This window comes from Myxine glutinosa, chromosome 2, assembly GCF_964187855.1.
Source record: "Myxine glutinosa chromosome 2, kmMyxGlut1.1, whole genome shotgun sequence".
In the NCBI taxonomy this organism is placed as follows: Eukaryota; Metazoa; Chordata; class Myxini; order Myxiniformes; family Myxinidae; genus Myxine; species Myxine glutinosa.
Window position 1 is genome coordinate 212549946 of NC_136262.1, and position 72089 is coordinate 212622034.

A 72089-nucleotide genomic window follows, 5' to 3' on the forward strand; every position below is an offset into this window, starting at 1 on the left:
CCCAAAAGAGGCGTTCCAGCACTGCTTCCGACAGTGGCAGAACCGTTGGGAGAAGTGTGTGGCAGCCCAAGGGGACTACTTTGAAGGAGATTAGTGTAAGTTTGTTGTATCTGGATACGAGTATTTTTTATGAACAAAGGTCGGATACTTTTTGAACACACCTCGTACAAACGTATTCTGTACGTCCAAGCCGGCATCGTCATGTTTCGCCATTACCACGTACGTTGGGTGTTTTACACAGTAAAGGAATAATCACAAAAATACCAGCGAAAGGCAAAGCAAGCACGCGACCGCAGCACAGGACAAAATGCATATGGCGTCGCCTTTGTTTTGAATGAGAACCAGCAGCTACGCGTACAAATACTGTACGTACATTTTTTTTTTTATGTGCTTTTTATTGTATTTTAAATTGTTTCGATCGTTAAAACATCAACGTTAAAACAACGATCAACGATCGTTAAAACATTAAAACATCCAATTGTTTAAATTGTTTAATTTTTTTCACGTCCGTAGGAGTGACGTAAAGTCGCACATAATGACGTTCGCTGAACTGAAATTTACTCCAGAAGAGTGGCGTAAAGTCGGATTTGACGTCGGTCGAAATGGCGTAAAACGGGGTATGACTGTCGTATCTTCAGATCCTATAGTATCTTCAGATGTTATCGTATCTTCAGATTTTTCCTCTGTAATTATACTGTATATTCAATTACCCATCAATATAATTTTTCCATCGACCTGCGTCATGCACTGGCTCTGATTTTCCTTCCTGCTTGCCATGTTTTTATCTGCATTTATTTTCTACATGACAATATATTGTATATCTTTCATCCATATTTTAATAGATAAATAATGAAGGAAACTGTGAACATAAATTTTGGGGTACCATGCTTTTCTCCATTTCTTTCCATTCTAAGATATTTACATACCCCATACCCAGGCATTATCATTTATTTGGAGTAGAAACAGTGAGCTTGTCTCATATTTCAGGGGACTCCATCTTAATGTATGCTCATATTGACATACCATGCACCCAGGTTTAATGAACAATTCCTTTGAGCATGCCATTGTTGTTGCCTTTTGACCCAGTCACAAAAAATGTGTTTTTGTTTTGTTTTGTGCGTGACCAGCAGTTGATGCAGCAGATCCGAGATTTAATGAAAAGCATGCCTCAATTATGTTTCGTACACACAGCTAGCCAAAACTTATTAATTTAATTTTTGTTCACTGGTTACTGTTTTCCATATAAATTACATCACAGTGTTTTGTTTTTTTTTGTTTTTTTTGCAGACCTAGCTTTGGTTGGAAATGTCGAAGTAAAGGAAGTACGAGGCAGCCTACGTTTCCTTTGGTTTTACTTACATCACTGAACGTGATGGGACACAAAAGCCACAGGGTTTCTTGTGTGGCAAGGTTCTTGCCAATGGAAGCATGAAGCCAACAAAGCTGAAGGAGCACCTCACGTCTGTCCATCCTGAAAATACATCGGACAGTGTGGATCTTTTTCATGCAAAGAAGGCTCGATTTGGAAAGGTTGGAACTTTGTACATCGGCATGCACTGGCATCAAAGACTCTGCCAACAATCCTGAAAGAAGTCTTGTCTACTGCCGTGAAAATCGTCAACTTCAGCAGAGCCAGGGCTCTGAATAATCGCGTTTTCAAGAGGTTTTGTCACAAAATGGGAGCAGAATATGAAGTTCTTCTCTACCACACAGAAGTTCGCTGGCTTTCCAGAGGACAAATCTTGAAGCGCTTGATGGAACTTAACGAGAAATTTCACTTTTTTGAGAGAAAAGGAAAGTCCACTCTCGGAACAGTTTGACAGGGAGGAGTTAATTCAAGGCTTGGCTTATTTGGCGGATATTTTTGGCCATATGAATGTGGTAAGTCTTTCGATTCAAGGTCCTGCAGTCACCATTATGGATGCTGCTGAAAACCTACAAGCTCTTTTGGCCAAGCTGCCACTGTGGAAGAGGAGATTGGAGACAGACAACGATGCAATCTTTCCAATGCTGGAGGAAGTGCTTCTGTAGGATGGAGTCGAGAGAGACAAAGCCCTGTCAATTTCTCTGCAGGCAGAAATGTGCAGGCACCTGGAAACACTGCAGAACTATTTCGAAGCTTACTTCTGCTCAGATGACCTTAAAGTTGAAAGGTGGATTCGTAATCCTTTCCTTGCGGATATAAACTGTATTAATGATGCAGACCTTGCCAAAGATGACCACATTGACCTGAGGACAAAGGAAATGATACGACATGAGTTCAACTCGAAGAGACTTGGAGAATTTTGGTGTCCCTTGACACAAGCCCACCCTTGTCTGGCAAAGCGAGCTGTGGGAGCTCTGATTCCGTTTTCAACCACATATCTTTGCGAGTCAGGATTTTCAGCACTTGTCACCATCGTCACCATCAAAGCGAAAAGTAGAAATCGATTGGATGTCAAACATGACATGCGTGTTGCCTTGTCAAATTCCACTCCCCAATTTCATCTTCTTATTGAAGCCAAACAACAGCCTTCTCACTGAAATGTACTTTTGAGCAGAATTAAAGTTTATTTTTCGTTTAATTTGCACAATTTGGATATATTTCATTTTATTCAGGGAATGGTCATTGATTTTTGCATGAAAAAAGTGAGATATATTCTTTGTAAAGATTGTTTTTTTAATTCTGATTATGACAGTATGTGAAGGAAATAATTTTCCTCTGCAATAAAATTTATTCATTGTGTGCAAAATGTTGTGTTTATGTGCTTATGTGCATTTTTCTGGGGAGGGGTCCATAGCTTTCACCATATTCTCAAAGGGGTCCATGACTCAAAAAAGGTAAAGAACCCCTTATCTAGAGGGAATTTTAAAAACAGATCACAGGTACCGTGGAGCGGTGGCGTTTCGAGGAAAAATGACGATCGGGGCGAAATGTCAAATTGCCGCCCCTCATAACTTCCCATAAGTCTACATGGTGTGTGTGTGTGTGTGTCCGTGCGTGTGTGTCCGTGCGTGTGTGTCCGTGCGTGTGTGTCCGTGCATGCGTGTGTCGTTGCGTGCGTGTGTGTCCGTGTGTGTGTGTGTGTCCGCGTGTGTGTGTGTGTGGGTCGGTGGGTGTGTGTGTGTGTATTTATGTGTCCCCGTGTGTGTATATGTGTCCCCGTGTGTGTGTGTGTGAGTGTGTGTGTGTGAGTGTGTGTGTGTGAGTGTGAGTGTGTGTGTGTGTGTGTGTGTGTGTGCGTCCCCGCGTGCATGTGTGTGTATGTGCGTCCCCGCGTGTGTGTGTGTATGTGCGTCCCCGCGTGTGTGTGTGTGTGTATGTGCGTATGTGCGTCCCTGCGAGCGTTTGTGTGTATGTGCGTCCCCGCGTGCGTGTGTGTGTATGTGCGTCCCCATGTGTGTGTATGTGCGTCCCCCCGTGCGTGTGTGTGTATGTGCGTCCCCGCGTGCGTGTGTGTGTATGTGCGTCCCCGCGTGCGTGTGTGTGTGTATGCGCGTCCCCGCGTGCGTGTGTGTGTATGCGCGTCCCCACATGCGTGTGTGTGTGTATGTATATGCATCTCCGCGTGCGTGTGTCCCCACGTGCGTGTGTCCCTGCATGCGTGTGTCCCCGTGTGTGCGTGTGTCCCCTTGTGTGTGCGTGTCCCCGTGTGTGTGTGTGTGTCCCCGTGTGGTGTGTGTGTGTCCCCGTGTGGTGTGTGTGTGTGCGCGTGTGTCTCCGTGTGCGTGTGTGTGTGTGTGTCTCCGTGTGTGTGTGTGTGTGTCTCCGTGTGTGTGTGTGTGTCTCCGTGTGTGTGTGTCTCCGTGTGTGCGTCCGTGTGTGCTTGTGTGGTGGTGTGTGCGTCCCCGTGTGTGTGTGTCCCTGTGTGTGTGTCCGTGTGTGTGTGTGTGTGTGTGTCCGTGTTTGCATATTGGGTCAATTAATTTGTTCACCAATCAAAAGGTAGAAGCAGATTGTGTTTTTTAGATCTAAAGGTCAAAGATCAAGGCTGCATAAAACCATCAATATTCTTCTTTCTTTTTTTTGACAATTTAGTTATTTTGAGCCTCTTGAGGAGGAAGAAGAAGAAGAAGAGGCAGAAGCAGAAGAAAAAGTCTGAATACAAATGAACGCGGACGGGCTTTGCAATTTCAGATGCTTTCTGGTTTAGCAGATGCATCTGGTCCGACCCCCTCAACCACCAACCTCCCCCGCCCCTCACACTCGACCCCTTTATTTCATTTCCGCACGTGGTCAAAAAACACAATGCGATAAGCAACACAAACTCTTAATCTGAACCGATCTTCAAAATTCCAACTTCAGAATTGACTAACAGTAACAGCAGTCCCAAATACTAAAAAAGTGTTCTTTGCGAGAAACGTTTCATTTTAAAAAAACCTGTCCTTCTGGCAAAGTTAGCTAGCATGTAAGTTTTTCCTTCCAAATGCGTGTTCTTTGATGACGAAAGAGCTAAATCGTCAGCAAAGTCCAGATCTTCAAGTTGGGCGGAAATGGTCCAATGGATGCCTCTCAGTCTATCTGATATGGTATTACTCATGATCCAGTCAATAGTACTCAGAAAGAGGATAGGTGATAAAATACAACCTTGGCGAACTCCAGATTCTACCGGGAACCACTCTCATAAGGAGTTGTTTATGATGACACCGCAATCAAAGTGTTCATACAATTTGCTTATTAGATTGATCATCTTCTGTGGAATTCCAGAAGATCTCAGCATCTTCCACAGGCTTGCTCCATGAACACGATCAAATTCCTTCTTAAAGTGGTGAAGTTGATATGAAGAGGTGTATTTCATTCTAAGCATTCATATTATTATTCTATTATTATATTCTATTAAACTCAAACATCATCAAGTTTCAGTGATATCCATACTTACGAATGTTTGGGTGATTTAGCGCCTTCATTATCGAAGCTTCACGCCAGAGCTGCAAAATAAAAAAAAACAAGAAAATAATAAAAGAAAGAAGGAGAAAAGTGAAAGAGAAGGTGGATTCAGGTTAAGTCACCACATCACAATAACCACAAGATTGTAACTCGAACACAGAGTTCCCGTGTGTCCCCGTGTGTGTGTGTCCTCAGGGGTCAAGAGACAAAGATGTATCACAGATAAAAGTTCTACGCGGGCAGTTCAGGGGTAAGTTAAACTGTGTTGTTATTTCAACAGTTAAAAACACCACGATATCCACAAAAACACAAACTTACTTCGAATGAAACGTGCAAAGATTTTGCCCTCTTCAAAGCAACCTGAAAGAGGTGACAAGAGATCGTATTATAACATCTCAGTTACAATGTGGGAAAACGAGTAAAATATATGATATTGGTGTGTCGTGATGTCCCATGATTATATCTGTTTATACTGAAGTCAACGTCGGAGATAAATGACAGAAAAGAATAACTTCACATCGACGGACGATAAAAAGGAGAATCGGTAAACGATTTCATCAACACACCCTAAGTGAATCTAGTCGAGTGGTAGAAATTGGCAGAAGGACAAAACATTGAGGGACAAGAGATGAGGGAGGAGAAAGGAGTTGGGAGCAGTGATGGGCATCAAAGTGTTAATTTGGGGGAAAAAAAGAAAAGAAAAAGCAATGGTACAAATGAAGAAGCCGGTTGCCCTCATTGTTCTTCCATGTGTCTCTCTGCCGTGTCCCTGTACCCTGCTATCTGTATTTTCCACCGTGTTCTGTTCTCTGTTCTATCTCGCGCTCCCTCGAGCTGTTTCATCTCCCAAAAAGTAAAATGAAGACACAGGAAGTATATCATAAGCTTGTACCTGTTTTGCAGAGTTGACATTCTTTACTTTGTAAACGAATCCAGCACTTCCTTCTCCAGTTTTGGAGATCACCTCCCACTTCCTGAACTAGGAATTGGAAGAGGGACAAAACATTGAGGTACAAGGGAAAAGGGAGTAGAAGGGAGTGGGGGGCAGTGATTGGCATCAAAGTGTGAATTGGGGGAAAAAAGAAAAGAAAAAGCAATGGTACGAATGAAGGAGCCCCCTCAACTTTTTATCAAGGGGTTTTCCCCATTATTTTTGGTGAGATTTATGACACAACCATCACCTCTCACAGATTGCACATCATTTGTACATTGTAATCACATCTATGATGTAATCTTCAACAGGTGATGTGGAGCCTTCAATTCAAAAGAAAAAGAAAAAGCATCGTTCATCTCATCAGAATAGAGAAGATACATTCAGGTGCAGGAGAATTTCCCAATCCTTTTCTCTCATCCTTCTTCCATGTGTCTCTCCATTGTGTTGCCCCACCCTGCTATCTATATTTTTTACCCTGTTCTGTTCTTTGTTTTATCTCACTCTCCCACGAGCTGTTTCATCTCCCAGAAAGTGAAATGAAGACACAGGAAGTATATCACAAGCTTGTACCTGTTTTGCAGAGTTGACATTCTTTACTTTGTAAACAAATCCAGCACTTCCTTCTCCAATTTTGGAGATAACCTCCCACTTCCTGAACTGAAAACAAAACAAAGGCACAAACAGAGCTTCAAAACAGTGCTTCTGAAATTAAATAGAAACAAGCGTTACGCCTAGGTCCCCCGTCGGTGAAGTGATGCGAGTTGACAAATTGGAAGACGCAAGGCGGCCATCTTGGATTTCGACATGTCGACCCAATTTTCAATAGCATTTTCCCTCATGCGTGGATACACCCACACACCAGATTAGAAGTTAGTAGTTCGTTTATTAGTCCCCTACCGGTGTACACCGGAGGGGACTATAGGTTTGCACGCCGTCCGTCAGTCCGTCAGTCCGTCAGTCAGTCAGTCCGTCCGTCAGTCAGTCCGTCAGTCAGTCCGTCAGTCAGTCAGTCCGTCAGTCAGTCCGTCAGTCAGTCAGTCCGTCAGTCAGTCAGTCAGTCAGTCAGTCAGTCCGTCAGTCAGTCCGTCACGCAACGAACAGTTTTCCGGACTTTTTTTCTAAACGCTTAATGCTAATGATTTCAAACTTGGCACATGGTTTCCTCATGATAAATTACAGATCAAGTTCGAACTTCACGACGTTTCGATCACTTTTGACAAGGTCATGGCACTTTGAACTTTGGGAATTCTGATAATTCTGATGATCCTTAACTCAGTGCCATTGTAAGTTTAATTTCCTTTAAAAAAGATTTTCTCTGCAATAATTGGACCGATTGAGATCAAATTTTCACCATAGGAGGGACTCGGTCTGTAGAATATTTTAATGGTAATTATGACGTCACAGGTCACGTGGTTCGGCCGCCATGTTGTTTTTCGTGAAAACACGAAAACCCCTTTTTCTCTGCAACGGCTTAACAGATCGAGGCCAAACTTTGCAGGCAGAATCGCATACCCATGACGAACAAAAAAGTCAGCGAGCATGACGTCATGCATCACATGGTTTCAGAGTTATGACGTTTTTCAGCATGAACCTTTAAAACCGAGCCCCTCCCTCATTTTTGATCCAATCGAGGGGAAACTTCACAGATCTGTTCAGCATGTCAGTCTACTAAAATGTCCTTTTGGAATTTGTAATAGGGCACGTGGTTTGGCAGATATCGTTAATTAAACGAATGTATTTTAAAAAATGGATATCTCTTGTTTATTCTGGAGTTTTCCTGAAGCCGCACCGGGCGCCCTCAGCCTCGTCTCGCGAACGTCAACAGCGCGACACAGCGCGCGCTTTCGGAAGGGGCGGAGCCAAGCCGAGCAACACATATATATATATATATACACATCGATCATTGATCGTGAACCGGAAAATATAATAAATTACTGATATTTCGGGACTTGAAAGGTTCTTTATCAACAACTTATTTATGGTGCTTCTGCTGACCTGTCCACAAGGTGTATAAATCGAAGTCCTGAGTGTGAATCACAGGTGAGCCTGTCCTGAGGTAATAAGCGATTGGGAACGATTCAGAATCTGTGGGTGAATAACCCTCGGTAATTTCCCCAACAGTTTTCCGGACGACAGACTGCCGGTAGGGGACATGTATTGCAGCGCAATACTCAGAATGCTTGTTTTTCCAGATGTTCCGCTCACAAGGTTCAGACATAAATGGCGGCGGCCATCTTGGATTTTGAAGTGGTGACCCAATTTTCAATAGCGTTCTTCCTTATGCGTAGATACACCCACACACCAGATTAGAAGTTAGTAGTTCGTTTATTAGTCCCCTACCGGTGTACACCGGAGGAGACTATAGGTTTGCACGCCGTCCCTCCGTCCATCCGTCCATCAGTCAGTCCGTCCGTCCGTCCGTCCGTCACGCAAAGAACAGTTTTCCGGACTTGTTTTCTAAACTCTTAATGCTAATGATTTCAAACTTGGTACATGGTTTCCTCATGAGAGGTTACAGGTCAAGTTCGAACTTCACGACGTTTCGATCATTTTTGACAAAGTTATGGCACTTTGAACTTTGGGAATTCTGATAATTCTGATGATCCTTAACTGAGTGCCATTTTAAGTTTTAATTTCCTCTAAAAATGATTTTCTCTGCAATAATTGGACTGATTGAGATCAAATTTTCACCGTCGGGGGGGGGGGGGGGGGGGGGGGGGGGAGGACTCGGTCTGCAGAATATTGTAATGGTAATTATGACGTCACAGGTCACGTGGTTCGGCCGCCATATTGTTTTTCATGAAAACACGAAAACCCCTTTTTCTCTGCAACGGCTGAACAGATCGAGGCCAACTTTGCAGGCAGAATCGCATACCCATGATGAACAAAAAAAGTCAGCGAGCATGGCGTCATGTGTCACATGGTTTCAGAGTTATGATGTTTTTAAGCATGAACCTTTAAAACCGAGCTCCTCCATCATTTTTGATCCAATCGAGGGGAAACTTCACAGATCTGTTCAGCATGTCAGTTCACTAAAATGTCCTTTTGGAATTTGCGATAGGGCACGAGGTTTGGCAGATATCGTTAAGTGAACGAAAAAAAAAATGGATATCTCTTGTTTATTCTAGAGTTATCCTCAAGCCGCACCGTGCGCCCTCAGCCTCGTCTGCGAACGGCAAAAGCGCGACACAGCGCACGCTTTCGGGAGGGGCAGAGCCAAGCCGAGCAACATATATATATATATATATATATATATATATATATATATATATATATATATATATATATATATATATATATCCACATTGATCGTGAACCGGAAAATATAATAAATTACTGATATTTAGCGACTCGAAAGGTTCCTAATCAACAACGTTTTTGTCGTGCTTCTGCTGACCTGTGTGTATAAATGGTGTATAAATCGAAGTCCCGAGTACGAATCACAGGTGAGCCCGTCCTGAGGTAATTAGCGATTGGGAACGATTCAGAACTTGTGGGTAAATAACCCTTGGTAATTTCCCCAACAGTTTTCCGGACGACAGAATGCCAGCCAGTAGGGGACATGTATTGCAGCGCAAAACTCAGAATGCTTGTTTTTCAAGATATTCCGCTCACAAGGTTCAGACATACATGGCGGTGACCATCTGGGATTTTGACGTGGCGACCCAATTTTCAATAGCGTTCTTCCTTATGCGTAGATACACCCACACACCAGATCAGAAGTTGGTACTTCGCTTATTTTTCAAGATATTCCGCTCACAATGTTCAGACATACATGGCGGCGGCCATCTTGAATTTTGACGTGGGTTGCACCCACACACCAAATTAGGATTCAGTCCTAAGCGAACGCACGCACGAACGAACGGAGGGGAAAACCATAGTCCCCCTTTTGCTCCGCGGTGCGACGGGGGACAACAAGAAAGAGCAATCAGAGATTGCAGACCATCGTGAGGACGTGTTTTTATTGGTTTTTAAGGCTTTTGTGTTGAAACAAACATGGCAGCCGGACCACGTGACTGATGACGTCATTTGTTTTTCTCCACCAATTTATCCCAAGATGATGTTCAAGAAATTTCATGTTGATCGGATGAAGTTTTGTACTTGTCGAATTATGACGTCATAATGGAGGCACCGATGACATAATCGTAAACATATGTTATTAGCCATGGAGAGTTTTTACAATGAGCCATGTCGCAATATTTTCAATGCAGCACTTTCGGAGATATAGAGGTGCAAAGTTTTTTGGTTTTTCCAAGATGGAAAAACGTGTCGTTTTTCGGATTTTAAATCAAAAATAAAGAAATATCACCGGTAAAAAGTGAAATACGTGAAAAAAGTAAAAAGTGAAAAAGTGAATTTTTTGAAATACCAGCTTCTTTCCTGGAAGTCCTTGGTGTCCTTATGTTTATACTTCTCCCACCCCCACCCCCCTTCCCACGCCGCCTCCGCCCAAGCCCTCTCCCTCCCACACATTCCCGATGTCCCTCACAAATGTTGTGTTTATGTGCTTCCCCTTCTCTCCCCATCTTGTCTACCGCTCCCCTTTTTATACACTTTGTTTGTTTGTCTGTTTGATTTGTTTGTGTGATAAATGCTAACTCTTTCACGAGCCTCGATTATGTATACAAAAAAAAATAAAAAAAATACGATGTGTGAAGTTGCACCGTTGGGAACACATCCCAATAAGACTCCTTTATTATTATTATCCCACGCATATCCTATTAATGGTAATGAGAACTAGAATGACACTCTTGGACGTCATGACATCGACTGATATGCCTCCGCCCACATTATTACATCATTACACATGCTTGTACAAAGTTCGAATTAAATCCATTCGGATGATCTCAGGTATCACATTTTACCAGACATGATCTCTGACCTCTCTCAAATCACCAAATCAACTCACTTCTCACATTTAATGCCAAAATATAATCAGTTCATCTTTGCATCATAATATATACTTATACCAAATTTGGGCAAAATCCCATCACCAATTCACAACTGAGAACAGTGACAGATCTTTTACTTAATTGGACCCTCTGACCTTTGCCCTCTTGACCCCAAAATGTAATCAGTTCACGTTTGCATCAATATAATACCTGTACCAAGTTTGATTTAAATCCCTGAAGCTGTCCTCAAGTTATCACATTTTTACCTGATGTGACCTCTGAACTTTGATCTGTTGATGCAACAATCCAATCAGTTAACTCATCCCAACTCTCTCTTCCTCATATGTGGCAACTTAAACTATCATCATGCCAGCTGCCTGGGTGTGGGTTCCTCTCTCACCAGCCACGGCACCTCAGCAAAGGACTTCTGCGACTCATTGGGACTGACACAATCTGTCAATTTCCCGACCCGGATCTCAGTCAATGGAGTACCTTCTCTTCGAGACTTGGTTTTGACAAACTTCCCTGCAAATGTCTGCTGCTCTTCTTCTGCTCCAATCGGTTCATCTGATCATGTGCTTTTTAAAGTGGACATCTCTCTGGCCATTCTCAGAGAGCCTCCTCAGCATCGACGAGTCTGGCATTTCACTCAGGCCAACTGGCACGGTCTACAAGCAGCCATCAATCATCTGGACTGGTCTCCCATCTCTCCTGCCTCTGACATCAACTCATCCTGGGAATTCTTCCAAACTAATTGCTCTCTCTCATGCACAGATTTATTCCATCTCATCTTCAGTTGTCATACCCTTCCTCCTGTCCATGGTGCACGGAATCTTGTGGTGAGGCAGTTGCCCTGAAACAACTTGCCTTTGCCTCTTGGAAGGCAAATCCAACTGAAGGCAATCTCAGTTCCTTCCACCAAGCTCGGAACAAGTGTGTGTCTACCCTCAGGAGTGCCAGGAAGCAATATCTCTCCACACACAAGAATTAACTCTCAAACCTGTCTGCTTCCTCCAAATCCTGGTGGCGTCTGGTCAAATCCATTTCTGGTGTTTGTTCCCCCTCCATCCCCTCCCTTACCTCAAATGGCTATACAGTTGACACCGCACGTGACAAAGCAGAATGCTTCAACTCTGTGTTTGCCTCAAAATCTTGTGTCCCAAACCCATCTCTGTATGTTCCCACCTTACCCAGTCGAACCCAACTGCTCCTGGACTCTGTGTCCTTCTCTCCTGACAAGGTGGAGAAGTTTTTGTCAAACCTAGACTCTGATTCTGCAAGTGGACCAGACGGCATCAGCCCACAGGTCCTAAAATCCTGCTCTGCCGCTCTATCTCACCCTCTCTCTGTTCTTTTCACCCTCTCTTTTGCTCAAGGTCATCTGCCAGCATCTTGGATATCAGCAAACATTACCTCTTCACACAAAAAGGTGCAAAAATAGATCCTTGCAATGACAGACCAATCAGCCTGCTCCGAATTATCAGCAAAGTCGTGGAATCCATCATTGCTTCAGATATCAAATCCTTCCTCTTCTCCAATGGCTTGATCTCCGATCATCAATTTGGATTCAGACCAGATCATTCTACTCTGGACATGTTGCTTCTGCTGTCTCAACAATGGATGGAGGTCGTCAATGCCAAACGGGAAATCAGAGCTGTCTCCCTTGACATATCACGTGCCTTCGATACGGTCTGTCACCCAACTCTTCTCACCAAACTCTCCTCATATGGTATCCATCGAAATCTCCACGCGTGGCTTGCAGACTTCCTCTCTGGTCGTAGTCAACGTGTGGCCCTGAATATATTTCTCTCATCTCCCCTTCCTGTTCTGGATGGGGTTCCCCAAGGCAGTGTTCTGGGCCCTGTGCTTTTTCTGGTCTTCATCAATGATCTCTCCGACTCTCTGGAAAATCCTCTCTATCTCTTTGCTGATGACTCCACTCTCTGCCGCTCCATTCCTCATCTCTCACATCGGCAGTCTGCAGCCTCCTCATTCTCTGCAGACCTGGACAAAATCACAGACTGGTCAAACAAGTGGAACATGTCTTTCAATCCTGACATATCTCACACTCTTACGATGTCTCTCCGAAAAGACCGACTGGAAAACCCTCCCATCTACTTTCTCAACAATCCTCTCCAAGAAGTTCTGTCGCTCAAGATTTTGGGTCTCACTATCTGCCATGATCTTTCTTGGGAAAACCACATTTCCAAGCTGGCCTCCGAAGCCAGTCGCCGACTGGGCATCCTCCATCGTGCGAAGTCCTTCCTTGGAACACCTGAGCTCCTCACCACATACAAGGCTTTCATCCGCAGCTCAATGGAATACTGTTCCCCCCTCTGGGCCGGTGCTCCTGCCTCACACCTAGCTCGGCTTCACGCTGTTGAAACCAAAGCTTTCAGAATCATTGGAATTTCCTGAGATGACGCTCACTCCGAGGGCCTTTCACTCACTCACCGCAGGCAGGTTGGTGGTCTTTCTGTCTTCCACAGTCTCCTCTCCGGCCTTGCTCCTCCAGCTCTCTCTGTGCTCTGTCCCCCAAATATTCCTGCAGGTCGCACAAGATCTGCCAGCAACCCGATTATGGTTAAACTGCCAAAATCTAGGCTCTCTGCTCACCTTCACTCTTTCATTCCCCTTTTCTCCCACCTCTGGAACAAACTCCCCCACTCCCTTCAATCCCACTCCTCCCTCCAGGTTTTTGAAACAGCTGTTCACCACCATCTCTCATCTTCCCCCATCCAAAACCTTGATCTTTTCTACTCCCGTTAATTCACCCCAGATCCACTTTTTTTAAATTCCAACTTCTTTCCTGGAAGTCCCTGCAGTGCCCATATGTTTTATACCTCTCCCACCTCCCCCCAATCCCTCTCCCTCCCACAGTTCTCTCGATGTCCCTGCTCTCAAATGTTGTGTTTGTGTCCTTCCCCCTCTCTCGCCATCTTGTTGACCGCTCCCCTTATTTTGTGTTTTTTGGTCGGTTTGTGTCGCTTTGACTTTTTGTGTGATTAATGTTAGCTCTTTCACGAGCCTCGATCTTGTATACAAAAAAAAAAAAAAAAATTAAGGCTCATCTTTGCATCATATTATATACTAATACCAAGTTTCTTCAAAATCCCATTCCTGGTTCACGAGTTGGAGCAGCAACAAAATTTTTACTTAACATGACCTCTGACCTTTCCCCTCTTGAACTGAAAATCTAATCAGTTAATCTTTAAATCATCATACATATCTGTGCCGAGTTTGAATTAGATCACTTCAGTCGTTCTCAAGTTGTAGACCTATCGCAGACTTTGAACCCTGGTGTTGGGCTAGCGGCTAGGGTGCCAGCTTAGGATCCTAGGATCCTGGGTTCGAATCCCGGTCGATCGCTGAATTAACGCCAGGGGGGTTGACTCAGCCTGTCATCCTTCCGAGGTCGGCTAATTGAGGACCAGTTCACTGGTAATTCCCTGTTTGTCGTTAAAGGCGGCAAAAAGGGTTGGCGTCAGGAAGGGCATCCGGCCGTAAAACATTGCTTCAAAAAGGGGACCGAAAAACAACAACAACCACGGTTCCCGAAAAAGGCCAACCCCCGCTTGCGGGAAAAATGGCCTCTAAAGGTGTTTTTTTTTTAGTCGTTCTCAAGTTGTAGACCTATCGCAGACTTTGACCATTGACCTCTGACACCAAAATTAAATCAGTTCATCTTTAACTCATCATACATACCTGCACCAAATTTGACGAAGATCCCTTCAGCCCTTCTCAAGTTAACGCGGTGACAAAATCCTTTCACGGACGGATGCACGATCGTACAGATGGTCATACGGACAGACTTCGTCGGTGGAGGCACAAAATTTGCTTTGATTTATGTCGTTTTAATGATCGCACTTTTCAGGAACACATCCTCGACGCAAACCGAGCTATTACTGTAAATAGGTAATTGAATGTCTTGCTTACCATGACCTGCCCCACATCGTACTCTTCATCCTCATCACTGGAAGTATGACGGAGAGAAGATCCTGGAAAGAAAAGGCAAAATGAACATAAAACAGATATTGTGACAGAAAAAATCAATGGACAGAATATCACGATGTGCAGATGTGTGTGCATTGTGGAAATGAGACATCAATTTCATAAATCAGTCTTCATCTTCTTCAATGCCAGCCATGTATTCACACACCATTTCGCCTCGTAAGAGGTCAAGGGCCCAGAACATGCAGAATTGCCCAAGTCTTTGAGGAACTGGTTGGCTCGGCCTGACATGATTGTGGTGGATAAAGGCAGGAATTCGTAATTTGCTCAGGGTGCCGACAATGACTTGCCAACTCTTCATGAAAGACACAGAGATGTTTAATGTTTCCAAACTAATGCCAGCAGACAGAATCCCAACAAAAGGTCCATCTGAGGGACAACACATTTGTGACCAAACACACTACACCTGCAAAGCACCATTTGATTTTATAAAATGGATGGAATCACCAGGAAAGACATTGATCAAGCTATACTTTCCACAGTTCGAAGCGAGGGGAAGCTGACATTTCTGGCATTAACCCTTCGTCAGACCAAAAAAGCCAAAAACAGTCCGACAGGGTCTCACGAGCAAGACTAGCTCTTGTAGTCTGGGATCCGAGACCTCAAAATTTGATTTTGAAGTGACACCCCTGCTATAAAATGTTTGACCCCAAGATCATGTCTGTGGGGGTGTTATCCACCAGAAAAGTGACTTTAGCAAGGTAGTTTGGATTGCGCGAATTCTGTAAGGACGTTTTTTAACTTGGGGCGTCAACTGTAAAAAAGCAAGAAATTTAGAGGTAGGGGAAATTCAATTGACCATATATCCCATAATACAAGGGTGAGTGCAACAAATTACCACTCATTCTTTTTGTTATAAAGTTGGCTTTTATATGAAACATGAATCAACGTGATTGGACCACCCATGAGGTCAGCAGAGGTCAAAAGGTCACGGAAAGTGGGTTAAGCTAAAAGTTGAGCTCCTTTAGTAAATAAAATCACATTTTTCCTACTTCAAGCTCAATATAGCCAAACTTTTACACCCAAAATATGTTGTTTGTACCCCTCTGATGTTTTTGGGAAAGAAATGCCGCGACTGAACTTAACTTACTGGCATGTATGTCACTTTAGATTTGCATAACTTTAAAGAAAATCACCAAAATCGGGCATTCACACTATATATTTGCACGGTACTCTTCAACATGTTTTAAAACGACAAGTCATACCACATACTGTCTGGAAAAGTGTCATTACCTCTATTTACTCATCATCATCACCGTCATCAGTCAGAAGCCATCCACATTTTTCTCTGTCGCCATTGCAGGCACATGCAATGATGCATGGTACTCCAGCTTTCGCACAAGGGCAATTCCTCAGGCAGTTCGGTTTCTTCTTACATTTGCAGTACTTCAACTTCGCAGCAAAGGCTTTGATGGCTTGCTCTTCATGACAGGAATTAACCTGTCACCATCCACACTCCTGCCATACTCTTCAGGTGGAAGAAGCACTGGATTGCTGAGTGAAGCTTGCTTGTATAAGCTGATCTGACAAAGGCTCCTGAGAACGTGGAAGTGAAAAGCATCTTCTGTTGGAGGAAGGGAGCGCAGATCTAGTTTGCTAGATGCAAACAAGTGGGCGCGGAGCTTATCCAGGGATGAATACCCTGGCTTGCCGTAGAGATCACAAAAGAAGCTTCATGCTTCAGTTATCACCTGATCATGTGCAGAAGGTCCGGATTCATGTCGGATGAAATTGGACAACGCTGGCTGTTTGTCAACATGCTGGAGTGCGACTTTCACTGCTCTCTTCTTACCCCGTTTGAAAGGATAGCTCACCGAATCACAACCTGACAGAATGTAGGAGATGAGCAGTGTGTCTGTGAGTGCCAATACGTCCTTTCCAACTGCTTTGGCCAACTCATTCACCAAGTCATGGATGGGGAGGAACAGATCATCCTTTTCCACCCATAACTCAACAACGTTTGTCAACCGAGGGAAATGATACATTGACAAGACGATGATATCTGTATCTGTAGCCTGAATGACAACTACGCTGCTGTCACAGCTAGCAATGTGAGCAAAGATTCTGGTGTCCGCCTCCTCGTGGTTAGGGCAGTACAGCTCATCAACATTGGTATGTTCCGTCTGCGTCACACGAGTTGCCTGGGCGTTGACCCCAAGGACCAGGCAGAAGCCATCAGGCCAGGATGCCTCCTGGGACCAACGTGAAGCAAGATACGACAGCAGATTGGTCTTGTGACAAGGGTTTGACAGGAATGTGTTCCAATCAGGGATTTTCATGATGTCCGTTGGAACAAACTCTGGCAAGTTGGTATTTGACTCCCGTCTCTGGCGTTCATCCCCTTTTAGACTCTTTAACCCAAAATCATATTGATCGCCCACGAAATGCACTTCAGTGCAATGTCTGGGTTTCATGTTCAAGAGTTTGTTCCTGTACCTTTCCTGAAGTTGGTCAAATGTACTCGAACCAAGTGTGTTGAACCGCTGGATGAATGCCATTGCATCGACTACATAAACTGCATCAGATGCAGAAGGAGGCAACTCTTTTAACGGTTCCCATGACTCGGCAACCTCTGCCTGTAGAGTGGATAGATAGTTGGATTTGCAACCTTTCCGCATGGAAAATCCATTCTTCTCTGGCTCAAACAACGAGGGAGGGTACTCAAGCCATTCGTAACTAAATGCCTCAGCCCGTGCCTCATCACTCAGGTCCTGTGCGAAACAAAGTTGCCCTTGTCACTGCACTCTCCTCTCTGATGACTTCTTTCACAGTGTCCATCTTTTTCTTACTTTTCTTCAGATGCGTGGCGAATGTTTCTATCTTTGGTTGGACAATCTTGTCTGCATTCGTCGTCGTGGCAGCATCCATTGCCTCCAAGCCTAGACGTTTGGCATCTACCAGGGTAGTTGCTGCAAGAATCTGACCTGTGGATATGTTCATTAGTTTATCTGTCGCAAGTGAAGGATCGAATGGGTTTTGCATCTTCTCTTCCACGGTCCGTTTGATCTGCAACACGGCTTCCATGTCGTCTTTCCTCAGCTTCTCGTGGTGGTCAGATTGCGGCGAGGCCATGTGTGCCATCTGTTTTACACTTTCAGAGACAGAGGTCATGAACGGTAGAGCCTTGGTGTACTTTTCTCGTGCTGATTCAGACTGTGTTATACCCTTAAAGAGGCTTGTTTTGCCTTCCCTATTGTAGGTCTGTTCAAGGGCAAGGTCTGTCCACACACCATTAAAGTCTCCTGCAGTCTGGTGAACTGTGAATTTGCCAGCTGCAAACTCCTCGTGCACTTCTGGTGCTGTTTCTGGAAGCTTTTGCATCTCACTGAGATAGATCGGAAGGCAGGACATGTACTTACTATGGCCGGAAGCAATGGTATAGGGTAGCATATTCTGTCCCTCTTGTAAGTGCTGTTGCCACAGCCCAGCTCTCAGCATGGATGTAACGCCTTAGGATAAGCCCTATGTCTATGTACATGCTCCAAAGATGGGCTGTCACTCCTAATCCCTTCTCAAAATCTCCCCAGAGCGACTCCAGTGACTCTAGGCATTTCATGACTTCCTTCATGAGTGCAGCAAATTCGTCCTTCTCTTTCCTGTCAAAGGCATTTCTAAGACTTTCAAGCAGAGACGAAAGCAAAGAAAGTGTCTCCTCATTCTTCTCGAACAACCGCCATTTCTCAAATGCCTCCGACTTCAGCATGAACAATGCCTCACTCAACCATGAATGATAACGGACCATCTTATAATCATCTTTTCCTGCCATGACTTTATTGGCTGTACCTCGACCACAGATATCACTAGAAACCAGAATGTCCTCTATGCCACTCTCCATTATGAAAAATCCAATAGACCCCAAGAAGTTCTGGGCAATATGGAATCCTCCAAGTCGAACAATAACATCTTTGTACTTTTCCAATTCCTTCCTAAACAACCCCTTTACTATGTCATATATCGCCTGGTCACAAGTCACCACCGTCTTAGCCTGACCCATCTTAAGACTCAAGGAGACAAAGTAGTCCAATGAGGTCTGGACTACATCTGCGTTGGTTGGGTTTTGTGGAAGCAATGGTCCATAACCAATCTTTGTTTTCTCTGTATGTTGCCCAGAACTGTATTCAAAGAAGCTGCTCCATGTCAGGCTACCAGTGTCCTTGTCGTTTTCACCCGTCATCAACTGTGTTGGATACATCCTCAGTCGGAACCAAACGATGTTCTTGTCAGCTAGAAAGCAGGCTTCCCCCTTGTCATCATGAGGAAGTTCAATATCACGTAATGACCTAGCCTGTCTTCTGTCCTTCAGTGTCAGTTTACTACTTACTGGAACGAATTTGTCTGGTTCACTGATAGTCAGTTTCCTGGTTTTCTTAAGGGGCACTGCCCCCACTACCTCCCCACTTCCTTCTCCCTCAAATGTGTACTGATAAATTATATTTGTTGTAGCATCAAAACTACCACCATCTTGTGTCTCTGAATGGAAGTTTAAGGCTGAAGATCGATGGTAATCATAAAGATCAGCAAGAGTGAAGCAAGTTGCTGAAACAAATGTAGCATAATAATCCCTAGCACCACACAAAAGATGAAAAGCATCAACCACCACAGTAAACCATCACTATTACGATCAATATAGGCCAGAAACAGTAGAGGGATGCAAGGAACATATTGTGACATATACATATGCGAATTATTTGATAAAGGAGCTAAATTTCCAGCTTAACCCACTTTCCATGACCTTTTGACCTCTGCTGACCTCATGGATGGTCGAATCACGTTGAATCATGTTTCATATAAAAGCCACATTTATAACAAAAAGAATGAGTGGTAATTTGATGCACTCACCCCTGTATTATGGAATATATGGTCAATTGAATTTCCCCTACCCCTAAATTTCTTGCTTTTTTACAGTTGACGCCCCAAGTTAAAAAACGTCCTTACAGAATTCGCGCAATCCAAACTACCTTGCTAAAGTCACTTTTCTGGTGGATAACACCCCCACAGACATGATCTAGGGGTCAAACATTTTATAGCAGGGGTGTCACTTCAAAATCACTTTTTTACACATTTCCAGGCCTCGGATCCCAGACTATTGATTCGACAGTGCATGGTCAGGATGAGAAGCAAAGTAGACTTCACAGTTCAGAGGTAAATTCGCTACTTCTGTACAGCCCTGTTGGGCCCTGTTGGACACAGTACAATTTATAAATGGGGGATTCCCTTCAGGAAAAGGATAAAGGAATAACGGTGGAAAAAACACACAAAAATGCATCTGAAACACTGTTGGACAACGATAATGAAGGCAAAGTTACGCTTGTGGATAGATATTAAAGGGATTTATATTTTAGAACCAGACAAAGCAGTCTTCTTCCATGTTCATATTTAGCACAAAACTGTGGAGCAGCAAGCATCATTGGCTGAGAAGGTGGATGGACCGCTGATGCAGTGCCCTCTGCTGGTTATGGCAAGAATTTGAAATTTGTCCAGAGTGCCAGTGATGTCTCCTCGACTCTTGGCGAAGGACATCATGTGATCTTCAACGCTCACCACATCATGCCGGCACAAGGGACACCCAGTTTAAGCACAATCTGACGTCATCCATCCTCCTGACCATGATCTTTATGAACCGCATTAACCCGTCCAAACCCAAACCTATTACTTGCTTCCTTCCTTTCAGCGTTTCCTCCGTTTTCATTGAAATTGATTTGCACTCTCAACAACATCTGGTACTGTCTACGATCCAGAGGTTGCTTCTTACAGAATGCAATTCAAATGTTTATCCAGCAGCTCGATCTTTAACTTCCTCAACTATTCCATCATCTTGTCTGTCTATTTTAATCCTTGCCTTCCGCCTCTTCCATCAATATTACCAATCAGTATTGTTTTGCATTGGTTGAGGTGATGCTCAGCATGGCCAAATATTACACATAGGGTGCCTCTGCACTATAGTTACACCTGTGACCAAGTGGAGTTGCAAAAACACTGCCATGGCGTGACTGTAGGATGAAAAAAAAAAGTTTGGAGCATGCACGGGAACTGTACTGTGATGAGAGGCAGTTGTTTGTGTCACTGTCGTGAGGAACAAGCAGCCACCACTGGCAAATTGAAAAAGAAACAAAACAACAGCAAACATTTTCAGGTCTCTCTTCTTGTAAATGAGATAATAATTTATTTTGTGAAAAGATAAATTTTCAAAACTCACCAGTTAGCAGCTCTTCATCAAAAGATACATTTGATACCTTTGGCCCAGTGGACTCTTCCTCAACAAATTCCTTTTTCACATTGCTGCAGAAAATAAAGATTTTGCAAAGCTGTCGTTAAATAAATGTCACAAATAAGAAACAATGTCAGAATAAAAGTGCATAAAATAAATAAAGGTCAGTCAGAATAAAAGTCAGGCAGGTGAAAATCAGACTGCATCGGTTCTTTGTGTTTTCTACATTCAGACAGCAAACAACACCACTACACTGTGCTACCCTACAAAGTATCTTCATACACAGTTGACAATGAAGCCAAAAATGTTACGTGGTAAAGATGAGTGAATATCACTCGAGTTTGTTTTTTTTTAAACCACACTTCTTTCTTTCCCCTTCGTGTCCCAAACTCCTGCACACACTTCTGAGCTGTCTAGCCTGGGTTTGAATCCTCAAGTGTTCCAAAGTTCGAAAGGGTCATTCTACAGGCTTCTAAAGGATAATTTTACAGGGTTCTAAAGGGTAATTCTTATGGGTTTTGTTTTTTTCTCTCTATGTTGGTTCTCAGGCCTCACAGGTATCTGGTGTGCATGAACCGCTGCAAGTTACCAGCGTCTATACTGTGGTTTCGGGAGTGGGTGCAAGTGTGGCTATTTGGAGAGGCGAGTCGCTTCTACCAGCGATGTAGCCGTTGGAATCAAATATACGCTTTAGAAACCTGAATAATTTACCTTTGGAACCCTCGAGAACTCTTTAGAATTACAGTTTAGAAACCTAGAGAATTACCGTTTAGAACCCATTGGGATTATCCTTTAGATGCCTTTAGAATTACCCCTGAGAACCATTTGGAATTACCTCAATAATTGGATATTCGAATTAGAATTAAACACGGTGGGTTAAAGGTTCATCTTCTGAATTTTTGATGGACGGACATAGTCAAATATTGAAGCGGCTTCCCCGCTTAAAACGGTGGTGACTTGATTTTGTGACTTCCTGAACGGACAGACAAACAGACTGGTGGAGAATAGATAAATATACTAGAATGGGCATTCGGTAGAGCCAATATTTCTGAAAGGTTGAGCAGTTTATGTTTTGTATCCCACCAATAGGTCAGATCCGATTCCGGTTGTAAACCAAAATCAAATTGGCTTGTTCTCGTCACCTATGCAAATCATGCACCTAGTTTTGATATAACTCGTCCACAATATCATGCTATGTATCGTTTATGGCCCTCTCACTCAATGGTAAAGAATATCATAAACCTTTTTAAAAATTCTCGTATTGGGATTCAGATATTCATAAAATTTGAATCAATTCTGCAATATATCGGTTTTAGCCCGAGCTTATCACTCAATGGTGAGAAATCACTTATTAAAATCTCAGATCCAAATCTTCACCAAAATTTCATCATTTCATCCTTGTCACACACACAACCTCTCCATCAAATATCTCCGAATCCATCCACAACTCTAAGATATCTTCTTCACAGACAAATAAACAAATAGACAGACAGAGGTGACAACAACATAACCTATTCCCCCTGATGGTGGCAGAGCTACAAACATAGAGAGACAACGGATCTGGTCCGAACACTCAGCTTTGACAAACTGGAAGGACACATGGCACGATTCAAGTCAAACGCACTCGGACCTGGAACTGGAAGTTCATGTTTATTTTGTTGAAGGCTCGCCCTGCTGCCCTATTATAAGTTCACGTACTCTATCACCATGCTCTTCCATGAGGCTCCATTTTTCAGAGAAACAATAAGATTGGAAAATGTAAAAAGAGAACAAAAGGAGTGTCGGTTACCTTAAAAATTCCACCGGGTGATTTCCCTTGAACCATGTGTGGTTCACAATCTCCTGCAAAATAATGGATGTGTTGGAATCGAATAAAAATACGGTCAGGAAACGCATCCACTGATGAGCAATTGCATTTTTAGTCACAATAAGAAGAGGTCAATAACCCAAGCATGTGTGAACATTCTTGTCCATGCAAATAAAATGCTGCAGTTGAAAACTGTATTAATCCCTCACCGTCATAGTGAGCCTCTGCAATGGACGCTCCCGAAGCATGGCAGTCAAAAGGGAAACCAATGTTTCGCTTGCAAGGGTTGGTGGACTGTTTCCCACATTGAAGTCAGTCTTGTCAAGTGGAATCTGCAAAGAAGCAAAACAAGTGTATTTGTGTCCGAATCCTCAACAATCGTCGCAATATAATACTTACATTTGCATAATAAGCATATTCCCAACAAGCACTCATTGATGCAATGACCAAGGTTTGATTCAAAAGTCATAAAATACATTTTCATTCATGAAATAAGTTATGGTGTACAACACAAAAGTTTTTTCTTAGCTGAAAAAGAAACCCTCTCAACTCAATAATTGGATATCTGAGCTGTTCAAAAAGGGGTGCTAATTTCATTCATACAGCTGCATGAAGAAGTAAATGTATTATATTTGCCAGATGTAGGGCGCCCATTAATATGAACTTTTCTAGAGCATTACTTGGTTCCTTGTCAGAACACAAGGGTAGTCCAGAATGCACACGAGATTTCTTGAATGCCCCTTATTTTGTATTGTTTGGCATTTTCTACAAGCTATGAAATGTCCCTTCTTTTCTATACTTTGGCACATGGCACATCCCCTTATATAAAGGGGCCATTTCTATGCCCCTGTCATTTTACCCAAGATATACATAAGTAATCAACCCCCTGAGTCAATACTTTGGAGAAGCACCTTAGGCAGCGATTAAAGCTTTGAGTCTTCTTCGGTATGTATCGGGTTTGCACATCTGGATTTGGGGACTTTCTCCCATTTTGCCTTGCACATTGGCTCAAGCTCTGTCAAGTAGGATGGGGAGTGTCAGTGAACAGCATTCTTCAAGTCTTCCCACAGATTCTCAATGCGATTAAAGTCTGGACATTGGCTGGGCCACAGATGGACTTTCACGTTCTTGTTCTCAAGAGATTCCAGTGTTGCTTTGGCTGTATGATTGGGGTCATTGTCCTGTTGGAACATAAATCTTCGCTGCAGTCGAAGGTCTTGTGCACTCTCAAGCAGGTTATCCAAAAGGATTTGCCTGTACTTGGCAAATCCATCCATTTATTGTTCCCGCTATCCTTGCAAGAATCCCAGTAACTGCTGCTGAAAATCAGCCCCATAGCACCACCATGCTTCATCGCAGTAATGGTGTTAGATGGGTGATGAGCTGTGCTTGTTTTTTCTGACAGACGTAGCGCTTTGCATTCAGGCCAAATAATTCAATTTTTGTCTCATGAGACCATAGAATCATTTACCTCATGCTCTGAGTCATTCAAGTGCCTTTTTACAAACTCCAGGCATGCTGTGGTGCCTTTTTCTCAGGAATGGCATCCGTCTGGCCACTCTCCCATAAAGCCTGTATTTGTGAAGTGCTGCAGGGACATGTCTCCACACAGCAGGTTCTCCCTTCTCAGCCAAGGAAATCTGTAGTTCTGTCAGAGTGAGTGGTCATTGGGTTCTTGGTCTCCTCTTGCCGGGTTGCTCAGTTTGGTCGGACAACAAGGAACAACCCGGGAAGAGTCTGGATTGTTTAATATTCTTTCCATTTCCTCAGGATGGAGCTCACTGTGCTCTTGGGAACTCCCAACACTCTAGAAATAGTTTTATATCCTCCCCCAGATCGATGCCTCCTCAAAATTCTATCTCGGAATTATACGGACAGTTCGTTGGACTTCATGGTCGCCTTTCTGCTATGGCATGCACTGTCAGCTGGAGGACCTCAAAAAGAATGGTGCGTTTCTTTTTAAATCATGTCCAATCAATTGAATTAGCCACGGGTGTACCGCAATCAAGTTGTGGAGACATCTCAAGGACGATCAAAGGAAATTGTATGCACATGAGCTCAATGTGGAGTGTCACAACAAAGGGGTTGAAGACTTATTGAAATTTCAGCTTTTCAATTTAAATTATTTTGTAAAAAAAATTATTATTTTTAATCCACTTTGGCATCATGGGGTATTATGTGTCGATCAGTAACAAAAAAAATGTGAAATTCATCCATTTAAATTCAGGCTGCAACACAACAAAATGTGAAAAAGTCAAGTGGTATGAATATCTTCTCAAGGCACTGCATGTGAAATACTCAAGGCTCCCTTCTCGCAACACACACTTAGCATCAGCATCTCCTTCACACCACATTCATGATCATGACACCATTATAAACAATACTCACATGAATAATATTACGTCCATCAAATAGAAGTCCAACAAATAATGTCGTGAAGAGGCTGCCAAGTGCCCACACATCGACTGGGGGACCTTCATAGCCATTATCTTTTGTGATCTCTGGTGCCATATAGCCAGGTGTGCCACACCTGCTATACATTTTATCACCATGCATGAATTTTCTGGCAGCTTTAAAGTCGATGACCTTCACAATCCCCATATGGCTGTAAAGCACGTTTTGTGGCTGGAGAATAAACATAAATCAATATGTTAAAAACCATAAAACCCTTGATGATAAATTATGTTGTGAAGGAAAGATGCAAATTTAAATGCGATGGGCCAGCAGGAAAACAAATTCGAGAAAGAGAAAATTTCAAAAAACATCTTCTCCCAATGTCAATCAGGAGTTTACATAATATGGAGGAAGTGGAAGCGAGAGTAGATAGTGAGGAGTACAAACAATAGAGTCGCAGGAAGTGAGACTTGGTTTAACTAAATGACAGGAATTGAAGGCCACAAGATGTAGAGGTGTGAAAGAAGAGAGAAAATCGGAGAAAGTGTCACAATCGAGGTAAAGGACAATTTTATATCAAGAGAAAACGGCGATCTGAAGCAAGTAGTTAATGAAGAGTGCTCTGTGTGGACAGAGATTAGAGATGGAAGAGTAGTTAGGCACGTATAATCAGGCTCTTGGTGAGACGGAACAGCAAGATTAAAAGGTTCATTCAGAAAGGATTGTGGTGAGGGAAGAGTACTGATTGTGTGCGATATTAATTTGCCAGTGATAGACTGGGTTCAGAAACAGGAAAAGGGCAGAGGAGGAATTTCGTGATCTTGCCCAGGATTGCTTTTTAATGCAGTTTGTCGATAATCCCATGAGGAGCGGAGTGTTAGACCTCTTATGAGGTAATAATCTGATTATGGTGGTGAAGGTTGAGGAAGAACAGCATTTATGCACAAATCACCCAAACATCGTATGTGGAAGTGGATTTCAAGATTGAGATTGTGAAGATTTCAAGATTGAGATTTCATGATCATAACATCTGTGAAGATAAGATTGAGATTGTAGGATGAGGTTATCAGACATCAGGAAGGTAAATTTTGAGTATGAGGAGAGTTGCCTTAAATTGGAATAAATTACCAGGAAGGCAATCGGTGTCAGAGAAATGGGAAACCTTCAAGGAGGAAATGTGCAACAACATCTTCACAATATCGCCATGAACAGAGATATCAAAATTGAACACAAATTCCAACAGTGGGGGGCTGTCTTTTTCAGACAACAACAAAGCTGGAATGGGTATTTAATTTTGATGATAATTATATTTCATTACCTTATATATAATGTATAAATATAAGGTTGATTACCTTATATATTTCGAATTTTATTTCAAGTTCAATTCATTATGAAATGAACACAAAAGGGTCCATATGTGACAGATCCTCCCGTCTTTCCCTCCATTGTAAGTCATTACTCAACAATATGAATTTTGTTCTTTCCTGCCCCCTCCACTTACCACTTCTATACCTAATCCTATTCTTATTCCTTCCTTTGCAACACCAAAAAATGGTTTTCATTGCAGTGTTACACACAACGTGTCACGGTCTGCACAGGTGTAGTTGGTTACCTTTATATTCCTGTGCACAATGTTCCGGGAGTGCATGTACTCAAAAGCATCAGCCATCTGGGGGAGGAGGAGATGAAATATTCAAACATGAAGACAGATTGTGGTTGTCGAGATATTACAATTTTCAGTGCAATTCTTTCTGTTATATTTCAAACCATGTCATAAACATCACACTGAGGCTGAAACCAACTTCAGCTTACTTGCTTCATGGGAAACCACAACTCTCTTTCTGGAAGATTCCTCAGAAAACGAATTTGGGAAGCGAGTGAACCTGCACACATCAGACAGAACCATACAAGGGCAAGGCAATGAGATTTTTCATTTTGAGAAACGAGTAGAGGAAAAGTTGTTTTGTTTTTGAAGATTTGAATGTTTCATTGTTAAAATAAACACAAAATGATAGATCAAAAATTGCTTGCAAAATCAAAGATCATGGAAGAGTGAAGGTGACAGAGGGCCACAGTTGGACACAAGTCTGGGAAAGAATGAACAGGGGAGAGAGAGAGAGAGAGATGGGAGAGTAAACACAGGACACTGGAAGTCAAGTGTAGAATGAAGAGAGGGTTCTTGGGTAAAACAAAATATTGAGGAAAGGATTGAGGATGACAAAAGATGGTGGTGCACCACCTGCATCAAGTCTTTGAGGGGAGAATGTGATTGAATAGTTTATGGAGGACAGTTGCAGAAGTGGGAGAAAAGAGAAACAAAAAAGTGGAGGTGTGTGGGAAGTGCACGCTTTGAATTTAACCAGGAGGGGACTACTGGAGGAACTTGTGTCGTGAAGGAGTGGGAAACTTATCAGTCTCTTCCAAGACACTCTGGGTCTTTTGACAGGTCGCATAAATAAGATGAACCGTCTGCCACGGTTCCGTCTGATGAACCGTCTGAACCGTCTGCCACGTCTGCCACGTGAGGACCTGGAAATGTGTTTCAGCCTCATCACGTGATATGATTATAATTTGAGAGCTTCTTATTTAACAGAAATCAAATCAGTTTGTGATGCTGCCATCTCATCACCTCTGTGAGACGAAGCACAATCACAAACAGGTCTCCTGAATCCTGTGGAATACAAGCGTTACGCCTCGGTCCCCCGTCGGTGAAGTGATGCGAGTTGACAAAGTGGAAGACGCAAGGCGGCCATCTTGGATTTTGACATGGCGACCCAATTTTCAATAGCGTTCTCCCTGATGCGTAGATACACCCACACACCAGATTAGAAGTTGGTACTTCGCTTATTTTTCAAGATATTCCGCTCACAATGTTCAGACATACATGGCGGCGGCCATCTTGGATTTTGACGTGGCGACCCAATTTACAATAGCGTTCTTGCTTATGCTGAGATACACCCACACACCAAATTAGAAGTTGGTACTTCGCTTATTTTTCAAGATATTCATCTCAAGGTTCAGACATACATGGCGGCGGCCATCTTGGATTTTGACGTGGTGAAACAATTTTAAACAGCATTCTTGCTTGTGCCTAGATACACCCACACACCAGATTAGAAGTTGGTACTTCGCTTATTTTTCAAGATATTTCCCTCACAAGGTTCAGACATATATATGGTGGCGGCCATCTTGGATTTTGGCGTGGCGACCCAATTTTCAATAGCGTTCTTCCTTATGCCGAGATACACCCACCTACCAAATTAGAAGTTGGTACTTCGCTTATTTTTCAAGATATTCATCTCACAAGGTTCAGACATACATGGCGGCGGCCATCTTGGATTTTGACGTGGCGACCCAATTTTAAACAGCCTTCTTGCTTGTGCCGAGATACACCCACACACCAGTTTAGAAGTTGGTACTTCGCTTATTTTTCGAGATATTTCGCTCACAAGGTTCAGACATATATATGGTGGCGGGCATCTTGGATTTTGACGTGGCGACCCAATTTTCAATAGCTTTCTTCCTTATGCAATAGCTTTCTTTCAATAGCTTCGTGGCGACCCTTCCTTATACACCCACACACCAGATTAGAAGTTGGTACTTCGCTTATTTTTCAAGATATTCAGCTCACAAGGTTCAGACATACATGGCATCAGACATACATGGCGGTGGCCATCTTGGATTTTGACGTGGGTTGCACCCACACACCAAATTCGAATGCGGTCCTTCGCTTACGCAAGCCCGCACGCACGCCCGCACGCACACACCCCGCCCGCACGGACGGACACACGGACGGAGGGGAAAACCATTGTCCCCCTTTCGCTCCGCTTTGCAACGGGGGACAATAAAGCTCTCAAGAGGTCTCCATTGACCAACACAGACACCGTGTAGGCTATGAGTTTGAGGAATTATTTGGAATGATGGAATCTGCAGCTCAGTTTGGAAGACAGCTTTGATATGTGATCCACGTCACGCTGATGGTGAAGCCTTTCAAGTCAAGAAACAAAACCACTTCCTGTGTCTGACAAGGAAAATAGGTCAGATGGTTGTTTTTTACAATTGTGCCAAAGGGACAGGGTGAAACTGAGATTTGTCAGAAATGAAAGAGATGGTCCAATAATAAGGACATCATAATTCATGTTTACTAATTACTAACTTACTTAGTTACTGGAAGAGATAAATGGAAATGCTGTTGAATGCAAACAATGAATGGGATGGCAACATACAGAGTAACCCAGTTTTAGGACTGGCAGAGAAGATAACTGAGAAGGAAGTTGAGGAAGCGATAAAACCAATGAAGAGTAGAAAAGTGGGAGGGCCGACAGGAGTTGTGGGAGATGTGGGACATATGTTGAAGGCAGCGGGAAAGTGTGGTGTGAAGAGAATGACAGAGATCTGCAATCTGGTGGTGTAAGAAGGCCGCATTCCAGTGGATTGGGAACCGAGTACCCTCGTCCCTCTATACAAGGGGAAAGGTGGCCCTCTGGACTGTGGCTCGTATCGAGCGATAAAGTTGTTGGAGCATGGAAATAAGGTATTGGAAAGGGTGTTGGAGAGGAGAATAAGGAAGAAAGTGAAGATCGACGAAATGCAGTTTGGATTTATGCCAGGAAGAGGAACGACAGACGCGCTTTTTATTGTAAGGCAGTTGCAGGAGAAGTACATGGAGAAGAGGAAGAAATTGTTTCTTGGGTTTGTTTATCTGGAGAAAGCATTCGATCGGGTTCCACGCAAAGTGGGGACATGGGCATTGAGGAAGTTAGAAGTGGAGGAATGGTTGATCAGAGTAGTGATGGCAATGTACGAAAGAGCGCGCACATCTGGAAGGATGAAGGACGGGAACAGTGGTGAGTTTGAGGTGAAGGTGGGAATGCATCAGGGGATCGGTACTAAGTCCACGACTACTTGTTGCTGTGATGGAGGTGCTGGCTGGGAACGTAAAGGAGGGTTTACCGTGGGAGTTGTGGTTTGCAGATGATCTGGCGTTGATTGCAGAAAGTATGGATGGACTGAAGGAGAAGATGAACAAGTGGAAGGAATGTATGGAGACAAAAGGTCTGAAGGTGAATATCGGAAAGATGAAGGTGATGACAAGTGGTAAAGCATGTGGTGAGGTGGAAAGAACTGGAAAGTGGCCGTGTGCTGTGTCCAGGAAGGGTGTCAAAGTGAACTCCATTCAATGTACAATGTGCGCTGAGGGGGTTCATCAAAAATGTAGTGGTTTGAGAGGGTCAAAAACCAGTGTGGCAGCTACATTCAAATGTAAGGTGTGCACAGAGGGAGCTGCAGATAGAGGAAATGTTGAGTTGGATCTTGAAGTGATCGTGAAGCTGGAAGGTGTGAAAACATTTTGCTCCCTCGGAGATATGCTGAATGGAGAAGGTGGATCAGACTTGGCAACGGTTGCTGGAGTGAGATGTGCATGGAAGAAGTTTTGGGAACTGAGTGGCGTGCTGACGAGGAAGGGAGTGTCGTTGAAGCTGAAGGGAAAGGTGTATGCTGCATGTGTGAGAAGTGTTATGATTTATGGGAGCGAGACATGGGTAATGAACGTAGAGCAGCAACGAAGGCTGGAAAGGGTGGAAATGCGAATGGTTCGGTGGATGTGTGGAGTATTGTTGAGAGAGAGGAAGACAAATCGCGAGATCTTGGAGACGGCGGCAGGGATTTTCGAAGCTCCACACGGTCTCCACGTTTTTCGAAGTTAAGTCTGTTCACAATTGTATTTTGTCGAAACTGTATTTATCTTTCGGTGTGTGAAGTTATTGTGTGCAACTTTGGTTGTTTCTCGGTGTTTATCTTTCATAAATTGATCGTCTGTTTGCCGTGTCGCGAGCAAGGCCTTGTACAGTGTGCACTGTACAACCTTGAGGCTTTGTTTTTCTCTCAGTGGTCCGTCGTTTGTGATCCAATAACTTTCGTTCTCTGTATTCCCAGGCTTTTCACCCATAGCCTACTTCCTTGTGTAAATCTCAACTCAAAAAAAAAAACAAACAAAAAAAAAAAAAACATTTCCTTCTCTGTTCTCATTCGTTTATTCATTCTTATTCGTTCGTTCGTTCTTCGACCACGTGTTTCTCCCCCATTTCCCCAGATAGTTTTCACTCATTAACCTTCAATGTTTACACTTTCCCCTCAAGTTATGTATTCCGTCATATTTTATAACACCTTTTTCTTCTTCTTCTTTAAAAGGCTGCTTTCGACTTGCTCACCAAATCAATTCATCCCAAAAAAAATATCCATCTCCTATAGTGCCTTTGTTCTACATTCCCTAAACTCTCCTGCACTCCATCCTCCATCCAGCGTCCTTAAACGTATTTTTAACTCGAAGGTCACAAGAAACTCATTTTGCAATAAATGTTCGTTTCCCATAAATCGTACACTTTCAAAAATCCAATCTCACCCCTCCCCTCCAAATCTTCCCCATAACCCCTCCCCTCCAAATCTTACCCATCACCCCTCCCCTCCAAATCTTCCCCATCACCCATCCCTTTCAAATCTCCCCCCTTGCCCCCTCCCTCCTAAACTACTCCCTCACCCCTCCCCGCCAAGACGCCCCCTCGCCCCTCCCCTCCTAGACTCCTGCCTCACCCCTCCCCTCCAAATCTCCCCCATATCCCATCCCTTTCAAATCCCTCCCCTTGTCCCTTCCCTCCCAAACTCCCCCCTCACCCCTCCCCTTCAAATCTCCCCACCCTCATTGCTTCTCAATTTCCCCCCGCTCACTCCCCCTCCTCAAAGCGTCCTCCCCGCTTCTTCCCCCTTCAAACTCTCACCTCCATCTCCCCCAACCTTCTGCCTCGCTCTTCCCCCTCCTCAAATAACACCTCATTGTGGCTCACCCAATCACCATCAAACCTTTTGTCCGCCCCATCCTTCCCTTTCTCCGAGCTATTCTGAAATCTCTGACACACCTTCAACAGCTCTCCCTACCTCTTCCACCTCTTCCACATCTTACCCTACCCCTCCTCCCCCCTGTTCTGTATCTGATGCTCCCCCTTCCTCTTCATTAACGGTATGGACCTCAAACATCCGGGGCCTTCGTTCAAACTTAACTGATCTCTCCATACAGGTTGCTTCTGTCAAACCAGACGTGATCTGCTTAACAGAAACTTTCCTCCTTTATGATGTCTCTGATTCCATAGTATCTCTCCCGGGCTACTCCCTCCTCCGGTATGATAGACCTGAGCCTCGTCCTGGAGGCGGGGTTGCTATCTTTATCAAAAACTCTCTTCCTCACTCGCCCTGCACTGCACTCTCTCCACCTCACCCCCAGGAATACCTCTGGCTACGGCTTCCCCTTCGCTCCCACCTCTTGTTCATATGTGTGTTGTACCATCCACCAAACAGTGATGACTCCATCGACATCTCGCTGTCTGATGATATGGACCAACTTCTATCTACTCATCCCAACTCTCTCTTCCTCATATGTGGTGATTTCAACTGTCATCATGCCAGTTGGCTGGGTGTGGGTACCTCTCTCACCAGCCATGGCTCCTCAGCAAAGGACTTCTGCGACTCACTGGGACTGACACAATCTGTCAATTTCCCGACCCGGATCTCAGTCAACGGAACATCTTCTCTTCTGGACTTGGTTATGACTAACTTCCCTGAAAATGTCTGCTGCTCTTCTTCTGCTCCGATCGGATCATCTGATCATGTCCTTGTTAAAGTGGACATCTCTCTGACCATCCTCAGGGAGCCTGCTCAGCGTCGACGAGTCTGGCATTTCACTCAGGCCAACTGGCACGGTCTTCAAGCAGCCATCAATCATCTGGACTGGTCTCCCATCTCTACCACCTCTGACATCAACTCATCCTGGGAATTCTTCCAAAGTAAATTGCTCTCTCTCATGCACAGATTTATCCCATCTCGTCTTCAGTTGTCATACCCTTCCTCCCGTCCATGGTACACGGAATCTTGTGGTGAGGCTGTTGCCCAGAAACAACTTGCCTTCGTCTCCTGGAAAGCAAATCCAACGGAAGGAAATCTCATTTCCTTTCACAAAGCCCGAAACAAGTGTGTGTCCACCCTCAGGAGAGCCAGGAAACAATATCTCTCCGTTCTCAAGACCGAACTCTCTTATCTGTCTCCCTCTTCCAAATCCTGGTGGCGTCTGGTCAAATCCGTTTCTGGTGTTTGTTCCCCCTCCATTCCCCCTCCATCCCCTCCCTTACCTCAAACGGCTATACAGCTGACTCCGCACGTGAAAAAGCTGAATGCCTCAACTCTGTGTTTGCCTCTAAATCTTGTGTCCCAAACCCATCCCTCTCTGTACCCACCATACCCAGTCGTACCCTGCTGCTCCTGGACTCCGTGTCCTTTCCTCCTGACAAGGTGGAAAAGTTTCTGTCAACCCTCGACTCTGATTCTGCAACTGGACCCGACGGCATCAGCCCACGGGTCCTAAAATCCTGCTCTGCTGCTCTATCTCACCCTCTCGCTGTTCTCTTCACCCTCTCTTTTGCTCAAGGTCAACTGCCATCTGCTTGGAAATCAGCCAACATCACCGCTTTGCACAAAAAAGGTGCAAAAACAGATCCTAGCAACTACAGACCAATCAGCCTTCTCCCAATTATCAGCAAAGTCATGGAATCCATCATTGCTTCTGATATGAAATCTTTCCTCTTCTCCAATGGCTTGATCTCTGATCATCAATTTGGTTTCAGACCAGGTCACTCTACTCTGGACATGCTGCTTCTGCTGTCTCAACAATGGATGGAGGTCCTCAATGCCAAACAGGAAATTAGAGCTGTCTCCCTCGACATATCACGTGCCTTCGACACGGTCTGGCACCCCGCTCTGCTCACCAAACTCTCCTCCTTTGGTATCCATGGAAATCTCCACGCATGGCTGGCGGACTTCCTCTCTAGTCGTCGTCAACGTGTGGCCCTGAATGGGTTTCTCTCATCTCCTCTTCCTGTTCAGGCTGGAGTTCCCCAAGGCAGTGTTCTGGGCCCCGTGCTTTTTCTGGTCTTCATCAATGATCTCTCTGACTCTCTCGAAAATCCTCTCTATCTCTTTGCTGATGACTCCACTCTCTGCCGCTCCATTCCTCTTCCCTCAGATCGGCAGTCTGCTGCCTCCTCACTCTCTGAAGACCTGGACAAAATCACAGACTGGTCAAACAAGTGGAACATGTCTTTCAATCCTGACAAATCTCACACTCTTACTATGTCTCTCCGAAAAGATCGACTGGACAACCCTCCCATCTACTTTCTCAACAATCCTCTCCAAGAAGTTCTGTCGCTCAAGATTTTGGGTCTCACTATCTGCCATGATCTTTCTTGGGAAAACCACATTTCCAAGCTGGCCTCCAAAGCCAGTCGCCGACTGGGCATCCTCCGTCGTGCGAAGTCCTTCCTCGGCACACCTGAGCTCCTCACCACATACAAGGCTTTCATCCGCAGCTCAATGGAATACTGTTCTCCCCTATGGGCCGGTGCTCCTGCCTCACACCTAGCTCGGCTTCACGCTGTTGAAACCAAAGCTTTCAGAATTATTGGAATCTCCCGCGATGAAGCTATCTCTGAGGGCCTTTCACTCACTCACCGCAGGCAGGTAGGTGGTCTTTCTGTCTTCTACCGACTCCTCTCCGGCCTTGCACCCCCAGCTCTCTCTGTGCTCTGTCCCCCAAATATTCCTACAGGTCGCACAAGATCTGCCAGCAACCCTCTGATGGTTAAACTGCCGAAATCTCGGCTCTCCGCTCACCTTCACTCTTTCATTCCTCTTTTCTCCCGCCTCTGGAACAAACTCCCTCACTCCCTTCAATCCCACTCCTCCCTCCAGGTCTTTAAAACAGCTGTTCACCACCATCTCTTATCTTCCCCCATCCAAAACCTTGATCTTTTCTACCCCCGCTAATTCACCCCAGATCCACCTTGTTTGAAATTCCAACTTCTTTCCTGGAAGTCCTGGCAGTGTCCATATGTTTTATACCTCTCCCACTGCCCCCTTCCCACGCCCCCCCCCCCCCCCAAAGCCCTCGCCCTCTCTCAGATCTCTCGATGTCTCCATGTCTCTCGGTCCCTGCTCTCAAATGTTGTGTTTGTGTCCTTCCCCCTCTCTCCCCATCTTGTCTACCGCTCCCTATGTTATATGTTTTATGTGTCGGTTTGTCTTTCTGTGTGATTAATGTTCGCTCTTTCACGAGCCTCGATATTGTATACAAAAAAAAAAAAAAAAAAAAAAAAAAGATGAATTGCGAAAGATGATGGGAATAGAGCCTGTGATGGATGTTGTGAAGAAAAACAGGTTGAGATGGTTTGGTCACGTGTAGAGGAAGGATGAAAGTGACTGGTTTAGAAGAGTGATGGAAATGAATGCAGAAGGAAGTGGAGGACGGGGAAGACCGAAAAAAACTTGGCTAAAGATTGTGGAACAAGAAATGCAGGCAAGGGGGTTAACAAGGGGAGATGCAGAAAATAGGGCAAAATGGAGAAGATTGTCATGGGGACCGCAAGACCATCACTACTCTGATCACCCCCGCTCCAGCAGGGAAAAATGGCCTGAAAATGCCTGTTGTTGTTTTTATTAGCTACTCAAGTAAAATTGGACTTGATAGACACAAACAGTGGATTTTCAGCAAAATGACATCAGAAACCTTACCTGCTTCCACATGCTCCAAAACGAGGACCAGGCGGTCACGGGAATCATCTTTTGTCAGGATGTCGATCAACTTCACTGAAGGGAAACAACATGGTGGAGCACAACTTAATTGGCATGAAAATCTTACCCAATAAAACAAGTCAAACACCTTTCAACAACATGATAAACATGCACATTTTGTGTGATGACAAGTAGTGAACAGGTGAGCCTCAACATGGTCTTTTCACCATCACCATTCACAATCTTGTCTGTAAACATTTGGGCAAAACCGCATCACTCATAAGTACCACATCGATGAAACGAGAACGGCACTCGGTGGAGCGCATTCCTCCGCCAGGCTGAACACTTTACGTTTTGTATCCCACTGACAGGCCTTATCTGGATTCGGATCTCAACCAAAATCTACTTGGCTTGTTATTGTCACCTAACCAACTCGTCCACAAAGTTTAGTCATAACTCCTCCACAACTTATTAAAATATCATGTTATATATCGCTTTTGGCCCGATCTCTCAATGGAGTAGAATCACTTAAACATTATATAATTATCGTGTACGAATCCGTATTCAGATCGACAAAAACATCGAATTGATTCGTCCTTGTCACACATCCAACCTGTCCACCACGTTTCGTCCAAATCCGTCCATAACTTTTTGAGATATCGTGATATGTATCGGTTTAGCCCCATCTCCAAATGGTGAAGAATCTTTTTTTATTAATCTACTGGCCGGATCCAGATCTTCATCTTCACCAAAATTGAACCAATTCTTCCTTGTCACATACCCAACCTCTCCATCAAGTTTCATCCAAATCCGTCCACAACATTGTGAGATATCCTGTTATATATCGTTTTAGGGCCATCTCCCAATGGTGAAGAATCACTTAAAAATTAAACAAGTCTCGTATGTGAATTCATGTTCAGATCTTCATCAAAATGGAATCGATTCGATTCGGTCTTGAAAGACACCCAACCTCTCCACCAGGTTTCATCCAAATCCGTCCATTACTTTTTGAGATATCGTGATAAATATGGTTTTTGGCCCCATCTCCCAAAAATGAAGAATCACTTTAAAAATTATACGAGCCGGATCCGAATCCGGATCGTCACCAAAATCTAATCATTTCGTCCTCCTTACATACACGACCTCTCTGCCAAATTTCGTCTGAATCTGTCCACAACTTTTTGAGATATCTCGTTCACAGACAGGCAAACAACAGGATGTGTGAGGTTCGGTTGTGAAAGGGAATAAATTCATCAATTGTCAGGAGTGACAAAAGGAGGGACTTGTAGAAGTGGGATAAACAAGCGTTACGCCTAGGTCCCCCGTCGGGGAAGTGATGTGAGTTGACAAAGTGGAACACGCAGAAAACATGCTATGATATGATATTTCGCTCACAAGGGTCAGACAAACAAGGAGGCGGCCATCTTGGATTTTGACGTGGCAACCCAATTTTCAATAGCGTTCTTCCTTATGCCTAGATACACCCACACACCAGAAGGTACTTCGCTTATTTTTCAAGATATTTCGCTCACAAGGTTCAGACATATATATATATATATATATGGTGGCAGCAGTCCTGGATTTTGACGTGGCGACCCACTTTACAATAGCGGTCTTCCTTATGCCGAGATACACCCACACACCAAATTATAAGTTGGTACTTCGCTTATCTTTCAAGATATTGTTGTGGATATGAGGATTGTGTTTTATTGTTTTTATTGCTTTATTCTGGACCCTCCTGCCTCCAGTCTGTGTATAAAGGTCAAAGGTCGTTCCGTAGTTATTTCATAAACAATCACGTTAGCCAATCATAGATTTCCTCCGTGTTGACAGTTATTTCCTTATTCTGTGTATTAGGCTAAGGCCATTAATTGACACTCCATTGCACCGAATTCAAATAGATAGATCCCCTTTCATTCCCATTCCCAAAGCCTCTACTGCCAACTGAATTTGCCGCCATTGCCACGCGGTCGGCTCGGAGAAGAAGGGGGAGGAGCTGCCGAATCCTGGGCGTGCCCGCCCATCGTCATCAAGGGTGGAGCCAGAGGGCCGTGCCGACCAATCAGGGCCGAGGCGAGCTCACCGATGGGCGTGTTCTAGAGGCCGGCGGCTTGATTTGCCCGCGGCGTTATAAAAAGCGCGCGCGGAAGCCGCTGACAGAAGCGCGGGGGAAGCCTTTGACACAAGTGCGGAGGAGTGATGAAAAGGAGTCCTGAGAAAGCACACGACATCCCCACGGCAGCAGTTTGAACCACCGGAGCTTGAACCACAGGAGTTTGAACCATAGCAGTTTGAACCACAGCAGCTTGAACCACCAGAGCTTGAACCACAGCAGCTTTGAACCATCGCAGCTTTGACCGCCGCAGCTTGAGCGTTGACGGCAGGTTGCTGTTGAGGAAGGGTGGCGGCTGCTCCCTCCCGGCCCGGCCGTCCTCTGGTCCAGCTGAACCTTCTTCCCGGTCCAGCCAATCGTTCCTGCCTCCATTCCCCATTCGTGTGAGTCCGTCTTTGTTTGTTCTGTCCTGGGTTAAGTTAAGCCTGTTTAGATAAGCTAGCAATTTTCACTGTCTCCTTGATTTCTTCTGTAAATTATTTTATTATCCTTCCTTCTCCTTGGTTACTTTTGGTTGTAAATAGAAATAAATTATATTCATATTCCCTACTTCTGTCTTCCTCTTCTTCACATCCATGTCGCCTTTGTCTTTTCCCCATTGAATATCTGTGGCACGATTTGGCCCACGTTTAAGGGATCGGGTCTAGTCATTGTAAAAACGGTTCGGGCCGCGGCGCCATCCGCTCGGCAAATCAACATCTTATCCGCGGTCCGTAACAATATTCATCTCACAAGGTTAGGACATACATGGCGGCGGCCATCTTGGATTTTGACATGGCGACCCAATTTTAAACAGCGTTCTTCCGTGTGCCTAGATAAACCCACACACCAGATTAGAAGTTGGTACTTCGCTTATTTTTCAAGATATTTCGCTCACAAGGGTCAGATATATATATGGTGGCGGCCATATTGGATTTTGACATGGCGACCCAATTTTCAATAGCGTTCTTCCTTATGCCGTGATACACCCACACACCAGATTAGAAGTTGGTACTTCGCTTATTTTTCAAGATATTCATCTCAAGTGTCGGACATACATCGTGGCGGCCATCTTGGATTTTGACGTGGCCACCCAATTTTCAATAGCGTTCGTCCTTATGCCGAGATACACCCAAACACCAGATCAGAAGTTGGTACTTCACTTATTTTTCAAGATATTCATCTCACAAGGTTCAGACATACATGGCAGTGGCCATCTTCGATTTTGACGTGGTGACCCAATTTTCAATAGCGTTCTTCCTTATGCCGAGATACACCCACACACCAGATTAGAAGTTGGTACTTCGCTTATTTTTCAAGATATGCAGGTTACAAGGGTCAGACATACATGGCAGCAGACATACATGGCGGCGGCCATCTTGGATTTTGACGTAGAGACCCAATTTTAAACAGCGTTCTTGCTTGTGCCTAGATACACCCACACACCAGATTAGACGTTGGTACTTCGCTTACTTTTCAAGATATTTCGCTCACAAGGTTCAGACATATATATATATATGATGGCGGCCATCTTGATTTTTGACGTGGCGACCCAATTTTCAATAGCGTTCGTCCTTATGGCGAGATACACCCACACACCAAATTGGAAGTTGGTACTTCGCTTATTTTTCAAGATATTCATCTCACAAGTGTCGGACATACATCGTGGGGGCCATCTTGGATTTTGACGTTGCGACCCGATTTTAAACAGCGTTCTTCCTTGTGCCTAGATAAACCCACACACCAGATTAGACGTTGGTACTTCGCTTACTTTTCGAGATATTTCGCTCACAAGTTTCAGACATATATATATGGTGGCGGCCATCTTAGATTTTGACGTGGCGACCCAATTTTCAATAGCGTTCGTCCTTGTGGCGAGATACACCCACACACCAGATTAGAAGTTGGTACTTCGCTTATTTTTCAAGATATTCATCTCACAAGCGTCGGACATACATCGTGGCAACCCAATTTTCAATGGCGTTCGTCCTTATGCCGAGATACACCCAAACACCAGATTAGAAGTTGGTACTTCGCTTATTTTTCAAGATATTCATCTCACAAGGTTCAGACATACATGGTGGTGGCCATCTTGGATTTTGACGTGGTGCCCCAATTTTCAATAGCGTTCTTCCTTATGCCTAGATACACCCACACACCAGTATAGAAGTTGGTACTTCGCTTATTTTTCAAGATATGCAGGTTACAAGGTTCAGACATATATATCGTGGCGGCCATCTTGGATTTTGACGTGGCGACCCAATTTTCAATCGCCTTCTTCCTTATGCCGAGACACACCCACACACCAAATTAGATGTTGGTACTTCGCTTCGTTTTCAAGATATTCATCTCACAAGGTTCAGACATACATGGCGGCGGCCATCTTGGATTTCGAAGTGGCGACCCAATTTTCAATAGCGTTCTTCTTTATGCCTAGATACACCCACACACCAGATTAGAAGTTGGTACTTCGCTTATTTTTCAAGATATGCAGGTTACAAGGTTCAGACATACATGGCATCAGACATACATGGCGGCGGCCATCTTGGATTTTGACGTGGGTTGCACCCACACACCAAATTCGAATGCGGTCCTTCGCTTACGCACGCACGCCGCACGCATGCACGCACGGACGGACGGACACACGGACGGAGGGGAAAGCCATAGTCCCCCTTTCGCTCTGCTGAGCGACGGGGGACAATAACGATTGTGTCCAATCAGAAAATCAGGATTTATGGAACCACGTGACTGCTGTACTCACTTGGTTAAAGGCATTTAAGTAAGGGAGCAATGAATGGGCATTTTGTCCGCATGAGAAACTTCCTGTTGACGAGCAAAAAGCGCTAAATATCTGCTCGGAACAAATTGAAGGTTGGCCGAGTTCATGTTATCTTTTTTGACATTGTTACATATTTATGTGAATGTATGTGAATTACCATGCAGGTGTTTGCTTCCGTGTGTAGTATATTAAGTTGTTGTGTAGTTGTTGTGGTTGGAGGGTCAGGAGCCCTTCTGAAAGAGTGGCAGGAAACGGAAGTGGCGGGAAGCGGAAGTGACGGGAAACGGAGGAGAAAAGACACGAGGGAAAGGAAGGCTTCTTCTTCCTCGCCCCGCGACGACGAGAAGGTGGAATCGACCTTACGCTGCGCGGAAAACGCGCCGTTGCGAAACGTCTGGCGAGAGGAGTTACCTGGGCGGTAAATACCTTTTGACACGTCCAGTCACCGTGAGTTCGTGCACGAAACCAAGCGTCCGGGACAGTTTGCCCCGTCTACAAAGACGCGTACGGGTCCGCACGTTGGGCCTCGCTCGCGTCGGAAGCCGCGCTGGGTTTTGCCCCGTCTACAAAGACGCGTACGGGTCCGCACGTTGGGCCTCGCTCGCGTCGGAAGCCGCGCTGGGTTTTTGCCCATCTACAAGGACGCGTAAGGGTCGCACTTGGGACCTCGCGCACGTTGGCCGCCGCGCTGGGTTTTGCCCCGTGGCTTGGCAAGGAGGTGCGCTGCAGCCGCGGCCCCAGTCCGAGACGGCACGTTTAGAGCACGTCCGCCCGGGGCTCGTTCAACCGCCCGTGTGCGGAGAGGAGAGACATTGACCACGGAGGGAGTCAGGAGTGGGGCTCACGTGAGGAATGTATAAGATTAAGATGGCCATCTTAGAGTTTGTGTAGATGAGTTCACATGGTTGTAATATTGATTGTGCATTGTTGATGGGTTGATTGCTCAGTGAATATATTATTGATTATTCCGGATCCTTGGTGTGGGGTTTCTTCTTGACCGGAATTCATATTGATTGCGTTACGAAAGCGTATAAACCATATATCTTTCTGGCGGGGTCCCTCCCACGGTCCGGGGGTCACCAAGACCAGGTAGTTACCGGGAGGACCACGTAACAGAATTGGGGGCTCGTCCGGGATCTAAAAGTGTATAAAATAATAAAATAATAATAATTTTGGTAATTAAAATTTATTAATTAATTATTAATTGGTAATATTTTTTTTTTGAGAAATTGGGGAAAGTCTTGGGGTGAAGGTTAACAGGTGTTAACGATAGGCACCATGGCGTTTGTGGCACAGAACTTTGGGGTAACCCCGAGTGAGGCACAGTTCCGAGCATTGCTAAAGTCGGATCTCTTGAAATTGGCCAAACATTTTAACTTGGAGGTCCGAACTAATTTGAGGAAGGCAGAGTTGCAGGCCACGGTGATACAATCTATGGTGGGATTAGGAACATGGGACGAGTTAGCCTGGGAGTGGCTACCCGAAGAACCAGAAGACGTGGAGCTCCGGAAACTGGAGTTGCAATTACGGAGCCAGGAACGGATCAAAGAAGAAGAAAGGAAAGCAGAAAAGGAAAGAGCAGAGGAAGAAAGGAAAGCAGAAGAGAGGAGAGAAGAGAAGCAAGCAGAGGAAAGGAGAGTGGAAAGAGAACTCCAGGAAAGGTTAAAAGAAGAAGAAAGGAAAGCAGAAAAGGAAAGAGCAGAAGAAGAAAGGAAAGCAGAAAAGGAAAGAGCAGAAGAAGAAAGGAAAGCAGAAAAGGAAAGAGCAGAAGAAGAAAGGAAAGCAGAAAAGGAAAGAGCAGAAGAAGAAAGGAAAGCAGAAAAGGAAAGAGCAGAAGAAGAAAGGAAAGCAGAAAAGGAAAGAGCAGAAGAAGAAAGGAAAGCAGAGGAGAGGAGAGAAGAGAAACAAGCAGAGGAAAGGAGAGTGGAAAGAGAACTCCAGGAAAGAAGAGAAAAGGAACAAGCAGAGGAAAGGAGAGCTGCAAGGGACCTCGAAGCAGAGGAGAGAAAAGCGGAAAGGGAATTAAAGGAACGTGACATGGAGCTTCAGCGGGAAATCAAGTTCAAGGAGCTGGAGTTAATGAGAGAACGGGGAGAGGCACCACCCTTGCTGACGGGGTCGACACCTCACCAGAAAACCTGGGATGTGGGCAGACATGTGAGGCTGGTTCCACCGTTCAGTGAAAAGGAAGTCGCGAAATTCTTCCCACACTTTGAGAAAGTGGCTCGACAATTAAACTGGCCGGAGGAGGCCTGGACCATACTCGTACAAAGTGTGCTGGTGGGGAAAGCTCAGGAAATTTATTCGGCGCTACCAATGGACCAATGTGCAGATTATGAGGTACTGAAGAAGCACATCCTCAAGGCCTATGAGTTGGTTCCGGAAGCTTACAGGCAAAAATTCAGGAATGCCAGGAAGAGGGAGAGTGAGACCCATGTGGAGTTTGCCAGAGTGAAAGAAAACATGTTTGATCGGTGGTGTGAGTCAAAAGGAGTCGGGAAAGACTTCGAGACATTGCGGGACTTGATCCTGGTGGAGGAATTCCAGCAGTGTGTCCACGAGGACATCAAAGTGTACCTGCAGGAAAAGAAGGTACCAAAGTTGTGGGACGCAGCCACCATGGCAGATGATTATGCCTTAACCCACCGAATAGGGGTCCACGAACCTAACTCCTCGCCTAGATCTCCGCAGGGGAGGTGGGGAACAGCAGGTGCGGAGAACGACCATACATGGCGGCGGCCTCGAGATGATTATGGGGACAACTATGATACCCCACCGGTTCGAAATCAGAGGGATGCGGGCCCAAGACAAACTTATAGTTCGGGGGGCCCGAGGCAGACCCCGAGTTTTTCCTCCGTGCCTACTTGCGCGTTTTGCAAAAAACCTGGACACTTGATGTCCAGTTGTTACCTCATGAAAAGGGACAACCCAGAGCGGAGTCCGACTATTACAACTCCGAATGCGATGGCTAGCGTAAGAAATCGCCATCAAGAGGGTTACCAACCATTTGTTTCCGAGGGGTTTGTGTCACTGGATGGAGCCTCGACTAACCGGAGACCGGTTAGGATATTGAGAGACACAGGGGCCCATCAATCTTTAATGCTTGAAGGCATTTTGCCATGGTCCGAGGAGACGGCAACGGGGGATAGTGTTCGTTTACAGGGGATCGGGGGCGGTGTTAGTGCTCCCCTTCAGGTCATCCAGTTGGAGTCCGATTTGGTGTCAGGACCGGTCACCGTCGGTTTACAAGCCACGTTTCCTGTAGAGGGTGTATCTGTGGTTCTCGGGAATGATTTGGCCGGGGGTCAAGTTTATGGTAACCTGAGGGTTGATAAAGAGCCCAGCAGGGAAAATAACACCACACCAGCTCGGGATGGTGACAAAAGTGCCAAGTTATTTGTAGGGGGACTGAACTTCAAAACAGAGGAAGAAGTTCTGACCTCTGTCTTCAACAGATATGGGCCGCTGGTGGAAGTGCGGTTGGTAAGAGACTGGGAAACGCAACAGTCAAGAGGGTTCGGCTTTGTCACGTTTGCCAGCACAAAAGACGCCAGAGAGGCAGAGAAGAATTGGAATGGCAAGGATTTGGAGGGTCGGACCATAACAGTAGGGAAGGCATTTCGTAGGCGTCGAGAGGTCTACAGGAGAGGACAACTGGGCGGTAGTTTTGGTGGTGGCCGCAGTCAATATTATTATGGAGGCTCCCTGAGTTACGGCCGCTCCCGAAGGAAGAATTGGCAAAGTAGTGGCCGAGAAGAAGACCGGTATTCAGGGGACTACAGGGACCAGTGGTCCCACCCTAATTATTAGGGACGTTCTGAGAAGTTGAAGCACTGAAGGCGGCGGGGCCGCCGAGCCAAGATTCCTACACGAATTAACCGTGAACGCCGTTCCTAAAGGCGTCCATGTAGTGAACTTTCCTGCACGGACTAACCGTGAACTCCACGTTCCTCAAGGCGCCCATGTAGAGAACTTTCCTGCACGGACTAACCGTGAACTCCACGTTCCTCAAGGCGCCCATGTAGAGAACTTTCCCGCACGGACTAACCGTGAACTCCGCGTTCCTAAAGGCATCCATGTAGTGAATACTCGGCTTGGCCTCCCGGAAAAGTGCTATCGAGTGGCTTAACTGGCTTTATTTTTAAGTGATAACTGTGCCCGGGGGGAACTGATAATGTGGGGGGGTTGAGTTATCTGGTGGGTTTCTCCAAATTGGCCGGCAAAGAAAGTTTTCGCTGGGTTCAAACTTTCTTTCTTGAAGGGGGGGAGTGTTACATATTTATGTGAATGTATGTGAATTACCATGCAGGTGTTTGCTTCCGTGTGTAGTATATTAAGTTGTTGTGTAGTTGTTGTGGTTGGAGGGTCAGGAGCCCTTCTGAAAGAGTGGCAGGAAACGGAAGTGGCGGGAAGCGGAAGTGACGGGAAACGGAGGAGAAAAGACACGAGGGAAAGGAAGGCTTCTTCTTCCTCGCCCCGCGACGACGAGAAGGTGGAATCGACCTTACGCTGCGCGGAAAACGCGCCGTTGCGAAACGTCTGGCGAGAGGAGTTACCTGGGCGGTAAATACCTTTTGACACGTCCAGTCACCGTGAGTTCGTGCACGAAACCAAGCGTCCGGGACAGTTTGCCCCGTCTACAAAGACGCGTACGGGTCCGCACGTTGGGCCTCGCTCGCGTCGGAAGCCGCGCTGGGTTTTGCCCCGTCTACAAAGACGCGTACGGGTCCGCACGTTGGGCCTCGCTCGCGTCGGAAGCCGCGCTGGGTTTTTGCCCATCTACAAGGACGCGTAAGGGTCGCACTTGGGACCTCGCGCACGTTGGCCGCCGCGCTGGGTTTTGCCCCGTGGCTTGGCAAGGAGGTGCGCTGCAGCCGCGGCCCCAGTCCGAGACGGCACGTTTAGAGCACGTCCGCCCGGGGCTCGTTCAACCGCCCGTGTGCGGAGAGGAGAGACATTGACCACGGAGGGAGTCAGGAGTGGGGCTCACGTGAGGAATGTATAAGATTAAGATGGCCATCTTAGAGTTTGTGTAGATGAGTTCACATGGTTGTAATATTGATTGTGCATTGTTGATGGGTTGATTGCTCAGTGAATATATTATTGATTATTCCGGATCCTTGGTGTGGGGTTTCTTCTTGACCGGAATTCATATTGATTGCGTTACGAAAGCGTATAAACCATATATCTTTCTGGCGGGGTCCCTCCCACGGTCCGGGGGTCACCAAGACCAGGTAGTTACCGGGAGGACCACGTAACAACATGCTTGTGTGCAACTTTGGTGAGAAGGTGTGGGCTGAACTGTATTCCTATCCTGTGAGTGGATTTTGCCAGCATAATATAAATGTGACGCCAGGCGTTGATTTGTGATTTGTAATACTCGGTTCCAGAAAGAGGATAATAAGCTTGTTACATACACATCAGCTGGGTCGACGACAACCGTTGACTACATGCTGGTGCGTAGGCGAGATAGGGGGCACCTCCGGGACACAAAGGTGATCCCGGGGGGGGGAGGCTGTTTCACAGCACCACTTGGTTGTCTGCGACATAAGGGTGAAAGGTGTGAGGCGAGCTCGGCGGGTGAAGTACCAACCGAGAATTAAGGTGTGGAGGTTGAAAGAGGTGACAGTGAGGGAGGCATTAAAAGAGAGGCTGAGTATGGTGGAGGGTGATGTGGTTGAGCTTGAAAGTGGTTGGATGTCAATGAAAGATAGTCTGTTGGGAGCCGTTGGTGAGGTATGTGGATGGACAAAAGGACAACCGAGGCACTCGGAAACATGGTGGTGGGATGATGAAGTTGGAAAGAAGATTGACGAGAAGAGGAAGAAGTTAAAGGAGTGGCAGAAGGCGAAGGGTACGGGAGCAGAAAAAGCAGAGCATGAAAGTTATAAGGCAGCCAAGAAGGCTGCAAAGAAAGAGGTCGCAAAGGCACAGGAGGCATGTAGGAAAATGTTCTGAGAACGCTTGGATTTGGAAGAGGGTCAGAGAGCGGTATTCAGGATTGCAAAGCAGATAGCGAAAGAGAGGTGTGATGTGATGGGGGTGAGTTGCTTGAAGGATGAAGTGGGACAAATCGTTGTGGACCCAGATGGAATTAAAGGAAGATGGAAGAGATATATGGAAATACTGTTGAATGCAGAGAATGAATGGGATGGCAACATAGAGAGTAACCCAGTTTTAGGACCGGCAGAGAAGATAACCGAGAAGGAAGTTGAGGAAGCGATAAAAGCAATGAAGAGTAGAAAAGCGGGAGGGCCGACGGGAGTTGTGCGAGATATGTTGAAGGCAGCGGGAAATTGGGGTGTGAAGAGAATGACAGAGATCTGCAATCTGGTGGTGAAAGAAGGCCGCATTCCAGTGCATTGGGAACTGAGTACCCTCGTCCCTCTATACAAGGGGAAAGGTGACCCTCTGGACTGTGGCTCGTATCGAGCGATAAAGTTATTGGAGCATGGAATGAAGGTATTGGAAAGGGTGTTGGAGAGGAGGATAAGGGAGAAAGTGAAGATTGACGAAATGCAGTTTGGATTTGTGCCAGGAAGAGGAACGACAGACGCGCTTTTTATTGTGAGGCAGTTGCAGGAGAAGTATATGGAGAAGAGGAAGAAGTTGTTTCTTGGGTTTGTTGATCTGGAGAAAGCATTCGATAGGGTTCCACGTGAAGTAGTGACATGGGCATTGAGGAAGTTAGGAGTGGAGGAATGGTTGATCAGAGTAGTGATGGCAATGTACAAAAGAGTGCGCACAGCTGTAAGGACGAAGGTTGGGAACAGTGGTGAGTTTGAGGTGAAGGTGGGAGTGCATCAGGGGTCGGTACTAAGTCCACCACTATTTGTAGCTGTGATGGAGGTGCTGGCTCAGAACGTAAAGGAGGGTTCACCGTGGGAGTTGTTGCATGCAGATGATCTGGTGTTGATTGCAGAAAGTATGGATGGACTGAAGGAGAAGATGAACAGGTGGAAGGAATGTATGGAGACAAAAGTCTGAAGGTGGATATCGGAAAAACGAAGGTGATGGCAAGTGGTAAAGCAGGTGGTGAGGTGGAAAGAACTGGGAAGTGGCCGTATGCTGTGTGCAGGAAGGGTGTCGTAGTGAATTCCATTCAATGTACAATGTGCGCCGAGTGGGTTCATCAAAAATGTAGTGGTTTGAGAGGGTCATTAACCAGTGTGGCAGCTACATTCAAGTGTAAGATGTGCACAGAGGGAGCTGCAGATGGAGGAAATGTTGAGTTGGATCTTGGAGATGGCGTGAAGCTGGAAGGTGTGAAAACATTTTGTTACCTTGGATACATGCTGAATGGAGAAGGTGGATCAGACTCGGCAACGGTTGCTCGAGTGAGATGTGCATGGAAGAAGTTTCGGGAACTGAGTGACGTGCTGACGAGGAGGGGAGTGTCATTGAAGCTGAAGGGAAAGGTGTATGCTGCATGTGTTAGAAGTGTTATGATTTATGGAAGTGAGACATGGGTAATGAACGTAGAGCAGCAACGAAGGCTGGAAAGGGTGGAAATGCGAATGGTTCGGTGGATGTGTGGAGTATCGTTGAGAGAGAGGAAGACAAATGATGAATTGTGAAAGATGATGGGAATAGAGCCTTTGATGGATGCTGTGAAGAGAAACAGGTTGAGATGGTTTGGTCATGTGTTGAGGAACGATGAAAGTCACTGGTTGAAAAGAGTGATGGAAATGAATGTAGAAGGAAGCAGAGGACGGAGAAGCCCGAGAAAGACTTGGCTAAAGATGGTCGAAGAGAAAATGTGGGCAAGGGGGTTAACAAGGGGAGATGCAGAAAATAGGGCAAAATGGAGAACATTGTCATGGGGACCGCAAGGCCAACCCCCGCTCTTGCAGGGAAAATGGCCTTTAAATGCCTGTTGTTGTTGTTGTTGTTGTATTATAAATGTGATGGCTTTACAATGATCTCTTCAGAGATCCGCCAGGGTTGCATATATATTATTTCTTTACGTAGATGCTTATCACTCCATGTACACAATACTCTGAATAAACTTCACTTCACTAGTCTGAAGTCTATTGGTGACCCATTCCAGTCAGAATGGCTTCAAAACAAACAAACACACACACACACACACACACACACACACACACACACACACACACACACACACACACACACACACACACACACACACACACACACACACACACACACACACACACACCATTTAATATGGACTTTTTTTTGTGGGGGTGAACTTAATTTTCAAGATGACTTAGAGCCAAAAGTTCATTGGAATTATGTTGAAATTATTCGAGATTTTGTTAATGTGACCTTTAAAAGAAACAAAAACCACATTTGACATTTCGAAACAAATAAATTGATCCTTGAAAGTGATGTAAACTGATATCGAACTCAATTCACGGACAGTACTGTGTTAAACTTCTGTGCGTTTTCCAGAAGTATCTCTTTATTTTGCACATTAGCCAAATTTTTTTTTTAACAAAAACAAAAGTTAAATTACGACTGGGATTACGGACTGTAAAATTACAGTTCAGTACTTCGTGTAACCCCCACGAGCATTCAGGAGAGCACGTACACGTTGAGGCATGCTGTTCACGAGATTTGCCAAGGTTTGGACAGGAATCGCATGCCATGCAGTGTCAATAGCCTGCTGCAATTCACGCAGAGGCAGGCTGCTGGTCCAAGTTGTCGATTTGACGCGTTAATTCTGCCCACAAGTTCTCTATCGGATTCATATCCGGGGACATGGCAGGCCACTCCATATGCTCTACACCACGGTCAGCAAGAAAGTGTTGGATCATGTGAGCACGATGAGGCCGTGCATTGTCATCTTGTAGACAAAGTTTCCTCGAAAGGCTGCACGAACAAATGGAAGCAATGTTTCTTCCAGAATGGCCCTGTGCTTGAACTGGTTCAGGTTTCCATTCAGAACAACCAGGTCAGTTTTGCCCCCTGCATGAAAAGCAGCCCAGACCGTCACCCCACCACCTCCAGCTTGGACTCTTGGCACTATACAATCTTCGTTGTAGGCTTCATGCACTTGTCTGCGCACTCGGACGCGGCCATATTGACGATAGACCAGAAATCTAGACGTGTCACTGAAGATCACGTGATTCCAGTGTCCTGGCAGCCATTGACGGTGCTCTCTGGCCCACTGCAATCGGCGCTGGCGGTGTTGTCTGGTCAGACGTGGCTTTCTCAGGGGACGCCTGGCACGATAGCCTGCTTGAACCAGTCGTTGGTGACTAGCCTTCTGCATACAGGCACATTTGTCAGTTGCTGCCACTCAGCCCTCAGCCGATTAGCTGACTTGGTACGGCCATTGCGGACTAACCGGTGCAGCTGGCGATTATCCCTCCTTGTGGTTCTGCGAGGACGTCCTGACCTCGGTATTGGAGTAGGGACACCCCTCTGAGCATTTCGTTTCAGGATCTTTGACACCTGACCTTGAGTGATGCCATTCTGCCGAGCAATAGCACGCTGTTTCATGCCGTAATTTCATAAAGCCACCACTCCATGACAAACAGCATTGTCGAGTTGACGGACCATCTTCAGAGGAAACGGCAATAACTTTTGGAGACGTGCAGCAGTTGTTTTCCACTAATACAGAACGCAACAACCCTTATATACCCGATTGTGAAGCCAATCGTCAAATGCACCTGTCCGTACATTTTGTAACGCCACCTGTGATATAATCCTGTTATTGACTTCCTGCTGCGACAGACAATCAGTGACATGGTTCTTTTAACAAAGAAATCACCGAAGCATAAAAGAAACTCACCAGATTGATATACCGAGTTCAGAAAGTAAAACCAAGTCAAGAAAAAAAATATATATTCCATATTAAATGCCAAGTCTGTGTGTGTGTGTGTGTGTGTGTGTGTGTGTGTGTGTGTGTGTGTGTGTGTGTGTGTGTGTGTGTGTGTGTATATATATATATATATATATATATATATATATATATAAATATATATATATATATATATATATATATATATATATATATATATATATATATATATATATATATATATATATATATACATATATACATACACACACAGACTTCGACCAACAAAGACATCCGTTGAACTTGGGGCCGACTCAGAAGAAGACCTTTGTTGGTCGAAAGCTTGTGGAATTAAAGATCGACGTCCTGAAGCTACGTCCGAGTCTTATTCAATCTCCCGATTATTTATTCAATGCAAATGAGACGCCCTGCTCGTACTGTGGAGTTTCTACTATTTCTGACAGTTTATATATATGTATATATATATATATATATATATATATATATATATATATATATATATATATATATATATATATATATATATATATATACATACATACACACACACACACACACACACACATACACACACACACACACACACACACACACACACACACACACACACACACACACACACACACACACACACACACACACACACACACACACACACACACACACACACACACACACAACCGGTCAAAAGTTTTAGAACATCATTTTTTCCGGTTTTTATTGAAATTTACACAGTTGAATGTTCAGTGAATAACCTGAAATGGTACAAAGGTAAACAGTAAACTGCTCGAGGTTAAAAGAAAAAAGTTTAGGTTCGCAAAAACGGGGAAATAATGAAAATTGCAGTTATATTGTAAAAGAAATGCCTTCTTCAGGGAACAAGTAATGGGTCAACAACTTACAGCTGTTCTGCAGCGATGTAAGTAAATGAAGCCTTGAAAGTTGATGCAAACAATTCCTGCAGGTGTCCCAACCTCTGCTGATTTCTTGATTTCAAACCCCCTGTCTGTATCAAAGCAGTATTAGAACAGACTGTTTTTCACCCTCTGAGGCATGATTTGGACAATATTGCACTGCAGGAAGTAGTGTATTGGAAACTGGAGGAAACTCTGACAGGAAGAGGGCTGACAGACCCAAAGCCACAACAGAATAAGAAGACAAGTTTCTGAGAGTCAACAGCTTGCGTGATCGGCGGCTCAAAGGACAACAGCTTCAAGCACAGCTTAACACTGGTCGAAGTAAGCAAGTCTCAGTTTCAACTGTGAAGAGAAGACTTTGAGCTGCAGGTTTGACAGGTCGAGTGGCAGCAAGAAAGCCATTGCTAAGATGGCAAAATAAGAAAAAGAGGCTTGCCTGGGCCATGAAGCACCGCCAGTGGACGACTGAAGACTGGACGAAGATCTGATGAATCAAACCGGTCTTAGGACCGATAAGTCAAAATTTGAAATCTTTGGTTCATCACGCAGGGTTTTTGTATGCCGTTGAGTAGGCGAAAGGATGGTTCCTCAGTGTGTGACACCAACTGTCAAACATGGAGGAGGAAGCGTGATGGTCTGGGGCTCTTTTTCTGGATCTCGAGTCGGCAACTTGCACAGAGTGACTGGCACCCTGAACCAAAAGGGCTACCACAGCATTTTGCAGCGACATGCAATACCCTTTGATATATGCCTAGTTGGTCAGGGGTTCATCCAACAGCAAGATAATGACCCTAAACACACCTCTAGGCAATGTCAAAATTACCTTCGAGGAAAAGAACAAGACGGTAGGCTTCAAATCATGGAATGGCCAGCACAGTCTCCAGACTTAAACCACATCGAGCTGGTTTGGGGATGAGCTGGACAGAAGGGTGAAAGCAAAGCAACCTGCAAGTGCAACACATTTGTGGGAACTTCTGCAACAGTGTTGGGAAGAATTTCCCGAACAATATTTGATTTCAGTTGTAGAAAGAATGCCACGAGTGCATTCGACGGTTATATCTGCAAAAGGTGGCTACTTTGCCGAGTCAAAACTTTAAATTAAATTTTGTCAAACAAAATGATTCTATGATTTATTTTTTATCTCCAATTGTTTATTTGTTCGATGCTTAAATTCAGAGTACATCGAGACATTAAACTGCGTAAATTTCAATAAAAAACGGAAAAATTGAGGTGTTCTAAAACTTTTGACCTGTCGTGTATATATAAACACACATACATTTTTTTTTTTTTTTGGATTCAAGATCGAGGCTCGTGAAAGAGCTAACATTAATCAAACAAAAAGTCAAACCGACACATAAAACACAAAATAAGGGGAGCGGTAGACAAGATGGGGAGAGAGGGGGAAGGACACAAAACAACATTTGAGAGCAGGGACATCGAGAGAAATGTGGGAGGGAGAGGGCTTGGGGGGAGGTGGGAGAGTTATAAAACATATGAACACTGCAAGGACTTCCAGGAAAGAAGTTGGAATGTCAAAAAAGTGTATATGGGGTGAATTAGCAGGGGTAGAAAAGATCGAGGTTTTGGGATGGGGGAAGATAAGAGATGGTGGTGAACAGCTGTTTTAAAGACCTGGAGGGAGGAGTGGGATTGAAGGGAGTTGGGGAGTTTGTTCCAGAGGCGGTGAGAAAAAGGGAATGAAAGAGTGAAGGTGAGCAAAGAGCCTAGATTTTGGCAGTTTGACCTCGTGGTCCCCCTGTGCTGTCTTTCCCTCGCGGTCCCTCTGTGCTGTCTTTCCCTCGCGGTCCCTCTGTACTGTCTTTCCCTCGCGGTCCCACTGTACTGTCTTTCCCTCGCGGTCCCTCTGTGCTGTCTTTCCCTCGCGGTCCCACTGTACTGTCTTTCCCTCGCGGTCTCACTGTGCTGTCTTTCCCTTGCGGTCCCCCTGTGCTGTCTTTCCCTCGCGGTGCCCCTGTGCTGTCTTTCCCTCGCGGTCCCTCTGTACTGTCTTTCCCTCGCGGTCCCTCTGTACTCTCTTTCCCTCGGGGTCCCTCTGTACTCTCTTTCCCTCGTGGTCCCTCTGTACTGTCTTTCCCTCGCGGTCCCACTGTACTGTCTTTCCCTCGCGGTCCCTCTGTGCTGTCTTTCCCTCGCGGTCCCACTGTACTGTCTTTCCCTCGCGGTCTCACTGTGCTGTCTTTCCCTCGCGGTGCCCCTGTGCTGTCTTTCCCTCGCGGTCCCTCTGTACTGTCTTTCCCTCGCGGTCCCTCTGTACTCTCTTTCCCTTGGGGTCCCTCTGTACTCTCTTTCCCTCGCGGTCCCTCTGTACTGTCTTTCCCTCGCGGTCCCAACTGTACTGTCTTTCCCTCGCGGTCCCTCTGTACTGTCTTTCCCTCGCGGTCCCTCTGCACTGTCTTTCCCTCGCGGTCCCTCTGTACTGTCTTTCCCTCGCGGTCCCAACTGTACTGTCTTTCCCTCGCGGTCCCTCTGTACTCTCTTTCCCTCGCGGTCCCTCTGTGCTGTCTTTCCCTCGCGGTCCCTCTGTGCTGTCTTTCCCTCGCGGTCCCCCTGTGCTGTCTTTCCCTCGCGGTCCCCCTGTGCTGTCTTTCCCTCGCGGTGCCCCTGTGCTGTCTTTCCCTCGCGGTCCCCCTGTGCTGTCTTTCCCTCGCGGTCCCTCTGTGCTGTCTTTCCCTCGCGGTCCCTCTGTGCTGTCTTTCCCTCACGGTCCCTCTGTACTGTCTTTCCCTCGCGGTCCCACTGTGCTGTCTTTCCCTCGCGGTCCCACTGTGCTGTCTTTCCCTCGCGGTCCCCCTGTGCTGTCTTTCCCTCGCGGTGCCCCTGTGCTGTCTTTCCCTCGCGGTGCCCCTGTACTGTCTTTCCCTCGCGGTCCCTTTGCGCTGTCTTTCCCTCGCGGTGCCCCTGTGCTGTCTTTCCCTCGCGGTCCCCCTGTACTGTCTTTCCCTCGCGGTCCCACTGTGCTGTCTTTCCCTCTTGGTGCCCCTGTGCTGTCTTTCCCTCGCGGTCCCTCTGTGCTGTCTTTCCCTTTTCGCACTTGTGTTAGTGTTGAAAAACCACTTTTTGCACTTGTTACGTGGTCCCCTCGGTGAATACCTGGTCTCGGTGACCCCCGGACCGTGAGAGGAACTTCGCCAGAAAGCTGTATTATATATGCGCTTTCGCCACGCAATCCATATGAATTTCACCCACGAGACAACTGATGTTCAAGGATATATTTCAATGGTAATGATACCATACAATTTCAACGATACAACCACGGAGATTTTCCCCGAGCAATCAACAATACACAACCATCAACAATTCCCAACCCACAATCAATTCCCTATGATTAAGATGGCCATCTTATATACGTGTGTCCCGGTGAGTACTCACGACCCCCTTTTGGTCTCGGTCCCGCACAATGTCTCTGGGCCCCTCCTGACCAAGATGATGGTCGGCGTCGCCGCACTCGGGCGGTTGAACGAACCCCGGGTGGACGTGTTTCCACCGGGCAGGTATCGTACCCGGCACCCCGGCTACAGCCCCTCGCGGCCACGCGAAGCGGGGACGGGAAAGCAAGCCAAAAGCCCCACGCCGCATGCCAGGCGTGTTAGGCCCCAACGGGCGACCCGTACGCGTCTTTTTAGACGGGGTCGCGAACGGCGCCAAACGCTGGGTCGGGGCACGGCCACACGACAGTTTGACGTCCACCGGGCAGGTATCCGTCCCGGTAACTCCTCTCGCCAGACAGGCTCGGGAACGCCGCTTTTCCACACGGCTCAATCAATCCCACCTTTCGTCGGTGCGGGGCGAGGAAGAAGAATACTCGTCCTTTTTTCCTCGTGTCTTTTCCCTTCCGTTTCCGGTCACTTCCGTTTCCGGCCACTTTTCAGAAGGGCTCCTGACCCTCCAACCACAACAACTACACAACCACTTAATATACTACACACGGATAAGCAAAGACCTGAATGGTAATTCACATACATTCACATAAATATGTAGCACTCCCCCCCTTCAAGAAAGAAAGTTTGAACCCAGCGAAAACTTTCTTTGCCGGCCAATTTGGAGAAACCAACCAGATAACTCAACCCCCCCACATTATCAGTTCCCCCCGGGCACAGTTATCACTTAAAAATAAAGCAACCAAAATTTCACCACAACCCCTCCAGATTACTCACTCTGGACTAAGCACCAGCAACGACATTGTCCCTGCCAAATCAAACTCCATCTCATGACCCTCTGACTTTGACCATCAGTTTCTTGTGAATGAAGGTTAAGGGGTTGATCAAAGATCCAAAGTTAAGCCACTCGATAGCACTTTTTCCGGGAGGCCAAGCCGAGTATTCACTACATGGATGCCTTTAGGAACGTGGAGTTCACGGTTAGTCCGTGCAGGAAAGTTCTCTACATGGGCGCCTTGAGGAACGTGGAGTTCACGGTTAGTCCGTGCATGAAAGTTCACTACATGAACGCCTTTAGGAACGGCGTTCACGGTTAATCCGTGTAGGAATCTTGGCTCGGCGGCTCCGCCGCATTCAGTGCTTCAGCTTCTCAGAACTTCCCTAATACTTAGGGTGGGACCACTTGTCCCTGTAGTCCCATGAATAGCGGTCTCCTTCTCGGCCACTACTTTGCCAATCCTTCCTTCGGGAGCGGCCGTAACTCAGGGAGCCTCCATAATAATATTGATTGCGGCCACCACCAAAACTACCGCCCAGTTGTCCTCTCCTGTAGACCTCTCGACGTCTACGAAATGCCTTCCCTATTGTTATGGTCCGACCCTCCAAATCCTTGCCATTCCAATTCTTCTCTGCCTCTCTGGCGTCTTTTGTGCTGGCAAACGTGACAAAGCCGAACCCTCTTGACTGTTGCGTTTCCCAGTCTCTTACCAACCGCACTTCCACCAGCGGCCCATATCTGTTGAAGACAGAGGTCAGAACTTCTTCCTCTGTTTTGAAGTTCAGTCCCCCTACAAATAACTTGGCACTTTTGTCGCCATCCCGAGCTGGTGTGGCGTTATTTTCCCTGCTGGGCTCTTTACCAACCCTCAGGTTACCATAAACTTGACCCCCGGCCAAATCATTCCCGATAACCACAGATACACCCTCTACAGGAAGCGTGGCTTGTAAACCGACGGTGACCGGTCCTGACACCAAATCGGACTCCAAATGGATGACATGAAGGGGAGCACTAACACCGCCCCCGATCCCCTGTAAACGAACACTATCCCCCGTTGCCGTCTCCTCGGACCATGGCAAAATGCCTTCAAGCATTAAAGATTGATGTGCCCCTGTGTCCCTCAATATCCTAACCGGTTTCCGGTTAGTCGAGGCTCCATCCCGTGACACAAACCCCTCTGAAATAAATGGTTGGTAACCCTTTTGATGGCGATTTCTCACAATGGCCATTGCGTTTGGAGTCGTAGTCGTCGGACTCCGCTCGGGGTCTTCGCTTTTCATGCGGTAACAACTGGACATCAAGTGTCCAGGTTTCTTGCAAAAAGCGCAAGTAGGCCCGGAGGAAAAACTCGTGGTCTGCCTCGGGCCCCCCGAACTATAAGTTTGTCTTGGGCCCGCATCCCTCTGATTTCGAACAGGTGGGGTATCATAGTTGTCCCTATAATCATCTCGAGGCCGCCGCCATGTAAGGTCGTTCTCCGCACCGGGTGTTCCATAACTCCCCTGCTGAAGTCTAGGCGAGGAGTTAGGTTTGTGGACCCCTATTCGGTGGGTTAAGGCATAATCATCTGCCATGGTGGCTGCGTCCCACAACTTTGGTACTTTCTTTTCCTGCAGGTACACTTTGATGTCGTCGTGGACACACTGCTGGAATTCCTCCACCAGGATCAAGTCCCGCAATGTCTCGAAGTCTTTCCCGACTCCTTTTGACACACACCACCGATCAAACATGTTTTCTTTCACTCTGGCAAACTCCACATGGGTCTCACTCTCCCTCTTCCTGGCATTCCTGAATTTTTGCCTGTAAGCTTCCGGAACCAACTCATACGCTTTGAGGATGTGCGTCTTCAGTACCTCATAATCTGCACATTGGTCCATTGGTAGCGCCGAATAAATTTCCTGAGCTTTCCCCACCAGCACACTTTGCACGAGTATGGTCCAGGCCTCCTCCGGCCAGTTTAATTGTCGAGCCACTTTCTCAAAGTGTGGAAAAAATTTCGCGACTTCTTTTTCACTGAACGGTGGAACCAGCCTCACATGTCTGCCCACATCCCAGGTTTTCTGGTTAGGTGTCGACCCCGTCAGCAAGGGTGGTGCCTCTCCCCGTTCTCTCATTAACTCCAGCTCCTTGAATTTGATTTCTTGCTGAAGCTCCATGTCACGTTCCTTTAATTCCCTTTCCGCTTTTCTCTCCTCTGCTTCGAGGTCCCTTGCAGCTCTCCTCTCCTCCGCTTTTCTCCCTTCTAACCTTTCCTGGAGTTCTCTTTCCACTCTCCTTTCCTCTGCTTGTTTCTCTTCTCTCCTCTCTTCTGCTTTCCTTTCTGCTTCTGCTCTTTCCTTTTCTGCTTTCCTTTCTTCTTCTGCTAACCTTTCCTGGAGTTCTCGTTCCACTCTCCTTTCCTCTGCTTGTTTCTCTTCCCTCCTCTCTTCTGCTTTCCTTTCTTCTTCTGCTCTTTCCTTTTCTGCTTTCCTTTCTTCTTCTGCTCTTTCCTTTTCTGCTTTCCTTTCTTCTTCTTTAATCCGTTCCTGGCTCCGTAATTGCAACTCCAGTTTCCGGAGCTCAACGTCTTCTGGTTCTTCGGGTAGCCACTCCCAGGCTAACTCGTCCCATGTTCCTAATCCCACCATAGATTGTATCACCGTGGCCTGCAACTCTGCCTTCCTCAAATTAGTTCGGACCTCCAAGTTAAAATGTTTGGCCAATTTCAAGAGGTCCGACTTTAGCAATGCTCGGAACTGTGCCTCACTCGGGGTTACCACAAAGTTCTGTGCCACAAACGCCATGGTGCCTATCGTTAACACCTGTTAACCTTCACCCAAGACTTTACCCCAATTTCTCAAATTTTTTTTTACCAATTAATAATTAATTAATAAATTTTAATTAATAAAAAATTATTATTTTATTATGTTATACAATTTTAAATCCCGGACGTAGACCCAATTGCGAAACCGCAAATCGTAATTTGGACGAGCCCCCAATTCTGTTACGTGGTCCCCTCGGTGAATACCTGGTCTCGGTGACCCCCGGACCGTGAGAGGAACTTCGCCAGAAAGCTGTATTATATATGCGCTTTCGCCACGCAATCCATATGAATTTCACCCACGAGACAACTGATGTTCAAGGATATATTTCAATGGTAATAATACCATACAATTTCAACGATACAACCACGGAGATTTTCCCCGAGCAATCAACAATACACAACCATCAACAATTCCCAACCCACAATCAATTCCCTATGATTAAGATGGCCATCTTATATACGTGTGTCCCGGTGAGTACTCACGACCCCCTTTTGGTCTCGGTCCCGCACAATGTCTCTGGGCCCCTCCTGACCAAGATGATGGTCGGCGTCGCCGCACTCGGGTGGTTGAACGAACCCCGGGTGGACGTGTTTCCACCGGGCAGGTATCGTACCCGGCACCCCGGCTACAGCCCCTCGCGGCCACGCGAAGCGGGGACGGGAAAGCAAGCCAAAAGCCCCACGCCACTTGCCAGGCGTGTTAGGCCCCAACGGGCGACCCGTACGCGTCTTTTTAGACGGGGTCGCGAACGGCGCCAAACGCTGGGTCGGGGCACGGCCACACGACAGTTTGACGTCCACCGGGCAGGTATCCGTCCCGGTAACTCCTCTCGCCAGACAGGCTCGGGAACGCCGCTTTTCCACACGGCTCAATCAATCCCACCTTTCGTCGGTGCGGGGCGAGGAAGAAGAATACTCGTCCTTTTTTCCTCGTGTCTTTTCCCTTCCGTTTCCGGTCACTTCCGTTTCCGGCCACTTTTCAGAAGGGCTCCTGACCCTCCAACCACAACAACTACACAACCACTTAATATACTACACACGGATAAGCAAAGACCTGAATGGTAATTCACATACATTCACATAAATATGTAACACACTTGTGTTGGTGCAGCCCCAGTTGCACCCCTCTGTGGCCCCTCTGTGCTGTCTTTCCCTCGTGGTCCCTCTGTGCTGTCTTTCCCTCGTGGTCCCCCTGTGCTGTCTTTCCCTCACGGTCCCTCTGTGCTGTCTTTCCCTCGCGGTCCCTCTGTGCTGTCTTTCCCTCGCGGTCCCTCTGTGCTGTCTTTCCCTCGCGGTCCCCCTGTGCTGTCTTTCCCTCGCGGCCCCCCTGTGCTGTCTTTCCCTCGCGGCCCCCCTGTGCTGTCTTTCCCTCGCGGTCCCTCTGTGCTGTCTTTCCCTCGCGGTCCCTCTGTGCTGTCTTTCCCTCGCGGTCCCTCTGTGCTGTCTTTCCCTCGCGGTCCCTCTGTGCTGTCTTTCCCTCGCGGTCCCACTGTGCTGTCTTTTCCTCGCGGTCCCCCTGTGCTGTCTTTCCCTCGCGGTCCCTCTGTGCTGTCTTTCCCTCGCGGCCCCTCTGTGCTGTCTTTCCCTCGCGGCCCCTCTGTGCTGTCTTTCCCTTGCGGTCCCTCTGTGCTGTCTTTCCCTCGCGGTCCCTCTGTGCTGTCTTTCCCTCGCGATCCCTCTGTACTGTCTTTCCCTCGCGGTCCCAACTGTACTGTCTTTCCCTGGCGGTCCCTTTGTGCTGTCTTTTCCTCGCGGTCCCTCTGTGCTGTCTTTCCCTCGTGGTCCCCCTGTGCTGTCTTTCCCTCACGGTCCCTCTGTGCTGTCTTTTCCTCGCGGTCCCTCTGTACTGTCTTTCCCTCGTGGTCCCTTTGTGCTGTCTTTCCCTCGCGGTCCCACTGTGCTGTCTTTCCCTCGCGGTCCCACTGTGCTGTCTTTCCCTCGTGGTCCCACTGTGCTGTCTTTCCCTCGCGGTCCCACTGTGCTGTCTTTCCCTCGCGGTCCCACTGTGCTGTCTTTCCCTCGCGGTCCCCCCTGTGCTGTCTTTCCCTCGCGGTCCCCCTGTACTGTCTTTCCCTCGCGGTCCCACTGTGCTGTCTTTCCCTCTTGGTGCCCCTGTGCTGTCTTTCCCTCGCGGTCCCTCTGTGCTGTCTTTCCCTCGTGGTCCCTCTGTGCTGTCTTTCCCTCGTGGTCCCCCTGTGCTGTCTTTCCCTCGCGGTCCCTCTGTGCTGTCTTTCCCTCGCGGTCCCTCTGTGCTGTCTTTCCCTCGCGGTCCCTCTGTGCTGTCTTTCCCTCGCGGTCCCTCTGTGCTGTCTTTCCCTCGCGGTCCCCCTGTGCTGTCTTTCCCTCACGGCCCCCCTGTGCTGTCTTTCCCTCGCGGTCCCTCTGTGCTGTCTTTCCCTCGCGGTCCCTCTGTGCTGTCTTTCCCTCACGGTCCCTCTGTGCTGTCTTTCCCTCGCGGTCCCTCTGTGCTGTCTTTCCCTCGCTGTCCCACTGTGCTGTCTTTTCCTCGCGGTCCCACTGTGCTGTCTTTCCCTCGCGGTCCCTCTGTGCTGTCTTTCCCTCGCGGCTCTCTGTGCTGTCTTTCCCTCACGGTCCCTCTGTGCTGTCTTTCCCTCGCGGTCCCTCTGTGCTGTCTTTCCCTCGCGGTCCCTCTGTACTGTCTTTCCCTCGCGGTCCCAACTGTACTGTCTTTCCCTCACGGTCCCTCTGTGCTGTCTTTCCCTCGCGGTCCTTCTGTGCTGTCTTTCCCTCGCGGTCCCTCTGTACTGTCTTTCCCTCGCGGTCCCAACTGTACTGTCTTTCCCTCGCGGTCCCTTTGTGCTGTCTTTTCCTTGCGGTCCCTCTGTGCTGTCTTTCCCTCGTGGTCCCCCTGTGCTGTCTTTCCCTCACGGTCCCTCTCTGCTGTCCTTTCCTCGCGGTCCCTCTGTACTGTCTTTCCCTCGTGGTCCCTTTGTGCTGTCTTTCCCTCGCGGTCCCACTGTGCTGTCTTTCCCTCGCGGTCCCACTGTACTGTCTTTTCCTAACGGTCCCTCTGTGCTGTCTTTCCCTCGCGGTCCCACTGTACTGTCTTTTCCTCACGGTCCCTCTGTGCTGTCTTTCCCTCGCGGTCCCACTGTGCTGTCTTTCCCTCACGGTCCCACTGTGCTGTCTTTCCCTCGCGGTCCCACTGTACTGTCTTTCCCTCGCGGTCCCTCTGTGCTGTCTTTCCCTCGTGGTGCCCCTGTGCTGTCTTTCCCTCGCGGTCCCTCTGTGCTGTCTTTCCCTCGCGGTCCCACTGCGCTGTCTTTCCCTCGCGGTCCCACTGTACTGTCTTTCCCTCACGGTCCCTCTGTGCTGTCTTTCCCTCGTGGTCCCTCTGTGCTGTCTCTCCCTCGTGGTCCCCCTGTGCTGTCTTTCCCTCGCGGTCCCTCTGTGCTGTCTTTCCCTCGCGGTCCCTCTGTGCTGTCTTTCCCTCGCGGTCCCCCTGTCTGCTGTCTCCCTCGCGGTCCCCCTGTGCTGTCTTTCCCTCGCGGTCCCCCTGTCTGCTGTCTCCCTCGCGGTCCCCCTGTGCTGTCTTTCCCTCGCGGTCCCCCTGTGCTGTCTTTCCCTCGCGGTCCCACTGTGCTGTCTTTCCCTCGCGGTCCCCCTGTGCTGTCTTTCCCTCGCGGTCCCCCTGTGCTGTCTTTCCCTAGCGGTCCCCCTCTGTGCTGTCTTTCCCTCGCGGTCCCTCTGTGCTGTCTTTCCCTCGCGGTCCCTCTGTGCTGTCTTTCCCTCGCGGTCCCGCTGTACTGTCTTTCCCTCGTGGTCCCTCTGTGCTGTCTTTCCCTCACGGTCCCCCTGTGCTGTCTTTCCCTCGTGGTCCCCCTGTGCTGTCTTTCCCTCGCGGTCCCTCTGTGCTGTCTTTCCCTCGCGGTCCCACTGTGCTGTCTTTCCCTCGCGGTCCCCCTGTGCTGTCTTTCCCTCGCGGTCCCTCTGTGCTGTCTTTTCCTCGCGGTCTCTCAGTGCTGTCTTTCCCTCGCGGTCCCTCTGTGCTGTCTTTCCCTCGCGGTCCCTCTGTGCTGTCTTTCCCTCGTGGTCCCTCTGTGCTGTCTTTCCCTCGCGGTCCCCCTGTGCTGTCTTTCCCTCGTGGTCCCCCTGTGCTGTCTTTCCCTCGTGGGCCCCCTGTGCTTTCTTTCCCTCGCGGTCCCCCTGTGCTGTCTTTCCCTCGCGGCCCCCCTGTCCTGTCTTTCCCTCGCGGTTGTCAGCTCTTTCACGAGCCTCGAATCAGCATTTTTAAAAAAACAAAAAAACCATAAGAGGGTTGCTGCTGGCAGATCTTGTGCGACCTGTAGGAATATTAGGGGGACAGAGCACAGAAAGAGCTGGGGGAGCAAGACCAGAGAGGAGTCGGTAGAAGACAGAAAGACCACCAACCTGCCTGCGGTGAGAGAGTGAATGGCCCTCAGAGTCAGCTTCATCGCAGGAGATTCCAATGATTCTGAAAGCTTTGGTTTCAACAGCGTGAAGCCGAGCTAGGTGTGAGGCAGGAGCACCGGCCTAGAGGGGGGAACAGTATTCCATTGAGCTGTGGATGAAAGCCTTGTATGTGGTGAGGAGCTCAGGTGTGCCAAGGAAGGACTTCGCACAATGGAGGATGCCCAGTCGGCGACTGGCTTTGGACGCCAGCTTGGAAATGTGGTTATAAATTTAAACTGCATATATTGTTGCATTTGTGGGGGTAGATGAAAGGATCCCACAGTAAAGGTATGACTGTATAATCGTAGCATGGACCGTGGACGCGTAGGAGAAATCTCGATGTATTTAAGTCGGGAGACTGGAGCTTAAGATTGTTCATGTGTCTTCACACAAGGGGTGAAGCAGTGATAATTAGTTAGGGGCTAATGTTAGTTTTTCCCAGTACGTTTTGCATTTTGCTTACATGGCCGGCCATGAAAATCCCCGATGAGACCGAATCAGTGGACGGTCAAGAAAGGCCGGAGGGCCACGCCCCGAGTGACGTGATTCAACCGTGGGCGGGGCAAACAGGGATGCGGACGATAATATTGGCTCTGAGGAGTGAAGAAGAAGAGTGTGTCTCTGTGTCTCTCTGTGTGTCTCTGTGTGTCTCTCTCTCTGTGTCTCTCTCTGTGTCTCTGTCTGTCTCTGTCTCTCTCTAAACGACAGGTCCACAACCCTGGCCGCAGGTCCACATCAGCAGATTACTCAACATCAATGGACCCACCACCTCAAAGTTGTGTCTAAACAGTCAGTCAACAGAGCAATGCAAAATCCTTTTTCAATCTTACTTAATTATTACTTTCATTTGAAGTATTACCACATACGAATAACTTAAATCATTCATCACTTTAAATAATATGATATATGATATTTATATATAATATTTATATAATATTTATATAATATTTAATATTATATATAATTTATATAATATTATATATAATATTTATATATATATGATATATAATATTTAAATCATATGATAATATATTAAGCGGCAAACACTTTACCTGATAGACATGTCCATGACACAGCACCTCCGTCTAACCATGGACTCAAACTTATATTGCCCTCAAATATATTGTCACGTGACTCCCCATTGGTTAATACCGGGGAAATCACGGATAGCCAAAGCCAGCTTTAACTCCAAAGGCGTTCAGTTCAAATACGGATTTCACTATATATGCGCAGGAGTAAGAGAGAAGAAGAAGAAGCGGGAAGCTTTTACCTGGCGGTCCCGCGCGGCAGCCTTCAATCCTGCAGGAAAGTAACTCAACCGAAGACGGAATTAGAATGTACAAAAATAAACAAGTTTCTTTTACGGAACCCGAGAACAATGAAATGCGCCAGTTAAATAAATAATGTTTCTAAAATGAAGCGCTCCCACACCAGACGTCTAAAACACACAAGGGAGAATTTAACTGAAAATAAAGGGGTGGTACGTGTGTGTGTGTGTGGGCTTATCTCAACTCGGCTGAGGTGTGTCAGGCCCCAAGCGCAGTCCAGATGCGGCTCGGGTGTTGATGGGAGGAAGGCCGCCCAGTCGTTGGCACGAACCAGGCCTCGACGCGCCCTTGCTCGCGCGCTGCTAGACCAGCGTACGCTCCAGCGGCAAGCCTCGCTTGTACGCTCGCGCTTGCATGTGAACACAGCGGAAGAGAATCGTCAGTGCTCCACCGTCTCTCCACCATCCGTCGTCGCCCAACAAGCAAGGGTCCAGGGTCAAGAACGCAAGGGAAATCCAACTCGAAAAGGCAGTCCAAACAAGAGGGAACCAGAACAAGAAGGAATCCAAAACGAGAAAGCAAAATGCTGACCAGCGACTTGTATTTATCGGCAGTCTCGTGACGTCAGCGCTCGCTCGCGCTCTCTTTCTCTTTCTCTTTCTCTTTCTCTTTCTCTTTCTCTCTCTCTCTCTCTCTCTCTCTCTCTATCTCTCTCTCTCTCTCTCTCTCTCTCTCTCTCTCTCTCTCTCTCTCCCAATCAGTCCGTCGCCTCGCGATCTCTCGAATCTTCTTCTCGGGTCAGTCCCTCCCCATTGGCCGAGCGCTTCACACTCTCCTCCTCATGCCATCGGTCGGTGGCCAATCAGTATGTCGCTTCTTGTTCCCTTCCTTCCACCAATCCGAGGGAAGCTTCTTGCCCCGCCCCTGGCAAATCACCAGTCCTTCCTTACTTTAGCCTTTGGGTGGTCGACTCCTGCCCAATACCGAGTCCTTCTGAGCGTGGCTGCCAGCCTGCCTGGGCGATGTGTTGCTATGCCAGCTGGTGATGCAGCCGGCTGCGGCTCCATCGGCAGTTCCCCAAACATTTAATTAGTGTGTGTGCTCATGGGCCCAACTACTCTTCGTGTCTGTGTGCCTTGCCATCTATCTATAATTCCAGTAATCTCTGTGTGTATGTATGTATGTATGTATGTATGTATGTATGTATGTCTGTGACCGCTGTTTCTCGACAACCACGGGTCCGATATACTTTAAACTTGCCAGGTATATTGCTGGGGACCCGAGGATGTGCCTTTTCAAGGTTTCATATTAATCGGAGAAGTAGTTACCGAGCTATGTCCAAAAAACGATTCAACCAATCAGAGAGCAGCGAGCTATCACGTGTGCCGAACGTGGCGAACAGACTCTGCCTCGGACGGCACATTTGAGAGCGTATTCATTTATTTCACGTTGGCAAACTATGTTGCCGTTAAACTATGTTGTAAAACTAATTAAAACTAATTTGCGACATATTAATCGGAGAAGTAGTTACCGAGCTATGTCCAAAAAACGATTCAACCAATCAGAGAGCAGCGAGCTATCACGTGTGCCGAACGTGGCGAACAGACTCTGCCTCGGACGGCACATTTGAGAGCGTATTCATTTATTTCACGTTGGCAAACTATGTTGCCGTTAAACTATGTTTTAAAACTAATTACGTGCACGCTATGGCGATTTCTTTACCAAACTCCGCAAGCCGTTCGCTTTGGACCAAACCATTTCATGTAAATAGAGGGGGGGGATTGTCACCGTACTCGCAAGCCGTTCGCTTTGGACCAAACCATTTCATGTAAATAGAGGGGGGGGATTGTCACCGTACTCGCAAGCCGTTCGCTTTGGACCAAACCATTTCATGTAAATAGAGGGGGGGGGGATATAATTTTAGATATATATATAGTACGGGCATGCCCTAGTACGGGATAATGGATATATCACAGGTCTCACCAACAGGGGAATTAGCATAATCCCTTCTCTAGTTAGCACAAGGATCATACACTTAATCCGACATCCGGGCTAGACAGGTCCCTGCTTATGTACATCAAAATGGTTGTTCTTCTTCACAACAGTCGGTGCATGATACCTAGACAGATCTACCTGATCTAAATATAACTCTACCCCAAAATTCATATTATACGAGGAAAAGTACCGGCGTTGCAGGGTAACAATGAGTCGCTTCCTGACGGGAATATGATATATGCAACCTGGGTCCATCATCGAGAGCAGGGGTTCTAGACCTGTGATCCATGGACCCCTTTGGCGTCCGTGGATGGGTTTCAGGGGGTCCATTAACCAGGCGCATAAAAATTATTTAAAATATATTTTCGCTGGCTTTTTATAAAAAGTATTATTTTTTGTTCATGTTCAGGATGTTATGTACTTATTCTTGCTTACTGAAGACAAGTAGATCAGTAAGGTAGGTTGAAATGGGATGGTCCTGAGTGTGCAGTCAGGTAACATACAGTCGCCATAGTCATCAAGTTATGACTTCCAGAATAGTTCCCGTCGATAGAAATTGAAGAAAATGTACCCCGCCCCAGAATTTAGCGCTGGCCGCTAGACCTCGTGTTTACAGTTTGGTATCGTCGTTTGCACGACCACCACCCAGTGCCACTCTTTAATTAAGTGCTTATTTCTCACTTTCCACGGCTTGTCACGACTCAGAAATCTTCTCATATACTGGTGAGGTTTAAAACTTTATACAGTAATACCCCAGCCTACGTCATTAATTGGTTCCATAAGCCGTGACGTAACTCGGTTTTGACGTAAACGGGCGTAATGTCTTAAAAATGCCTTAAAATGAAGACAAACACCGTAAATCGTAAAAATAGAGTGAGTAACTGGAGGAGGCTGCGGCTTCGCCCTGAATCTTTGCCGCTCGCCGTCGGAAGTCCCTCCGTTGTTTTCTATCGGTCGGGCCATTCCACATACTCATGCACCCAACCAAGCACTTCTTGCTACTCCCTGCACCACAGATGTCAATTTCCAAACAATTTACCTTCCCTCTGCCTAACTTTAAACTACCCTCCCCGGGTATTCGTGAAGGGGTCCATCCTCCCCCATCACTCCTTCGCACCATGCACTCCACACCACTCCTTCCACACCACTCACTCCACACACCATTTATTCCCACACACCAAGTATTCTCTCCATTTATCCACTTGCACCCCATGCAAGTCAATCACTCAACACCATTACACATGTCCTCAATACACCACTCATACACTTTCTCCGGCCATCCCAGACCATTGCCTCATTTCACCAAGTTCAACGATAACCAGATTCTCACACACACAACCATTCTCGACCAATGCCTCATTTCACCAGCCCAAGAGGCACCCACAATTACACACACACACAGCATCATCTAACTAACTACTTCCCTCTAATACTTGTGCTTTCCCTGTCTTCCCTTATACTAAGCATTTCCCTCGTCATTAACATCCTTCTAATCTGACTAAGTCTCCTCTACCTGTATCAATGTCTCTACTTAAATCTCGGTCTCCTATTGTCATCCTTCTAAATCCCTAACAATATCCTAGCCCGCCCTCGGCTAGTTCACACTGTAAAACCCCATAAATCTACTGCTCCTTTGCCCCAACGTGAAGGATGGTAGAGCTACCATCCCTCTACATCGGACACTATCTCCCACTATCACCCCCCAGTCCTCTCGCACTATGAGCCCCCGTCATTGGAGGTACTGGGTCATGTATGTATGTATGTATGTATGTATGTATGTATGTATGTATGTATGTCTGTATGTATATATATATATATATATATATATATATATATATATATATATATATATATATATACTCAAAGGCAAAAGTTATTGTGACACACAAACAACAAACAGAATCAGTGTTAAAACTTTTACTGCCGCGAATGAAATGTTATTACATGGAAAGACAAATGTTTCAAGGTATGGTAACGATCAACAGTCCATAAGAACAGTGCACCTGGCATATGCAAATGAGCCACAACACAAGAGGGGGTTCACAAGCAAGTTCACACAGTCTGTAGCGAGTGTGTCCACCTTGTGCATTGATGCAGGCCTGGCACCTTCGCCTCATTGAGGCCACTAAACGTCGATGAAAGTCCTTGGGAAGATCATTCCATATCCGAGGAAGGATTTGGTGGAGTTCCTGCAGCGTTTTTGGAGGATTCGGATGACGTCATAAACGTCGCTCCATTTCATCCCAGACGTGTTCAATGGGTGACAAATCAGGGGATCTTGCAGGCCAGGGTAACACATTAACATTGTTCTGATTAAGATACTGCTGTACAGCTCGAGCAACGTGTGGTCTGGCAATATCGTGTTGAAACGTCACTCTAGGGCCGTTCTGTTGCAAAAACGGTAAAGCGGCCATTTGCAAAATCTCGTCTCGGTACCTCACAGCATTCAAGTTCCCCTCAATCAGAATCATTGGCGTTCTTGCTGCAGCTGTTATCCCACCCCAGATCATAACGCCCCCACCTCCAAAACGATCCCCTTCCAGAACACATGGCCTGATGTAACGTTCACCTGTGCACCTGTAGACACGTGTCCTACCGTCAGCTCGGTGAAGCTGTGCCAAATGGTGTTTCTATGGACGTTGAATCGACGAGCAACATCACGCTGCGAGGTACCAGACTGAAGCATACCTATAGCTCTCCATCTGTCATTTTCCCCGAGGCGTGGCATGTCGAACTTGTTCCAGAACGATGAATAGAGGTGTTTTTCTGACTTCTGCACTTCTTAAGACTGCATTGAGTGGAAATGATAAGCGTCTGGTTGTCTGGCCTTTTAAAGTGAACATTGCTGGCCATTTTTCTCGAATATGTCATGCTTCTTGCAAATTTCATGCAATTCGAACAACAACTGCTTGGTTGCGTTTCTTCGACCATTTTAACACACTCTTTCTCTGGTTCAAATCCAAAAATTCATTCACAAGATTACCAATGAAAAAATTCCATGTCACAATAACTTTTGCCTCTGAGTATATATATATATATATATATATATATATATATATACACACAAACGTATACTGTACGTCCGAGCCGGCATCATCATGTTTCGCCGTTACCACGTTACGTTGGGTGTTTTACACAGTAAAGGAACCTTTACACAGCAAAGGAATAATCACAAAAATACCAGCGAAAGGCAAAGCAAGCACGCGACCGCAGCACAGGACAAAATGCATATGGCGTCGCCTTTGTTTTGAATGAGAACCAGCAGCTACGCGTACGTATACTGTACGTACATTTTTAAAATATTTTTAATGTGCTTTTTATTGTATTTTAAATTGTTTCGATCGTTAAAACATCAACGTTAAAACAACGATCAACGATCGTTAAAACATTAAAACATCCAATTGTTAAAATTGTTTAATTTTTTTCACATCCGTAGGAGTGACGTAAAGTCGCACATAATGACGTTCGCTGAACTGAAATTTACTCTAGAAGAGTGGCGTAAAGTCGGATTTGACGTCGGTCGAAATGGCGTAAAACGGGGTATGACTGTCGTATCTTCAGATCCTATAGTATCTTCAGATGTTGTCGTATCTTCAGATTTTTCCTCTGTAGTCATACTGTATATTCAATTACCCATCAATATAATTTTTCCATCGACCTGCGTCATGCACTGGCTCTGATTTTCCTTCCTGCTTGCCATGTTTTTATCTGCATTTATTTTCTACATTACAATATATTGTACTAGCAGAAGTACCCGGCATTGCTGGGCAGGGGGGAGAGGAGGGGAGGGGAGGGGAACGGGGGGGAAGGTGGAGGAGAGGGGGGGAGGGGAGGAGAGGGGGGGGGAGGGGAGGAGAGGGGGGGGGAGGGGAGAAGAGGGGGGGGAAGTACCCAGCATTCCGTGTATAAACGTGAGGGAGAAGAGGGGGAAGGGGGAGGGGGAGGGGGAGGGGGGGAGGGGGAGGGGGAGGGGGGGAGGAGGAGGGATGGGAGAGGAGGGGGGAGGGGGAGGGGAAGGGGGGAGGGGGAGGGGGAGGGGGAGGGAGGAGGTGAGGGGGGAGGGGGGGAAGGGGGGAAGGGGTAGGGGGGAGGGGAAGGGGGAGGGGGAAAAGGGAGGGGGAGGGGGAAAAGGGAGGGGGAGGGGGAAAAGGGAGGGGGAGGGGGAAAAGGGAGGGGGAGGGGGAAAAGGGAGTGGGAGGGGGAAAAGGGAGGGGGAGAGGGAAAAGGGAGGGGGAGGGGGAAGGGGGAGGGTCAGTCAACAATGACGTTGCAGTTCTCATGGTCGGAGAGCAGCACAACAATCACGACATCGTCCTGAATCTTCGCAACAGCACAAAGCGGGTTTTGGAGACTCACCGATCCTGTGACGCCCTCCAGTACCGGAGTACCGGCGATGCCGGGTGAGGGAAGGGAGACCCGTACATTCCCAACCTGTACATTCGCCCTCTCGACTCAAGCTCACTCAGACAAAAGCCTCGCACAAATTACACCGTGAAGGCCCAATGGCCATGTCTATGCCACAAATCAAGTACGTGAGCGAGTCGGGCGCACTGAATTGAAAATATATAGAACGCTCATACTCCGTGAAAAGTGAAGCCAACTGGCGGCGGGGATGGAATAACTCACATTATTTCAACCTGAGAGGTGTTTCACCTCGCTCCGGTGGATTTACCTGCCGATGCACTTATTACTTGGATTTGTCCCAATGGAGCAAGGTGATTAAGAGGTCAAAGGATACCAGAGTCAACGACTCTGAAGTTCAGCTACATCTTAGCTCAGCCACAGCTAAATACAACACAAACTATACATGAATTGGCTAACAACGGCACGTTAACCTTTTTTTTTTTACTTTACTTTAAACACTTATCGCAGACTCATGCGGCACACTCAATTGATTGTGCTTATTCGGAACATCACGTGATCGCTCTGAGCGAATCAGCACGCTGCTCTGCCACCGGTCAGAATCCGTGTATAATATTCCTCGCTGAAATAAAATGAAACATGCTACTATCTATGCTAAATCATGCTAAATCATGCTAAATGCTAATCATGCTAAAATCTATGCTACTTGCTGTGAGTTTATGGCGGCAAGGAACATCACGTGATCGCGTCACGAACATCATTCGTGATCACGTCATCACAGTGATCGCGATCGTCATCAATGAGCACGAATGAGCGAATCAGCGCGCTGCTCTGCCACCGATTCAGATTCGGTGTATAATATTCCTCACTGAAAAAAAATATGGATCTAAAGATGAAAGAAAAAAAAACCTATGTGATGTGAATGGCATTGTTCCTCGCTGAAATGTGAAAAAACGCAATCGCGCGGCAAGGAACATCACGAGATCGCTCTGAGCGATCGATTGCAACTCTGCGTCATGTCGTGGGCGTGGCCAACGTGGCCTCATGCTCCGAGGTGATTGGCTAACTCGAGCTCGAGAGAGCCATAATGCGCTAAGTTATGGCAAAAAATATGGATCTAAAGATGAAAGAAAAAAAAACCTATGTGGTGTGAATGGCAATGTTCCTCGCTCAAATGTGAAAAAAACGCAATCGCTTTTTCGCTCATGAAATACGTGCGAACGCGTAACTGAGTTAATGGCGGCAAGGAACATCACGTGATCGCTCTGAGCGAATCAGTGCGCTGCTCTGCCACCGGTCAGATTCCGGTCATAATATTCCTCGCTGAAATGCACCGAGGTAAAAAAATGGCAAAAAAATATTATGAAATAAATTTTTAGGTCGGCCATGTTCTTCCCAGGCTCAATGGCCATGTCTGTGCCAAATATCAACTATGTGAGCCTCTCCGTTTAGGAGTCTATCGGTAACATCACTCACACACACACACACACACACACACACACACACACACACACACACACACACACACACACACACACACACACACACACACACACACACACACACACACACACAAACTGTGTTATATATATATATATATATATATATATATATCTATCTTTCATCCATATTTTAATAGATAAATAATGCAGGAAACTGTGAACATAAATATTGGGGTACCATGCTTTTCTCCATTTCTTTCCATTCTAAGATATTTACATACCCCATACCCGGGTATTATCATTT